At 47.9% G+C, this 52,327-nt stretch overlaps 2 protein-coding genes across 3 annotated transcripts; one reads left to right on the top strand and one right to left on the bottom strand.

Moving 5' to 3' along the window:
* LOC110435606 (uncharacterized mitochondrial protein AtMg00810-like) lies at positions 19,363 to 20,397 on the bottom strand (the record flags this gene model as incomplete). The annotated part of the gene is made up of 1 exon (XM_021461331.1): positions 19,363 to 20,397. A coding segment is annotated over one exon (1,035 nt), but the record flags the coding sequence as incomplete, so codon positions are not given.
* LOC8076352 (ABC transporter G family member 11) lies at positions 40,689 to 51,250 on the top strand. 2 transcript variants are annotated; one of them, XM_002451261.2, is made up of 9 exons: positions 40,689 to 41,298; positions 45,183 to 45,725; positions 48,048 to 48,127; positions 48,271 to 48,735; positions 48,845 to 48,931; positions 49,050 to 49,178; positions 49,385 to 49,576; positions 49,670 to 49,756; positions 50,526 to 51,250. In XM_002451261.2, exons 1-9 carry the CDS (start codon positions 40,842 to 40,844, stop codon positions 51,153 to 51,155), a joined length of 2,670 nt encoding a protein of 889 aa, XP_002451306.2. In that variant the 5' UTR covers positions 40,689 to 40,841; the 3' UTR covers positions 51,156 to 51,250. The 2 variants fall into 2 exon arrangements, with proteins under 2 accessions (XP_002451306.2, XP_021317211.1); XM_021461536.1 differs by lacking the exon at positions 45,183 to 45,725 and having other exon boundaries at positions 40,696 to 41,298.

Below are 52,327 nucleotides of genomic sequence, written 5' to 3'. Positions count from 1 at the left end.
ATGTTTTGACGATCCCCGCTGGTGCTGCTGTAAGGCCTTGTTTAGATCCGAATTTTTTTTTTGAATTTTGATACTGTACCACTTTCGTTTTTATTTGACAAATATTATCCAATTATAGAGTAACTAGGTTTAAAAGATTCGTCTCGTGATTTACAGACAAACTGTGAATTAGTTTTTATTTTCGTTTACATTTAATGCTCCATGCATGTGCTGTAAGATTTGATGTGAAAGAGAATCTTGAAAAATTTTGGTTTTTAGGGTGAACTAAACAAGGCCATTATGAGAGGAGAACAATGTTTCTTTGCAAAAAATACTGCTGAAGTATACTGCAAAACAGGGCTACGAAACATGTCCGGGCTATCCATATTAAAAAGCTATATACTATTATAGGTGTCATAATCTAGTCGATTGTATTCATATCTCTAGGCCCGCCGACTCTGTAGCTCTACTCCCAAATTAAAAAGACAATCGTGATCGATCGATGGAGCCTCTAATTTAGAGCCTATTCGGTGGAGTTTATGTGTCAAATCTACCAATCATTTAGTAGTGTTTTTTTCTTATAATAAATCAGCAAATAATATTTTTAGTTATGACTTTTCTGCCAAACGAACATACTCTTGATTTCTCAGTTGACCCTCCTAATCCTAACCTATTCAAGGGTCAACACGTACGGGTCTCCAACTAATTAGTAGACAAAATAAATGGCGTGCATGTGTATGCCTTTTTAGACTTGTAGGGGTTACTAGGAAACTAAGCAAGTTGATAACTAAACTAAGTAAGCAAATGGATAACCAAACTACTACAACTAATTAGCGAGGTAAAGTTAGTGAGGAAAGTTAGTCTTTTGCAAAAGTGGTTATTTTTGTTCGAAAATTGATTGGCTACCAAGCTTATATTTTAGGATGGAGCCATGGAATACCACCAAATACATGAGTTAGCTTCTATTAAGCGCCCTTATATTTTTTAAACGAATTGGTAGGAGAGCTACCCGCTATATTGAAAAGAAGAGATCACCCAGACAAATACTATACAACCTTAGCCAAATTGGTTGTGTACAATAGGAAAAAAATATGCTTCTGGCAATGGAAAAAGAAAAAAGAAAGCACAATCACAGAGGGGTTCGATGCATAAGTTTCTCAAGAAAAATTCAAACACTTCAAGAGATCCAAATTAGTTGGCGGTAGTTATATGGAAGGATCCAGTATATATTGTTCCATAAGATGAAGGTCCTTCTGATCACAAGCATTGAAATGGGAGAAATTATCGATGTGAGTAATAATTAGCACATATTTAATTCAAATGCTACGGAAAAAATACTAGTATTGATGAGGAATCGGTGTGTCACATGGATATTTATGATCAAGAAATTGGGATAATATTGATAACAAAGCAAGGGATATATTAGTTAAAAAGGGGCCCATAAGAGAAGATAATATTGTATTCTCCTTGGATGATAATTTAATGCATTTTGCATATTCTCATTATCAAAGAAAAATGAGTAATGGAGAGCTACGTGATAGAAAATGGCTAGTTTATTCCAAACACTTGGATAAATGTATTTGTTGTAAGATTTTTAATTCTACGAAGTGCAATAGTTCATTGGGGGGGGGGGTGATGGGTATAAAGACTGGAAATATATCAATGAGAGGAACATAAAATTAGTGCTGAGCATATTACCAGTATGAACTTATGGAATGAATTGAGAACTAGATTTTGGTTATATATATGTATTTACAACAACTACATGTATGTATAAAGTGTGGCCCCGGATTTCTGTTTCACCCCAGGCCTCAAAAACTCAGGGCCGGCGGGGCCTATTTGGCTGGCAATTATCTGGGGTTGCTATCTGGACATTGTGACTGCTCCGTGCATCTGGACATTGAGGAACAGTGTTACTTTTATGGCAAGTCTTGGCTTCTGGGATGCGTATGTGCAAAGAAATCTCTTCTTAAAAACTAGCCGGCTTTGTTTCAGTTTCCTTCTTTAGTACAGTATATATACTTTTACCTTTTTGTCTATAAGATAAGATGAGCTTGAAAGCGGTGTGTGTGAGGGGGAAATTCCTACACAATCAAGCCCGATCGCATTTCGTGTTACTCTACCATTTCAGATATTTAGCTATCAAAAAAACAACTAAAGCTAGTTGTCATCGTCAACCAATTTGACAGCTCTTCCTCGCCAAAGATGGAAAAAAACCAATTTGACAACTCAATTGCCCATGCATCCCCACCATCTCCACTAGTAGACACATGGGTTCTAATTCCCAACCGGGATTGGGGATTCAAGACTGAAGGTTCCAGGCTTTTAGTCCCAGGACACACAACCGGGATTAAAACCATCTTGAAAACTCAAAAATAATTGAAATCCTGCAGACCTCCCTCTTGCGTGTGTGAGATCTGAACCCAAGACCTCTTGCCTCGCGGGTATATCTTCCTTACCAACTCAACTGCACACTACATGTAACGATGTCTTGGACGCTCTTCCCTTTGAATTCACTCATAGTGGACCTTTAGTCCTGGATAAAAGACTTTTAATCCGTGTTGGTGACTTCAACCGGGACTAAAAGGTCACCTTTTAGTCTCAGTTAGTGTTACCAACCGGGTGTCGACGAAAGCTGGTCGGCAGTCTACCTTGGGGTATACCCACGGTAGTAGTTTATCGGTAGACGGTGCGCAAACTACGAACTCGATGGTGACGCAAGACACGGACAAGCTTTTTATCCAGGTTCGGCCGCCGAGTTGGCGTAATACCTACGTCCTGCGTCTGGTTGTATTGATTTGTGTTGAGAGAATATGATGTATGATCTGTCCTAGGGGGTCCCTTGCCCCTCCTTATATAGTCTGGAGGGCAGGGTTACAGATCTAGAAACTAATCCTAGTCGGTTACAATTGCCATAGATAATTCGATATCAATTCCTATTCCAACCGACTAGAATCCTGCTTGATCTCCACGTCTTGTTTCCTTGTGCGAAACTCCGAGCTGTCGGATCAAGCCTTGAACTCGTCTCGTAGTGGGCCAAGCTTCCTGGCTAAAGTCTAGCCGTAAGGGTATAGGGGTTTATACCCCCACAGCTAGTCCCCGAGCACCATGTATTGTGATGCAACACGCCGTCTTGAGCTTCTTCGATCAGCGAGGCTTGTCGTCTTCAATAAGTTGGAAAATCGCCCAAACAGTTGCAACGGTTCCTTGACCAACTCGAAAGACAGTTGATCAACATTGACGTCGAAGAAACAGGTTGTTCGAAGAATGCATGGTGCTCTAAAAAAAATTTCTTTCCTGGTGAAGTGTGCCCACTTTACCTTTTTGAAAGGTAGAAGCATCAAAAAAGCAAGCAAATTCACCGCTAGGTGAAGTGTGCCCACTTAGTCCCCGAGCCTGGTAGTAGGTGACGTAGGCACGTGGTGCCAGGGTCAAAAGAAAATTCCCCAAAATAGTTTTGAGACTGAGATGCATCGCTAGATGCATCGTACCGATGTAGTCCCCGAGCTTGCTGGAAGGCGAAGTATGAGCCTTGTAGCAAGGTCTAAAAAAATTGAATTTACCAGTCCCCGAGCATGTCATGCTCGTCTGCAATCGAAAAGACCAATCGACCAGTCCCCTAGCACTTAGTGTGCTTCTTGGAATTATATGTTGCTATACTGTACGACCAGTCCCCGAGCGTCGAGTGCTCAGTGGTCGGTGCATACTTTAAAGCTTTGAGCTGATAGACTGAGCGACCAGTCCCCGAGCGTCGAGTGCTCGGTGGTCGGTGCAGTCCTTGAAGTTCCGTGCTGATAGACTGGGCGACCAGTCCCCGAGCGTCGAGTGCTCGGTGGTCGGTGCAGTCCTTGAAGTTCCGAGCTGATAGACTGGGCGACCAGTCCCCGAGCGTCGAGTGCTCGGTGGTCGGTGCAGTCCCCGGATTGTTGACTCACTGGCGTGTGTGTCTTCTTACTTTTGAAAAGATCTTTCCAGTTAAAGTTGACGTGACGGGGTCTCCTGACGATATGTCAGACGGATGCATGAAAAGCTGCACCTGGCAACTGTACAACCGCTCTTTGCATGGTTTGAGAAAAGGAAACCATCAATTGGTACGAAAACTCCGCCGCATTAATTGTCTATAATCATTGTAAACCGAAACGCCGCGTCCGCCGCATGGCCTGCCCACTTCCCGAGAATACAGGAAGTGGGAGAGGTGGGGTCGCGGGTTTATAAGGGCCTAATAGGACCGCCTGTACCGCTTCTCCTGCCATTGCCTTCAAACCTTCCGCTCTCATCTTCTCCAATCTCCTGCATCTTCCTAACTCCAGCCCACATTCGCACCTCTAATGGCGAAGAGCGACTCCAGGAAGAGGGCCGAACTGATGGCCAAGGAGTGGAAGAAGTCTCGCAGCACCACAAAATCTCTTGGTGACCTCGTCGATATGGGGCTTCTGCACGGCGCAGAGCTCGGCGGCTGGAGGGCACCGGAGGGGGAGAGCTACCCCGACCCTCGCGCCGGTGAGATCGTCGTTTTTGAAGATTTCGTTAAGAGAGGCTTTGGTGTTCCTGTTCATCCTTTTCTTCAAGGTCTTCTTTTGTACTATGAGATCGGGATTTGCAATCTGCACCCGAACTCAATTCTCCTTATTTCCACCTTCATCCACCTGTGCGAGGCCTATGTTGGCATAGAGCCGCACTTCGATCTTTTCCGGTATCTTTTCTGCCTGAGGAAGAAGGGAGCAGTTGGAGGCTCCAAGGTTGCAGGTGGAGTATACCTCAACCTTCGTGATGGGATGAAGAATCGCTACCTGCACTGCCCATGGAACACTTCCTTGACCGAATGGTACAGGAAGTGGTTCTACATCAGGGAAGAACCGGGCAGCTCCACGTTCTGCGACGTGGGATACGTTCCCGAGAAGAGGGCGAGCTGGACCGACCGTCCGGAGTTCGACGGTCCAGTGGCGGATCTCATGAAGCTGATCGACTGGTCGCGCCTAGACGGGCTTGGCGTGGTCGGCAACTTCATTTGCCGCCGGGTGATGCCCTGCCAGAAGAGGGTGCACTCGGCGTACGAGTATGCCGGAAGCGCAGACCCGACCAGGATGCGGTCGGAGATCTTGGAGAAAGCGGAGGTACAACAGCTGTTGAACGAGCTGTTTAACTTCGCGGATGGGGGCTTCATCCGTGGCAGTGATCGGGTGCAAGCCTTCAAGTTAGGACGACCAGCACCAAAGGTATGTAGCAGATTCTGTTTGATCATTCGTATATCGTCTGCAGTTGACTCATCTCTGTTGCTTTTTGCAGGTCGGTGATGTCGACCGGTGCGCAGTGTATGTATCACTGGCACCGGGGATGGAAAATCCGGTGGGAGAGGTCCCGCCAGAGGAGGACGCTGCTCGGTGTACTCATTACACCAGCAGTGAGGAAGACCGAGCCCGCCCCGTCCCGACCTCCGAGGAGAGGGTAGCGGGGAAAAGGCCATTGCCGGCAGATCCCTTGCCGACACCGGAGCTGCCGGCAGATCTACCGGCGGAGAGCAGCCAAGCACCGAAGCGTCGTCGGCTCGTGTGGATCGTCGACGACGACGACGACGAGGAGGCTGCGCCGTCGTTGGTCCGACGGCCTCGGAGCCGCCCAGACACTGCGCCGGTCGCCACTGATCGAGTGGCCAGCGGCGCCGCTGCCCCGCAAGTTGCCGAGACGGGGGCACAGGTGCCGACCGGCCGGGCGAGGAGGAGGTTCACCGCGACCCACCGTCGGTCAGACCTGTAAGTGTTCGACTTACGTAATTTGGACTCCTCTTTTTTTTTAACTTTTTGTTCCTGTAGTGCGGCATCGGATGTCGACCCTGGCCAAACTGCCAGCCAGGGAACGGGCGAGCCTGCCCGCGGTTCTGGGGATGCGGCCCCCCAGACCACAGAGCAGCCAACAGCTGCAGTCGCGCCTGGGAGCACCGAGGGGCTCCCAAGCGCGGCGCCGACTACAACAAGCAGCCCGACCAGGGCTGGAGAGGCTCCCCCAACTGACTCCTCAGAGAAGGGAAGATCTCCGACCGCTCCTCCTGCCGGGGGGAGTGAAGTCCCCCCGCCGCCCCGAGCAGGAGCCTCTTCGGCTGCGGGCTCCCCAGGTCTGGTCCAAGGGCCAGTCATGCCTGGGACCACCACCAGGGGTGACGCAGCACAGGAGGAGGAAACCCGGGCGGCCTCCGATGACGAGGTGGAAGAGATCGAGGGTCGTCCCCGTGATGGCCGCCAACACGTGTATGTGTGGAGCCAACGCGGGGATCACTTTATCGGTCATGAGGAGCTCGCCGAGACCGAAGAGGCCGCCAGGGTGGAGCGCGCGGCCAAGCGCCTTGTCGACGAGGTCAAGGTAAGCGGCTCTTTGTACTGCTGCGCATTCTTTTGCCTTGTCTTGCATGGTCGTTATATGCTTGCTTTGTAGGACGTAATGAAAACGGCGAAGTACCGGAAACGGTGCTTTGACCAGATAGAAGGCGTCGTGGCCGAGAACAAGGCCCTTGCCGCAGAGGTAGACCGGTTGCGCGCGGAGGTCAGGGAGAAGGTGGTCGAGATGAGTGCCGAAAAGGAGCGTCGTCTCGACCTCGCTCGTCGTCTGGCCGACCAGTACCGGCTGCAGGAAGGTTAGTCACACGCTCCGAGCAGCTTCGCGTACTTGTATAGTTTGCTTTGCTGACCAGTTTAGGATTCACGCAGACTTGGAGGAGGAGGTGGCGAGCCTCCAACAAGAGAAGGAGCAGCTCAGCCAACAGCTCGCCGGTGCGCTGGAGTCCGGGCGGCGAGCAGAAGAGGAATTGGGTCGAAAAGACCGGGAGCTATCTGGTAATGGGTGCCGCCTTGTTGGTTGCTGCCTGCCCCTTTATTTGTCTGGTATGCCGAAAGTAACGTTTCATTTCGTTTGCAGTGCTCAAGGTGAACACCAAAAAGCACCTGGATGACCTGATCAAGGACCGCGACTCCTGGAAGGTCAACTGTTGCAGGATCTGGAAAGGAGTGTCCCCGGTCCTAGACCTGATCAGTCCCGAGCTCCCGGAGAGCCAGCCCCGCGCGCCGCAGTTGACCCCAGTCGAGAAGGCGCAACGGGCGTGGGACTGGCTCCAGCAGTTTGTGAAGGACGCCGGGGAGTTTGCCGGCGCGCACGTCCTCAGCATGGTGCGCGCCCACTACCCCCTGGTCGACTTGAGCAGGCTGGAGAAGGGGTACCCGAAGGAAGTCGGCCCACAGGAAGCGGACGAACTTCGGGGTAATCTGCTGGACTTGTCGTCGACAGTGATCGGCGACATCAATCTGTGCGGAACGGCCACTCCTCCAGACCAGCCGAGCTCAGATAGGTCGGCCAGGGAGTTGTCGGGCGCGTCCGTTGCGGGAGATGGGCGGTCGACGCCTGCGGTCTCGACCAGCCAGGCGCCGGTGGCCCCGACCCCTTCGTCCGGGCAGCAGGGCCAGGCGGGTGATCAGCCCGAGCAGCCAGGCTAATAAAGTAGTCTGTAGGAATAGACTAGTGTTTGCCCGTCAGGGTATTTATTGTAAACTTTGTATGTAAAGTTTGTAATAAAGTTTGCTTTTTGTCATGACTGTTGTTTTGAGCGCTGTAAGAATATCTGAGTGACGTGTCACCGTATTTGTCTTGGTTGTCGCTAAGAGCATCCGTTGCAGGAGTTTTGCCGAGTGCTGTGTGTGACAAGGTATGGGCCAAAAATAGAGCATTATCAAAAATTATAAGATACTTACAAAAGAAAGTCATTAAAACTTTATGGATAGAAACGTCGCAGTTTGTCGATGTGCCAAGAGTTAGGCACTCGTGTTCCGTCTGGGTATGCCAATCTGTAGGACGTAGGTCGTGTGACCTCGGTCACCACGAAAGGTCCTTCCCAGGGAGTGGATAGCTTGTGCATTCCCTCCTGGCTTGTTTTCCATCGAAGCACCAGATCGCCGACCACGAAAGAACGGTCCTTGACATTCCTGTTGTAGTATCGCCTGACTGCTGCGAGATATTTTGCTGTTCGGAGACACGACACTAAACGCCTTTCCTCCATGCAATTGATTTCGAGTCCTCTGGCGTTGTCGGCGGTCGCCTGGTCGAAGTGCTCGATTCTAGGAGATCCGAAGTGTATGTCGGACGGCAAGACCGCCTCTGCACCGTACACCATGAAGTAGGGAGACACCCCTGTGTTTCGACTGGTCTGAGTTCGGAGGCCCCAGACCACAGCCGGCAATTCTTTCATCCATCGACCGGGTGCTCTGTCGTTTTCGGTGTACAACCTTTTCTTTAGGGCGTCAACGATCATTCCGTTAGCACGTTCAACTTGACCGTTGGCACGTGGATGTGCCACTGACACATATTTTATGACTATGCCTCTGTCATCGCAGAAATCCCAAAAAGTGGTGCCAGTAAACTGAGTGCCCAGGTCGGTGATTATGTTGTTCGGAATGCCGAATCTGTGTATGATTTGATTGAGGAACTCCACAGCCTTCTCGGAGGTTGCCTTGACCAGGGGCATGTATTCAATCCACTTGGAGAACTTGTCGATTAACACGAAGACAAACTTGAAATTGCCCGGGGCTGGTTTAAATGGTCCGATCATGTCAAGCCCCCAGCAAGCAAAGGGCCAAGACGTCGGGATGGTTTGAATTTCATGGGCAGGTACGTGGGTCCTCTTAGCGAAAAACTGACATCCTTCGCAATGCCGAACCAGTTTTTCTGCGTCGCCGACCGCGGTTGGCCAATAAAAACCTGCTCGGAAAGCCTTTCCGACCAGCGTTCTAGATGCGGCGTGGTTGCCGCAGGATCCGGCGTGTATGTCTTCCAAGAGCTTGATACCATCATCTTGGGGTATGCACTTGAGCAGTACTTCGGAGCTTGCGTTTTTCCGCATGAGTTTTCCATCGACCAGGATGTAGTTCTTTGATCGTCGGATGAGACGCTCGTTCTCAGTTTTGTCCTGAAAGCCTGTCCCGTCTGATATATATTTGATGAACGGGGTACGCCAGTCACGCCCACCGGTTGTCGGAGTGGCGTCATCTATGAGCATTGCCTCGGTGGGTTGTTTGTCGACCAGGGGGGAGCCTACGCTCGGCTCATGGATGTCCTGGACGAAAATACCCCGCGGGATTTGGGCCCGAGATGAGCCTAACTTTGACAACGCATCTGCTGCTTGGTTCTTATCCCGGACCACGTGGATGTACTCTATGCCATAGAAGTTAGTTTCCCATTTGCGAATTTCTTTGCAGTAGAGATCCATCTTCTCGTGGGTTGCGTCCCACTCCTTGTTGAGCTGGTTGATGACCAAAGCGGAGTCGCCGTAGACATAGAGGCGCTTGACCCCCAGTTCAACGGCTAGTCGTACGCCATGTAAGCATGCTTCGTATTCGGCGACATTGTTTGACGCCGGAAAAAGGATCCGAAGGACGTAGCGGAGTTTGTCCTTGTTTGGTGATACGAACAATATCCCAGCGCCTGCACCATTGATGTTCAAGGACCCATCAAAGAACATTGACCAGTGGTCTGAGACATCTGGAACGGAAGGCTCGTTGAGATCCGTCCATTCGGCAATGAAATCGACCAGGGCTTGAGACTTGACAGTGGTGCGACTCTGGAACTCTAGGGAAAATGGACATAATTCCATTGCCCATTTCACGATTCTGCCATTGGCGTCTTTATTGCGCAGGATGTCCCCGAGAGGAAAGCTGGTTGTCACCAGGACTCGATGGCCGTCGAAGTAGTGCCTCAGCTTTCTTGACGTTATCAGGATGGCGTATATAAGCTTCTGTATTTGTGGGTACCTGGCCTTGGATTCGTTTAAAACTTCACTTATGAAGTAAACGGGTCTCTGGACCTTGAAGACGTGACCTGGTTCATCTCGCTCGACCACTATTGCCGTGGAAACAACCCTGTCGGTTGCGGCAATGTAAAGGAGTAGGTCTTCATTGGGCTGAGGCGCTGTGAGGACAGGCGGTGAAGTGAGGAAGGTCTTAAGCTGAGTGAACGCAGCGTCGGCTTCTTCTGTCCAAGAGAATTTTTCTGACGCTTTTAGTAGTTTGAAGAAAGGGAGGCCTTTTTCTCCCAGCCTTGAGATGAAACGACTGAGGGCGGCCATGCATCCGATTAGCTTCTGAATATCCTTGACGTTCTTCGGTGGTCGCATGTCGAGTACGGCTTTGACTTTTGAAGGGTTTGGTCGTATGCCGTCGCAACTGACGACGTTGCCGAGCAGTAGACCGGAAGGAACGCCGAAAATGCATTTCTTGGGGTTGAGCTTCCACTTGTACCTATTGAGTGCCTTGAAGGTTCGGTCTAAGTTGTCGATTAGGGTGCTCGCGTCCCTTGTTTTTACGACCACGTCGTCCACATAGGCCTCGACGAGGTCATCGCGAATCTCGTCGTGGAGGCATTGCTGGATGGCCCTTTGATAAGTGGCCCCGGCGTTTTTAAGTCTAAAAGACATGGTAGTGTAACAGTATGCGCCGAAGGGTGTGATGAAGGATGTTTTGATCTGATCTTCTTCCTTTAACGAGATCTGGTGATAACCAGAGTAGCAATCTAGAAAGGAGAGGAGTTCGCATCCGGCCGTTGAGTCGACCACCTCGTCGATGCGAGGAAGACCAAAAGGATCTTTAGGACAGTGTTTGTTGAGATCGGTGTAATCAACGCACATTCTCCATTCATTATTCTTTTTGCGTACAAGAACCGGATTGGCGAGCCAATCGGGATGATACACTTCTTTTATGAATCCGGCTGCTAGAAGCCGTGTTATTTCTGTCCTAATAGCCTCCTTTTTGTCACGAGCGAACCGTCGCAGTTTTTGCTTGATTGGTCTTGCGGTCTTCGAGACGTTTAAGGAGTGCTCGATCAGGTTTCGTGGGACACCGGGCATGTCTGCGGGTTTCCATGCGAAAACGCTCACGTTGTCCCTTAGAAACCTGACGAGCGCGTCTTCCTATTTTGGATCCAGGTTAGCCCCGATGAGGGCTGTCTTCTCGGGGTTGCCTTCGACCAGCTGCACTTCTTTGTACTCCTTGGATTTCGAATTCTTTCTGGCTGTCTCCTGCTGAGGTAATCGGAGCTGGTCGGGGGGCAGCTGTGCGGCTTGGTTTGCTGTTTCCGCCATGCGGATTGAGAGGTCAATTGCCTCGGTGATCTTGAAGCTTTCTTCTTCGCAGGTGTACGCCGTGTAGACGTTGCCTCTGACGGTTAGGACACCCTTCTCCGTGGGCATCTTAAGCACTAGGTATGAGTAGTGCGGGACTGCCATGAACTTTGTCAGCGATGGGCGGCCCAGTATGGCGTGGTAGGTCCCGTCGAAGTCCGCGACTACGAAGTTGATGAACTCCGTCCGGAAGTGATCGGGTGTGCCGAATTGGACAGGCAATGTTATCTGTCCGAGGGGCACCGAACTTTGACCTGGCAAAACACCCCAGAATTGGGCGTCGTAAGGTTTTAGTTGCGCCGGTGATATCTTGAGGGCGGACAGGCTGTTGCGGAAGAGAATGTCGATGGAGCTTCCCCCGTCCACGAGCACGCGCTCGAATCTGATGCTATTGATGCAGGGATCAAGAATCAGTGGGAAACGACCCGGCTCTGGGATAGCGGCCCATTGGTCCTTCCTGCTGAACGAGATCTCCCTGTGGGACCACGCGGGAAATTTCGGATCTGCGATCAGCCCGTCCGTGCTGTCTATGTTGAGGCAGGCTCTCTTTAACAGCTTTCTTTCTCGCTTGGACTCAGTGGAGACCTTGCCCTCGAAAATGGAGTGGACCACGTCGGTGGGGCTGACGTATTGGTGTCGGGGGTCCCTGTCTTGGTCCTCATCCTCATCTTCGTGGTCATGCCCGTCGCGCTTGTTATTTTTCTTGGCGGTGTCCTCTTGGGCGGCCCGCCGCGTATAGATACTTTTGAGGACGCGGCACTCTTCCATGGTATGGTTAGACTTTGGGTGTAGCTGGCACGGTCCCTTCAACGTTTTGTTGTAGTCGTCTTGGTAGTCTCGTCGTCCATTGGGACGTTTGACCGTATTTACTTCGTGGTCGTATTCGCGAGGGCGCTTTCCTCTGAAGTCGTCGCGGCTGTCGCGCCGCCGATCCCAACCCTCTCGGTGATCGCGGTTGTCGGAGCGGCGGTGATTTCTGTTGTCGTAGCGACCACGACCGTCATCTCGCCGGGAGGGCTGGTCGGGGCCTCTCGCATCGTCTCGGATTAGTTTTTCTGCGTCATCAGCATCGGCGTAATTTTTAGCCGTGGCGAGGAGCTCTGCTACCGTTGATGGGCGCTTACGCAACAGCTTGTTCCTCAGCGCTTCATGGAAACGCAAGCCCTTGATAAAGGCTGATATGGCCTCGTCATGAGAAATCTTCGGGATTTTGAGGCGCATATCCGAGAATCGTCGGATGTAATCGCGCAGAGGTTCATTCTTCCTGTCTCTTATCCTTTCAAGGTCATACTTGTTTCCGGGCTGCTCGCATGTGGCGATGAAGTTGTCGATGAAAGCCTGTCGTAGCTCTTCCCAAGAGTCGAAGGAGTCCTCGGGCAAGCCGAGAAGCCACTGATGACCAGCCTGGTCGAGGACTACGGGGAAGTAGTTAGCCATGACGTGCTCATCTCCTGCCGCTGATCGGACGGCGATTTCGTAGAGAGTGATCCAGTTCTCTGGATTTTCCTTGCCGTCGTATTTTTTAAGTTTTTCGAGCTTGAAATTGCGGGGCCACACGACCTGGCGGAGGTGTGAGGAGAACTACCTTAGGCCCGGAGGACCGTGGGTCGCATCGTACTCGATGCGGCGCAGGTTTTCGTGGACTGCTCTCTCTGCGGCGCGCCTGTTGATGCGGTCCCGGGCATCTTTGGGAGGGATGTTGTGGCGGAGATCCCTGTGTTGATCTTCTTCTTCTTGGCCGCGTACACGGTTCTGCTGGCGGCGGCCATCGGCGTCCCGACCACCATCGTCGCGCCGTGAGTCCCCTCGACGGTTGTCGGGGGAGCGGCTGCGGCGACGCCTGCTGGGTGAGGCCCGGCTACGATTAGTCTGGTCGGAGGCGGCTTCCGTATAAGAGACGTCCTGGACTCTCTTGAGCAGAGTGGCTGTCTGTCCCATTGCGGCGATCAGGTGTGCTCGGATACTGGTCCGGACTCCCTGGCATTCGGGGGTGTCAGGAAGCCGATCCAGGTTGGCCATGGCGACAGCCACGTTGGCGCTTGGCGTTTTGTAGACCGGCTGGTCCCCGACCATGTCAAAGGCATCGTTGAGGTTACTTGGTGGCATCTTGAAAGGATCAAGATGCCCAAGAGGCGGGGTGAATTGGGCTTCTCTAAAAATTTAAGCAACCTATAAGCTCCAATTCAACCCCTTGTGCCTAGTGAGACTTAGAGAGCTACCGAATAAAAAGTTTTGCAACCTAGTTCCAATCCTATTCTAGCATGGCAGTTCTAAGAATGTAAAAGCACAAAGTAGATGCTAGAAAGTAAAGGAGTAGTGGAAGAAAATGCTCGGCGATGTTTTGCCGAGGTATCGGAGAGTCGCCACTCTCCACTAGTCCTCGTTGGAGCACCCGCGCAAGGGTCTTGCTCCCCCTTTGTCCGCGCAAGGACCAAGTGCTCTCTACGGGCTGATTCTTCGACACTCCGTCGCGGTGAATCGCCCAAAACCGCTCACAAGCTTGACACGAGCCACCCACACGAACTTCGGGTGATCTTCGTGTCTCCAATCACCACCGAACCGTCTAGGTGATGGCGATCACCAAGAGTAACAAGCAAAGAACTCTCACTTGACCCAAACAAGGCACTAGAGAGTGGTGGATGCACACTTGACTCTTGGAACTCACTAGAGAAGGATTCTCACAAGAAATCACTCCAATCTCAATCCTCTCTAGGCTCTTGCAACTCTCTTGCTCCACAACAAGTTTCTCTGATGTTCAAATGGGCAAGAGAGCTCTCATGGACGAGGTGGAGAAGTATAAATACTATCCACGAAGTCCAAAGGTCGGCCAACCGTTTTCCACTGAAAACGGGGTCACCGGACGCACATTATGTTGCACCGGACGCACTGCACCGAGCGTCCGGTGCTGCATAACGGCTAACTGTACTTCGCTCTGACAGGTCACCGGACGCTAACTCTCAGCGTCCGGTGCAGCGTCCGGTGCTAAGGGAAAAATTACATGCTCCCTGCGTATGGGACCGGACGCTACCCTGTGCGTCCGGTGCTAGCGTCCGGTGCTCTGGGGAACTTTGCAAGCTCCCTGGGTAAGGGACCGGACGCTGCCCGGTGCATCCGGTGCCAGCGTCCGGTGCCTAACCCTAAGCACCAACCTGTTCCAACGGCTAAGGACCTCACCGGACGCACTCACAGAGCGTCCGGTGCAGCGTCCGGTGCCCCTTTGGGCACCCAAACTTCATCGAAACGTGAACGTTCCAACACGAAGTTTGTTCCTCTCGATCTAAGGACTATCTCTGAGCTGCCTAGTGCTAGGTTTACCAAGTGTGCACCACACCTAAACCTAAAGCCTTGCCTAAGTCAAGCTACTAGATCAAAGCCCCTCTTAATAGTACGGTCAAAGGAAAACAAAGTCCTAAACTACTCTAAGTGCCCTTCTTCACCATACGGCACTTAGACCTGGTCTAGTCTCGACGATGTCCATCCATCCTTTAAAAACCGAAACGATTTCCACTATTAAGTTGGCATGTACGTCCCTGTCCATCGAGTACTTATTTACCATGACCTTACCTATGACTTTGCCTCTGCAAAACACACGTTAGTCATAGTAACCAACAATGTCATTGATCACCGAAATCTCTTAAGGGCCTAGATGCTCTTTCAATCTCCCCCTTTTTGGTGATTGATGACAACCTCGAGTATGAAAAGAGTTGAGGTTTTCAAATTGACTTGGTTTTAATAAGCATGATACAATAAGAACAAAGAAAACAAGTCATGCTTATATCAACCAAATCAAATACCCTGCATCCAAATATGTGAGTGATATACAACAGGATAAAAACATAAGTCTCATAGATACATCGGAGTAGAAACGCGGAAGCAAAGATAATATGAGCCAAAACACATGACAATAGAATATCACATTAAGCGCAAATCATGTCGCATAAGCCATAGTATCTCACACAAGTGCAATGCATAAAGGTAAACATGATGCATGATGAAGTAGCACACATAGAAAGTATCTCAAAATAATAAGCTCCTCCCTCTCTAGCTAGCTCCCTCTCTAGCTAGCTCCCCCTAACTCCCTAACTCTCTCATACACGCACTCTCTCCCCCTTTGGCATCAAGCGCCAAAAGCCTAAGAAGACGGTGGAGGAGGCGGAGCTGTAGAGTCCCTCGGCGCGGCCACGAAACGAGCTGCATCATCTGAACTGTCGGCCGTCGAGGCGGAAGAGGTGGAGTGACCCTCTGAAACTGCAGGTGCTGGAGAAGCGGTCCGGGTCTGCTCTGGCGCTGTCACAGGCTGTGCTGGCTGCTCGAGTCCGGCTGACGAAGCTGGCACGGACTCGGTCGCTGTAGCTGTCGTAGCTGGTACGGTAGAAGACGGTGCAAGCTGCTCGGACGACGCTACGGACGACGACAGAAGCTCTGTAGTGGTGACTGGCGCCGTAAAGACTGCAGGGGCCTGCAGAGGAGGAGGCGTAGGGTCACCAGTCAGAGCACTGTAGGTGAAGCTGAGGTGCGGATCTGTCTGTGAGTCCCACACAAGCTGTGACGCTGAAGCAGACTGAGGGGTGAAGCCTGAGCGGAGAGGGGTAAACTGCGGTACCTGCTCAAAACCTGAAGAGATAGCACCCTGAGAGACCTGGTGCTGTGGCGTCGTGAACGGCTGACTCTGAGCGGGTAGCTGGAGCGGCTGCTGAGACGGGCTCTGAGTCTGAGGCACAGGAGTAGGGGGTCTGACTGACGACGTGCCGGGAAGCTGTATCTGCGGTAGCTGAATCCCGGAGGCGGCCATGAGAGCGGCCATCATCGCTGTCTGCTGGGCCTGGAAAGCAAGCTGCTACTCCTGAAAGGTGAGAAGCTGACGCTGGAGCTCATCCTGTCTGGCCTGCATGGCTGCATTAATGGCAGCCTGATCCCTGTCGCGCCTCGCCTGCTCCTCAGCTGCACGGCGCTGATCTGCCCTCATACCCTCCAAGATAGCAAGCAGGGCAGGGTCTGAAGCACTCGAAGAACCACCTGCCTCGTGATCATGAGCTCTGGGAGGAAGGTCGGTTACTGGCGGCTGATAGTCATCATCGGAACTGTCTGAGGCGAAGTCAAACTCGCCCTCTGCCTCTGCATCTGCAAACGCGCCAATAGCTGTATCCTGCTGCTCCTCTGTCTCCGCAACTGTCGCCGTACTGCGGGTGCCCCTAGGAGAAGGTGGGGGCACCGGTCTACGTGGAGCACGAGGAGGAGGAGCACCTCTGAGGTCGTGGTGCGCTCTTAGCATCTGTCGGGGGTCGTAGTGGGGGAAGACGGTGTCGGACTCTGTCAACTCCCTCTGCAAGTGAGCAGGCAGGGGCAGTGGCCTACCACGGAGTATAAGTAGGGTGATCCAATGTGCGTAGGGCAACTGACGCCGGCCCCTGAAGCTCTCTGAAATAGTGTCCTCTATCTCTGAGACAATAAGATCCCACAAGTCAAACTCTGTCTGCGAGATCAGATGAGCGACAAGCCACTGCTGCATACGAGTGAAACCGTCTCTGTAGCCTGTCCTGGGAAGAAGAGTCTTCCTCAACACAAAGTCGAGGATCCTGGCTGGGCGTGTCAAGTCTGCCACTGTCCTGCTGGAGCCCTCCCCAAAAGGTGCACGGAAGCATGGAGCCACGAAGTCAACTGGTGGTATCTCACCACCGTGAGGACGACGAGGAGGCTCCACGTTCCCGTAGCACAGCTGGTGAATCCTGGTGGGAGAGGCTTGCAGTCCAAGCACCTCTCTAGCCCTCTGAGCTGTCACTCTGTAGTCTGTCCCGGCCAGTGCGTAGTGGATATAGGTGTGATCTGGAGAAATCCACACTGACGCATAGAACTCTCTGACCCACTGCTCGCAATAAGTACCTGGAAGCGCTAGCAGCTCTGGGAGACCATGGAGGTAAGTAAAATACTGACGGATATCTGCCCCTACCACGTTCCCGAGAATCTCCAGGTCAATGACCCTGTGCTCTCTAAACTGTGACTGAGAGCGAACCAATGCCTCGTGAATATCCTCCTGGACTATGGTGTAGAAGCGGGCACCGGCTCTGGGATCCCTGGCAGCTGGAAACCAAGTCGGAAAGGGAACGAACCGCAGCTGCTGGATCTCTCTGGCTGACACAAGGGTGAGATCCCTGTGAACCCTGACTGGCCTCTGGCGGGAAGTTGGAGTGCCTCTAGCCGGAGCGGCTCGAGCTGTGGAGGCGGACTGTCTCTGCGTACCAGTCCGGGAAGTGGCCTGAGTACGAGCACGCGTCGACCTCCTCAGTGGCAGCTCCTGCTCCTGTCCCTCTGCTGGACCCTCTGCCTGGGTCTCCGTCTCTGTGTCCGTACCCTCCTGAGCCGGATCCCTAACCACAAGTCTAACCCTCTGTCCTCCAATCGTCACGGTTCCTGGAGGGGAACCATGGAAAGCCTCTGCCTCAAGCACTGCACGCCTCTGACGTGGCGTGAGATCATCCCCGATCCTCAGAGAACCAGAACGACCACCCCTCTCGACTGCCTCAGCTGCTGCTGCAACTGCCTCTGCGACCTCTGCATCTCTGTCACTGGCCTTGCGCTTCTTGGTGGCCAGCTTCTTTCCCTTGCCTTTCTCTGCCGCTGAGAAACGACGAGGAGGATCACCTCCACCATCGCCTCCTGGGGAACCTCCTGAGCCGGCTGTCGGTCCACTGACGTTCTTGGTACGAGCCATAGCAAATCAAGCGTCCGACAAGCAACTGACTGGCAATGGAGAACAATGAACTGCAGAGAATTGACAAGATAAGGTCTAAATAAGCAATCGTATTGACTAGAGATGAGATAAGCCTATGGATCGCAAGAATAGATAAGATACGAGCGAAAACTGCTTACGATCCACAGACAAGACGCGTTCCGAAAGAGATGGCACGATCGGAAACTTCCGGAGACCTCCAAACCACTCCTCAAGGTGCTATAGAGATAGAACAAATTAAATCGCTGTTAAAAACAACAATCTAATCTATTCAAACGATAAATCAAACAACTTGAGGGTGAGGTCCAAGAGACTTACCCCAAGCCCTAACTTCTCGATGAGAGAAGAGCACTGGCGAGGAGAGGGAAAGGAGAGGACCTTGATGCAGATCTGGCGCGAGAGAGAATGAAGGGCGCCGCGGATCAGGCGAGGTCGCCGACGGCGGCGGCGCTAGGGCTCGGGGAGGGCACGGCTCGGCGAGATCGAAGAAGAGAGGAAGAAAACCGGCCGCCCTAAGCCCCTGGGCGCGGGCTTTATGCGCCCGCCGCGGGGTCACCGGACGCTCTTAATGTGGCACCGGACGCGTCCGGTGACCACCGGACTCATGCGCAGAGAGGTCTGAAATTTGGTTTTGCACCGGACGATGGGCACCGGACGCTGGCTTTAGCGTCCGGTGCTTCGGGTGACGCCAGGTGATCACCGGACGCACCGCACCGGACGCTACAGGGATACTGTTCCTACGTCCGGTGAGTGCAGTCTGGCGCACTCACCGCACCGGACGCTCAGAGGCAGCGTCCGGTGCATCGTCCGGTGCTCCTCTGAGCACTCTTTCAACTAAGCACCACGTCCGATTTTGACCCAACCAAGTTCCATCTTCAAAAACACACAACTAAACACCAAATGGAACTGGTATGAGTGACATCTCTCAAACCCTCAAGTTTTCACAAATAATTAGCCATAGGCTTAGTAGATTTTTTTTAAGAAAATAGTTCGAGAAAATCACCAAGGAGCATCGTATGGCCATAAAGCTAGGGGTTTGATTCATAATGAGCTTGGAATGCTCCCCCTATCTATGGACGAACACAGCGGATGCTCAATAAATAACCGAAAAGAAAAGATCAACTAACAAGAATGCATATGAAATGAGTTGTAGTGCAATTCTTGAAAGTAAACTAATGCTTGTCAAGTTTGATCCAAGGTTAAGCTTTTTCACACACTCAAGGGGGTTATCTTAACCATGTTAGACAAGCCCTACATGCAAGTTGAATTTTTAGTTTTAGCATGCATGATATGCAAAGCAAAAATTATTTACAAGATTCAACACACAATTTTTTTATCTTTTAGTGAAGTTAGACATGTCAAGCACATTAAGTTCATTTCTCAACATACAAAACCTAGCTTCATCTAGGGGTTTTGTGAAGATATCCGCTAATTGATTTTCCGTTCCCACATTCTCTAGGGTTATGTCACCTTTAGCAACGTGATCCCTAAGAAAGTGGTGGCGGATGTCAATATGTTTTGTGCGGGTGTGTTGAACCGGGTTGTTTGCAAGTTTTACGGCACTTTCGTTGTCACACAACAAGGGTACTTTGTCTAGCACTACTCCATAGTCTAGCAAAGTTTGTTTCATATAGAGTATTTGTGCACAACAAGCACCGGCGGCTATGTATTCCGCCTCGGCCGTTGACAAGGCAACACTATTTTGTTTCTTTGACATCCAAGAGACAAGTGATCTACCTAGGAAATGGCACCCTCCGGATGTGCTTTTTCTATCAATCCGGCACCCGGCATAATCCGAATCGGAATAGCCTACAAGTTGGAATCTTGCACCTTTGGGATACCACAAGCCTAGGCAAGGTGTGTATTTTAGATACCTAAGAATTCTCTTGACCGCAATCAAGTGAGATTCCATAGGCATTGCTTGATACCTAGCACACATACACACACTAAACATTATATCGGGCCTAGATGCGGTGAGGTAGAGTAGACTTCCTATCATGGAACGATAGAGAGTCTTATCAATAGGGTTACCTCCATCATCCAAGTCGAGATGCCCATTTGATGCCATGGGAGTCTTGATTGGCTTGCAATCCATCATCTTGAATCTCTTGAGAAGATCTTGAGTATACTTCTCTTGAGAGATAAAGACCCCTTCCTTCATTTGCTTGACTTGAAATCCTAGGAAGAAGGATAGCTCGCCAATCATGGACATCTCAAACTCCTTGGACATCAAATCACCAAATTCCTTGCAAAAATCTTCATTAGTAGAGCCAAAAATAATATCATCAACATAAACTTGGCAAATGAAGATTTCCCCATTCATTTTCTTGGTGAAGAGTGTTGTGTCAACTTTCCCAATCTTGAAGCCCTTCTCAATGAGGAAGTCCCTAAGTCTCTCATACCAAGCTCTAGGAGCTTGCTTGAGACCATAGAGAGCCTTGGACAACCGGTAGACATGCTTGGGGGACCTAGGGTCTTCAAAACCGGGGGGTTGCTCAACATAGACAAGCTCATTAATATAACCATTTAAAAAAGCACTTTTCACATCCATTTGAAATAATTTGATATCATGACTAGATGCATATGCAAGTAGGATACGGATTGCTTCAAGTCTTGCCACCAGTGCAAAGGTTTCACCGAAGTCAAGACCTTCCACTTGTGAAAAGCCTTTTGCCACAAGTCTTGCCTTGTTGCGCACCACTTTGCCTTGATCATCCTTCTTGTTGCGGAAGACCCACTTTGTTCCAATCACTCTTGCATCTTTGGGTCACTCTTCAAGTGTCCATACTTGGTTGCGAGTGAAGTTATTCAACTCCTCTTGCATGGCCATGATCCAATCCGCATCACGAAGAGCTTCCTCTATAGTCTTTGGTTCATCTTCAAGAGACACAAAAGCGTGATGTTCAATAAATAAAGCATGTCTAGAACGAGTAGTTACACCACGTGATGGACTCCCGATGATGAGATCTTGAGAGTGATCTTGGAGGAGATGTGATGTTCTTCTTGGTGCCACTTGAGGAGTTGGTTGGGGAGCATCAACATCTTGTGCTTGTGCCACCGATTGCTCATGAGTGACTTGGGTGTCTTCATGAGCATCTCTCACATCCTTGTCTTCATCTTGTGGACCTTGTGAGGTGGATGGTCGCTCAATGATTTGTACATCATCATCATCTTCTTTTGGCTTGATGTCTCCCACCGGCATGTTCTTCATGGCATCCCTCAATGGTTCACCACCTACATCATCAAGATTATCACTTGCTCCTTGGGAGCCATTAGTTTCATCAAATTCAACATCAAATGTTTCTTCAACCATCTTTGTGGCATGGTTGAAAACTCTATATGCTTTGGACTTTGATGAATAGCCAACCAAGTAGCCGATATCACATCTTCTTTGGAATTTTCCCAAGTGTTGGCGCTTCTTGTATATGTAGCACTTGCATCCAAACACTCTAAAAAATGAGACATCGGGCTTCTTCCCATTTAGCAACTCATAAGGTGTCTTCTCTAGGAACTTGTGAGGAAAGAGCCGGTTTGATGCATAGCATGCGGTGTTGATTGCCTCGGCCCACATCTTCTCCGAAGTGTTGTACTCATCTAGCATTGTTCTTGCCAAGGTGATCAATGTCCGGTTCTTTCTTTCTACAACCCCATTTTGTTGTGGTGTGTATGTTGAGGAGAACTCATGCTTGATTCCCACTTCATCACAATACTCTTCAATGTTGGTGTTGTCAAACTCTTTGCCATTGTCACTTCTAATTTTCTTGATCTTCACATCAAATTGATTTTGGGCATTCTTTGCAAATTTCTTGAATATTGATGCAACTTCGGCCTTGTCTTGCAAGAAGAATGTCCAAGTGTACCGTGAGTAATCATCAACTATGACCAAGCAATATTTGTTGCCTCCAAGACTAGCATATGTGGTTGGTCTGAACAAATCCATGTGAAGTAGCTCAAGCACTCTTGAAGTAGAGAGATAGGCTTTGGTTGGATGAGTGTTTGCAACTTGTTTGCCCGCTTGACATGCACTACAAAGCTTGTCCTTTTCAAATGTCACATCCTTCAAGCCTCTAATCAATTCTTTCTTCATCAACTTCTTGAGTGTGCCCATTCCAACATGTGCTAACCTTCTATGCCACAACCACCCAAGAGAAGTCTTGGTGAATAAGCAAGTCTTGACATCAATTTCATTTGATGAGAAATCAACTACATATAAGTTGTTGTGCCGGAAGCCTTTGAAAATCACTTCATCATCATCTTCCTTGGTCACAATTACTTCCTTCTTCTTGAATATGCATTCAAATCCAAGATCACAAAGTTGTCCAACCGAGAGCAAGTTGAAACTCAAAGATTGCACATAGAGCACATTGGTGATGGAGTTGTCATTTGATATAGCAACTTTTCCTAGACCCTTGACTTTCCCTTTTGAATTGTCACCAAATGTGATCTTCTCTTGGTTGTCAACATCTTCATCAAGAGAGGTGAACATCCGGGGATCTCCGGTCATATGTTGAGTGCAACCACTATCAATTACCCAATGTGATCCACCGGTCTTGTAGTTCACCTACACACAAGAGATCAAGCTTGAGATTTAGGGACCCACATTTGCTTAGGGCCCTTGACCTTCTCAACTAGTTGCTTTGGCACCCAAATCTTCTTTGGCCTTTGCTTGTTTGGTGGCCCCATGAAGCTAACCTTGACCTTGCCACTCTTGTCTTTCCTTACAATGTAGTGAGCATTGAAGGCAAATGGTCTTGCATGCTTGGGCAAGGGTGGTGGTAGTGGTGCCTCGCACTCATGAGCAAAGTGTCCTTCTTGACCACACTCAAAACATCTCTTTGGCTTTGGCTTGCTTGCTTGATCATGAGTGGCTAGAGATTTGATGAGCTTTGTTTGATGAGCCTTATAGCCAATCCCACTTTTGTCCATCTTCATGACGGTGTTCATGAAAAGCTCACTTTGAAGGTCCTTCCCTTTAGTGAACTTTGCTAACCCCATGGTTAGATGTTCCTTCTCTTTCTTGAGCTTGTTGTTCTCTTGGGTTAGCTTCTTGATGATTGGGTCATTGTTGCTAGCTAACTCATCCAAGATGAATGTCTCATCTTCTTCTTGCTTATCATACATCAAACCAAGCTTAAGATATTGATTTTCTTCCTTGAGTAACTTGTTCTCATATGCAAGCTTCTTGTCTTGATCAAGTGACTCAATCACAATTGTCTTGTGCTTGGCTTGATCTTGCAACTCTTTCTTGAGCATGACAATTTCATCCTTGAGCTTGATAGTATCCTCATAGTTCTCGGCCACTACCACTTTCTTGCCCTTGCAATCAACACATTTGCTTGTGCTCTCCACAAGTAAGTCATCACAAGATGTGGCTACATCAAGCTTAGCAACATTGTTAGTAGCAACATGTGTTTCATCAATTGCAAGTTCATAAGCAATCTCTAGGTTGTCATAGTTTGCTTTTAGAGTTGTTAGTTCTTCTTTCATTGCTCTATATCTAGTGATAAGCTCATCATGAACACTCTCAAGTTTATCATGTTTTTCTTTGAGCTCTTTTAGAGAGAGTTTGAGCTCCTTGAGCTTAGTGGTCATGATCTCATTTTGTTCTCTAAGCTCATCACTAGGGTTAAGCTTTGCTAGAAGTGTCTCATTTTCAAGTTCAAGCTTTTCATTTTCACATCTAGTCTTTCTTATGACTTTTGTGTATTTGTTAAGCAATTTTACAAGTTCATCATAAGAAGGTGATTCATATTCACTATCACTCTCACTACTCTCATCCTCACTTTGTACCTTCCGGTCACCCTTAGCCATAAGGCATAGATGTGTAGAGGATGTAGATGGTGGTGAAGATGATGGTGATGGAGCATCAATGGCAATGGCGGCAACCTTCTCATCATCACTTTCATTGCCGGATGAGTCACCACTTGAGCTTTCAATGTCGGTGAGCCAATCACCAACAATATAAGCCTTGCCATTCTTTTTCTTGTAGTGCTCCTTCTTCTTGCCACCTTTCTTCTTGTATTGCTTCTTGTCACTTTTCTCGTCATCACTTGAGTCATCTTGCTCTTTGTTCTTCTTCTTGTACTTGTCCTTCTTGGGCTTTGGACATTGATGAGCAAGATGACCAAGCTCACCACAATTGTAGCAATCCATCTCGGAGATGGGCTTCCTCTTGCTACTTGTGAAGAACTTCTTCTTCTTGGAGTCAAAATTGACTCCATTCTTGTTGAGCTTCTTCAACATTTTTGTGGTCCTTCTCACCATGAGGGCAATAGATGCATCATCATCACTTGAAGTTGATGACTCAACTTCAATCTTCTTGGCTTTGCTCTTGTGAGAAGCTTTGAGAGCCAAGTCCTTCTTTTCTTTCTTGGCCGATGAGGAGCCATCTTGAGGATTCATGTGCATGTACATCTCATGAGCATTGATCTTTCCCAATATGGTGGTTGGTGTAGCGGTGGAAAGATCGCCTTGATGAAGCACGGTTACTATGTGCCCATATTTCTCAATGGGAAGCACACATAGTATCTTCCTTGCTACATCCGCCGTACTCATTTGTGTAAGCCCGAGTCCATTTAGCTCCTCTACAATGACATTCAAGCGAGAATACATTTCATTAGCATTTTCTTTAGGAAGCATTTCAAAAGTATTAAGCTTGTTCATCACTAGGTGATACCGTTCCTCGCGTTCACTCTTAGTTCCCTCATGGAGCGCACAAAGTTCCTTCCAAAGTTCATTGGCGGTTTTGTGACTCCGAACACGGTTGAAAACCTCTTTGCAAAGACCTCTAAAGATGTGGTTTTTGGCCTTGGCATTCCACTTCTCGTTTTCTTGCTCTTGTGGAGTAAGAGCGGTGGCTCTTTCCGGAGGGGCAAACCCTTCGGTCGCGGCTTTTAGGCACTTTGTATCGCATGCCTCTAGGTATGACTCCATCCGTATTTTCCAATACGGGAAGTCATCCCCATCAAACATGGGTGGCGGTCCATCCCCGTTAGACATCTTTCTCTAGGTGGTGAAGCCTAAATAATGAGCACTAGGCTCTGATACCAATTGAAAGGATCAAGATGCCCAAGAGGGGGGGTGAATTGGGCTTCTCTAAAAATTTAAGCAACCTATAAGCTCCAATTCAACCCCTTGTGCCTAGTGAGACTTAGAGAGCTACCGAATAAAAAGTTTTGCAACCTAGTTCCAATCCTATTCTAGCATGGCAGTTCTAAGAATGTAAAAGCACAAAGTAGATGCTAGAAAGTAAAGGAGTAGTGGAAGAAAATGCTCGGCGATGTTTTGCCGAGGTATCGGAGAGTCGCCACTCTCCACTAGTCCTCGTTGGAGCACCCGCGCAAGGGTCTTGCTCCCCCTTGGTCCGCGCAAGGACCAAGTGCTCTCTACGGGCTGATTCTTCGACACTCCGTCGCGGTGAATCGCCCAAAACCGCTCACAAGCTTGACACGAGCCACCCACACGAACTTTGGGTGATCTTCGTGTCTCCAATCACCACCGAACCGTCTAGGTGATGGCGATCACCAAGAGTAACAAGCAAAGAACTCTCACTTGACCCAAACAAGGCACTAGAGAGTGGTGGATGCACACTTGACTCTTGGAACTCACTAGAGAAGGATTCTCACAAGAAATCACTCCAATCTCAATCCTCTCTAGGCTCTTGCAACTCTCTTGCTCCACAACAAGTTTCTCTGATGTTCAAATGGGCAAGAGAGCTCTCATGGACGAGGTGGAGAAGTATAAATACTATCCACGAAGTCCAAAGGTCGGCCAACCGTTTTCCACTGAATACGGGGTCACCGGACGCACATTATGTTGCACCGGACGCACTGCACCGAGCGTCCGGTGCTGCATAACGGCTAACTGTACTTCGCTCTGACAGGTCACCGGACGCTAACTCTCAGCGTCCGGTGCAGCGTCCGGTGCTAAGGGAAAACTTACATGCTCCCTGCGTATGGGACCGGACGCTACCCTGTGCGTCCGGTGCTAGCGTCCGGTGCTCTGGGGAACTTTGCAAGCTCCCTGGGTAAGGGACCGGACGCTGCCCGGTGCGTCCGGTGCCAGCGTCCGGTGCCTAACCCTAAGCACCAACCTGTTCCAACGGCTAAGGACCTCACCGGACGCACTCACAGAGCGTCCGGTGCAGCGTCCGGTGCCCCTTTGGGCACCCAAACTTCATCGAAACGTGAACGTTCCAACACGAAGTTTGTTCCTCTCGATCTAAGGACTATTTCTGAGCTGCCTAGTGCTAGGTTTACCAAGTGTGCACCACACCTAAACCTAAAGCCTTGCCTAAGTCAAGCTACTAGATCAAAGCCCCTCTTAATAGTACGGTCAAAGGAAAACAAAGTCCTAAACTACTCTAAGTGCCCTTCTTCACCATACGGCACTTAGACCTGGTCTAGTCTCGACGATGTCCATCCATCCTTTAAAAACCGAAACGATTTCCACTATTAAGTTGGCATGTACGTCCCTGTCCATCGAGTACTTATTTACCATGACCTTACCTATGACTTTGCCTCTGCAAAACACACGTTAGTCATAGTAACCAACAATGTCATTAATCACCGAAATCTCTTAAGGGCCTAGATGCTCTTTCACATCTGTTGTTGCTCGTCCGCACGCCGTCGGGCGCGATCGGCGTTACGCTGTTCGCGGAGTTGCCTCTGGTCATCTGTTTCTCCGTCAACGGCCGGTTCGTCGGCGCTGACATTGAACACGATATCCCCTCGCCGGGGGGGAATATCGGGAATCGGTCGAAACCCGGAGGGTGTGAAGGAAAATCCAGGTCGTAGCCCTCGTCTTCGGTGTTTATAACCTCGGTGGGGACGGAGCCGGTGCTTGAGTTGGTGCTGGAAACCTGGCCGTCCCGTAGCTCTCGGATTGTCACCATGTTGACATGGTGACGATTGTTCCTTGTCGGCGACCAGCCCGCTTTGCTGAAAACGGATTGGACATGCTGTGAGTAAACAGAGGCCGAGTTATTCAGGCCGCAAGGATAGTCTTCCTTTTTGAGCTCGACGGATCGTCCTGAGGGGGTTGAGGTTATCGTCAGGGACGTTCCTAGCCGTTCGTGTGTGGTGACACGAGTTGGCCGGCGGGATTTCGAAAAATCCGCTCGAGCGGCTTGGTCGGGCCGGCGCAGAACTCCATCTATTAGTTGGGAGACTTCGAGTAGCTTGGAGTCAGCGCGATCGAGCGCTTGGAGGAGGTCCGAGCAGTCGATCTTCTTTCCCTTGTAGAGTGGGAACGGTGGTCGGGAGCTTGGTGCCGTCATGCGTGTGGTCGGAGACGGCGTGATCTCAGATTGGATCTGGATCTCTTTCGGGACCGTGGTCGCGAAACCGCCGCTGCACGTCGTCCACGTGATCTGGCCGACGGTGAACGTGAGGCCTTCGGGCACGGTCGCGGAAGCTGGGATCGTGACCATCTTGTTCGCCGGAAAAGTTGCACGCACACCCCCTACCTGGCGCGCCACTGTCGACGAAAGCTGGTCGGAAGTCTACCTTGGGGTATACCCACGGTAGTAGTTTATCGGTAGACGGTGCGCAAACTACGAACTCGATGGTGACGCAAGACACGGACAAGCTTTTTATCCAGGTTCGGCCGCCGAGTTGGCGTAATACCTACGTCCTGCGTCTGGTTGTATTGATTTGTGTTGAGAGAATATGATGTATGATCTGTCCTAGGGGGGTCCCTTGCCCCTCCTTATATAGTCTGGAGGGCAGGGTTACAGATCTAGAAACTAATCCTAGTCGGTTACAATTGCCATAGTGTTGACACCATTTTTGGGCACGTGTCCAGGATGGCAGGACAGGGTGGCGGTACGATACGGGTTGCTGGTAAGGATGGTTGCCGATGAGGGAAGGGTTGAATGTGACTAAGTCCTCAGACAGTAACATGGTACCGATGACCAAGTAAAAGGGTCTGCCGATGACTATGGCAAGGGGATTGCCGATGACGCGAAGGAGGAGTCCGGAAGTTGCAAGTTGTCATGTGGAGGAGTTTCGGTGTGTCACGAAGGATGGTTTTATTATTTCCTTATGTTATTCGTATCGTTTTATATACGGGTTCCGTGTAATTTGGAATTCGAATTCTAATCGTGTCTGGTCGTAGCTCTTTGAGCAGGGTATAAATATAAGCCCTAAGACCTTGTAATCAGATATCAAGAAATCAATCAAACACACGTTTTACTCATATTCTAGCATCCACTTTTTCGACGACTTCGTCATACTTTTTTTCTTTTTATTACGAGTTCTTAGGAATTCGTCGACTTAAGCTCGGCGTGTTCTCGAGTTCCGTGTGAGTACCTCTTAGCCGTGACATCCGGGCGCATCGCTGTTGTCAGGACTAAAGTATTCGAGTTATCACCTTTGCCGATAGCAAGGTCAAATCGGCTGGCACGCCATAACGTTTGAATCGGGTATTAGCCCTTTGTGTTTGCAGATCAGTTTTGCATCGACACATCTTTTGGCACGCCCGGTGGGACAGATTCAAGATCAAGATCAACATGTCGATCTCTGACCTCGATCAAGACAACGTCATCCCCGTGACGGAAGCTAACCTCAAGGATGAGCAGAAGCAAGCTATTGCCCAAGCTATGGAAGAGTTCAAGCAGCAATGCCTGAAGTCTTTCAGCATAAACAGGAGCGGCGAAGTGGTCCAGAAAGATGCACTGCCGGCACCACGGCAGGTCACCTTTGACGCCAATCCTGGCAAGCTTCAAGACATGGTTGATAATGCCATCAATCGAGCGTTGATTAACCAAGCTGGTGTACTATCTAATACGGTTTTCAACGCCGTGGCAAGAACCTTCAAGGAAGGACAAATCCCGCCGGATTATGTGGGCCCCTCCCATCATCAACCCACGGCACCAGAGGTCACGGCTCCATCGGCTGCCTTGACAAGTGCGAGTGCACAGTCTGTCGTTCCTCCGAGTACATTGGGGACTACTGGTGCACTATCTATGCCGATGGCAACCAACCCACAAATTTCAGTTGGGCAGCATAAACTGACAACAGATATGTTGGCATCGGCAATGTCGGGGTTAACTCTTCCTCCTAACTGGTGGGGTTATGGTATGCCTCCAGAGTTGACGCCGGGAACATCACAGATAACAGACATGAGGGGCAAAACTCCTATGACATCGGCACCCTCCAATGCGCCGGTGAACCAGAGTCTTCGGTATACCACAACTACTACTGCAAGGCCTCACACTGGAAATCCTCAAGATTCAACGTTCCAGATGCCTAACGCATCGGCAGAGTCAATGCTGATGCCGCAGAGGCCTATGGCGCAGTCAGGGTATGTCAATTCAACGACGGTACCCAATTACCAATCATCGGCAGCACCTATGCCGATGAACGCTAATAATGGATGGCTTGGACCGCAAGCCTTTCCACAGTCGCCCCAGCAGGTTTATCAGACTACAGGGTTCCAGCAAGGGCAGGTGTATCCCGGGTTCCAAGGTTAGGGAATTCCCAACCAGCCAATAAATTTTGGACAGCAACTCGGAGGACAGCCAATCGGTGGACAACAGTTTGGTAGTCCGCAGATTGGAGGACAGGTGACCAATACGATGTTCCATACAGGTCACGTCCCGAACAGACACGTGGAGGTTCGCCACCAAATGCCAGATCCGCAGCCGCCTCATCGGCAAGATGCCGATGCGTATTGGGCCGATAAGATTGCCGAAGTAATGAGGGAACAATTTGGGATAAAACCCAAAGTCAACACTTATTCTTATCGGACACCGTATCCTCCAGCGTATGATTTGATCCCGCTTCCACATCGGTACAAAGTACCGGATTTTACAAAGTTTTCCGGACAGGACGATACGTCAACCATGGAGCATGTCAACAGGTTCATTATTCAATGTGGAGAGGCTGGTAACAGGGACGAATTGAGAGTTCGCCTATTTTCATCATCATTGTCTGGATCGGCCTTTACTTGGTTCATATCATTGCCTCCCAATTCAGTAATTACTTGGGCCGATCTAGAGAAGCAATTCCACAGATACTTCTTCTCGGGGGTTCATGAGAAGAAGATCACCGACTTGGTCAAGCTGAGGCAACGCAATGATGAGTCGGTTGAGGGATTTGTGCAGAGAATACGAGAAGTCAAAAATAAATGCTATAGCCTGGTTCTGGATGATCGGCAACTAGCCGATTTGGCTTTCCAGGGTCTATTACCACACATCAGGGATAAGTATGCCTCTCAGGAGTTCGAAAGTTTAAGTCACTTGGTGCAGAGGATATCTGATCAAGACATCAAGCCTTTCGAGCCTAAGAGGGCATGGAATAAGAAAGTCTCATTTGTTGATGAGGCAACAAGCTCAGATTCCGATGAAGAACCAGTAATCGGTTTGGCAGAGTGGGTAAAAAACAAGAAGCCGATGTCTTGTCCTTTTGGGCAGAAGGAACCAGAGAAGTTTGCATTTGACACCGCCAAGGCCGATAGGATATTTGACTTTCTACTGCAGGAAGGTCAAATCAAATTGTCACCTAACCACGTGATCCCGTCGGCAGGAGAGTTGAAGAGGATGAGGTATTGCAAGTGGCATAATGCAACTTCACATGATACCAATGAGTGCAAAGTATTCAGACAACAGCTGCAATCGGCCATAGAGTCAGGGAGAATCAAGTTTGATAGTTCCAAAGCCCAGAAGCCGATGAAGATAGACCAACATCCTTTCCCGACGAACACGTTGGATGCTAAGGGGAAGGCTAAGGTCTTGACGTCGGAGACAGCTGAGAAGAGTGCATCGGTAGATCCTCAGCATCAAGTTACTACCGCTGATGCAAGAAGTAAGGGCTTGGTCCAGGAAGGAACTAGCTCAGGAAGAATTCCTCGATCTGGTATTGTCATAACTCATAGAAGGCCTCGAGAGAGTTGGCAACAACGGGAAGATCGGTACCGGCGCCAGCAGGAAGATTATCAACGGGAAGAAGAGAGACGCCGACAGGAGTGGAATCGGCATAGGGATCATTGGAATTGCCCATTCTTCATCCATTGTTGGGAGGAAAATATTAAGCTTCCTACTGTCAGAGACTGCCCCGAATGCAACGGTTATGATCGGTACGACAGGAACGATCGGCGTTATCATGATGATGAGCGACGATTTAATGGGCCGATCAGAGGAAGGGCGTCAGTTCATGATCGGCTGGGGGGCAGGCTTAGCGTTCACGATCGGCTTGGTGACCGTGTCAAGTATTTTCCCAGGAAGCAAGAGGAGCTTGAAAGAATGGCTGATGCGCGGGTTCCCGATGAATTCATATTTTGCAGGGATGCCAATACGCATCGCATGGAGTTAAGGGAGAACCAACGCCCGACGGCAAGGCAAAGGCCACTTCCTCCATGGTGCCCTCAAGGATTAACTAAGACACAGAAAAGGAGATTGCAACGTGAAAGGCAGGAAGAGCTAAATAAAGGGGAGAACTCTGGAAGTCGGCAGCCATCAGACACTAAGAAGGAAGGTCCATCGGCAGGCATCAACATGGTCTTCATGTTGCCGATGGAGTTTCTGGCACCAGCCAGTGATGATGAGTTGGAATTTTCTGATCAGATAGCTCAGTTGGCTCTGGACCCGATGACGGCTATCTTTGAGAAACCTGCCGATGACGAGAGGCAGCATCTCAAAGCTTTGTTCCTCAAAGGAAGGGTCGATGGGCAGCCAATGACCAAGATCCTGGTTGATGGTGGAGCCGCTATTAATATTATGCCGTATGCAGTATATCGGAAGCTTGGAAAAGGGGATCAAGACTTGACCAAGACCGATATGATGCTAAAAGATTTTGAAGGAAACGTGTCTCCAGTCAAGGGGGCGATATGTGCAGAGTTGACTATCGGCAGCAAAACCTTGCCGACAACTTTTTTCGTGATCAGCGGAAAAGGTGCTTACAATTTATTATTGGGGAGAGATTGGATTCATGCCAATTGTTGTGTCCCATCTACAATGCATCAGTGCTTGGTTCAGTGGGTAGGCGACAAGATTGAGATCGTCCCAGGGGATTCTTCTTATGTTATCGCATCGGCAGAAGCGGATACTTATGAGAAGACTAGGTGCATTTCGGGAGAAGTTTGGGAGAAAGATTTTCTCAAGGTTGCCGATTATGAGATTCCACCGATCCAAGCAGTCGGTTCTGACGACGGTTTTTAATGGATAGATTCGCCGATGATGGAAAATTAGGCCAGGGATTCACATCGGCCGATGATTTGGTAGAAGTAGATATAGGTAGTGGTGATAGGCCTAGGCCTACTTTTATCAGCGCTAAACTAGATCCTGAATGTAGACGGCAATTAACTGGTTTGTTAAAGGAATATAAAGATTGCTTTGCTTGGGATTATACAGAGATGCCTGGTTTAGACCGATCAATTGTTGAACATCGGTTACCCATTAAGTCTGGATTTCGGCCACATCAGCAACCAGCCCGCCGATGTAATCCTAACATTCTACCTGATATTAAGGCCGAAATCACTAAACTTATTGAAGCTAAGTTTATTCGGCAGTGTCGGTATGCTGAATGGATTTCCAATGTCGTCCCGGTTTACAAGAAGAACGGGAAGCTTCGGGTGCGCATTGATTTCAGGAATCTCAATAAAGCTACGCCGATGGATGGATATCCAATGCCTGTCGCCGATCTACTGGTTGATGCTGCGGCTGGCCATCGGGTCATCAGCTTCATGGATGGTAATGCGGGTTACAATCAAATATTCATGGCAGAAGAGGATATTCCAAAAACCGCATTCAGGTGTCCTGGTCATGTTGGACTATTTGAATGGATAGTCATGACTTTTGGGTTGAGGAATGCCGGTGCTACTTATCAAAGGGCTATGAATTTTATATTTCATGAGTTCATCGGCAAGATAGTAGAAATTTATATTGATGATGTGGTGGTCAAGTCTGGAGATTTCTCAAAGCATCTTGCCGATTTACGAAGAGTGTTGGAATGTACGAGGAAGCATGGATTGAAGATGAATCCCAACAAATGTGCATTTGGTGTATCGGCAGGGCAGTTTCTTGGTTTCATGGTACATCAGAGGGGTATTGAAATTAGTCGAAGGTCTATTGATGCTATCAATAAAATAGTGGCCCCTACCAATAAAACCGAGCTCCAATCATTGATCGGCAAAGTGAATTTTATCAGAAGATTTATATCGAATTTATCTGGGAGGATTCGTGCTTTCAGTCCTCTTCTTAAATTGAAAGCTGATCAGGAGTTTGTTTGGGGAAAAGAACAGCAGTTGGCTCTAGATGAAATCAAAAGGTATCTAGTAAACCCTCCGGTTTTAGTTCCACCTCAACAAGGGAAACCCTTCAAATTATATTTATCTACCGATGGATCGGTTATCGGTTCAGCTTTAGTTCAAGAATTTGAAGGGAAAGAGAGGGTAATTTATTATTTGAGTAGGAGGTTAATTGATGCTGAAATCAGGTATTCGGCCATTGAGAAGCTGTACTTATGCTTATATTTTTCATGTGTCAAGCTAAGACATTACCTGTTGTCAGCCGAATGTGCTGTTGTTTGCAAAGATGACGTGGTCCGATACATGCTATCTATGCCGATTATGAGTGGTAGGATCGGTAAATGGATTTTGGCGCTGTCGGAGTTCGATTTGCGTTACGAATCGGCTAAGGCGGTCAAAGGGCAGGTTATGGCCGATTTCGTGACTCAGCATTGCGGTCTAGTGGAAACCTGGGAAATTGCACCCTGGACGCTCTTCTTTGATGGATCTACCTGTGACCGGGGAGCAGGAATCGGCATTATATTAGTTTCTCCTAAGGGCAGGAAGTATGAATTTTCCTTGCCGATTGTTGCTACATCAACAAATAATCAGGCTGAGTATCAAGCTCTGATCAAGGGATTGGAGTTGTTAAGAGAAGTTCGTGCTGATGCTGTTGAAGTATTCGGAGATTCCATGTTGGTTATAAATCAATTGGCTGGAAGCTATGAGTGCCGAAGTGAAGTTCTCATAACCTATTTCGAGAGAAGTATACAACTGTTGAAGGAATTCAAGAACTTCCGATTGGAGCATATTCCCCGATTGCATAATGAAGACGCTAATCGGTTAGCCCAGCATGCCTCGGGATATCAGCCAATGATTAATGCGACATCGGCAGTCACTGCCGGTGATTGGAGGGAAGAAATTATTGATTATCTAAAAGATCCGTCCAAAAAGGTTGAAAGACGGGTTCGATTTCAAGCAACCAAGTATGTGATCCTTGAAAATGAATTGTATTATCGAACTATCGACGGAATTCTTCTCCGATGCCCGGGTGATGATGAAGCCAGAAGTTTGATGGGAGAAATCCATGAAGGAGTGTGTGGAGCGCATCAGTCAGCTTTTAAGATGAAGTGGATGATTCGAAGGAATGGATATTTTTGGCCAACCATACTTGAAGATTGTTTTAAATATTTCAAGGGATGTCAAGGTTGTCAAAAGTTCGGTAATATCCAGAGAGCACCCGCATCGGCTATGAATCCTATAATAAAACCTTGGCCGTTCCGGGGGTGGGCCATCGATCTGATCGGCCAGATTCATCCACCATCTAGCAAAGGGCATAAATTCATTTTAGTTGCCACTGACTATTTCACCAAATGGGTCGAAGCTATTCCCTTGAAGAAGGTCACATCGGCCAATATGATTGATTTTGTGAAGGAGCATATTATTTACCGATTTGGGATTCCCCAAACGATTACTACCGATCAGGGCACCATGTTCACGTCGGGGGAGTTCGATGAATTTGCAATCGGTATGGGAATTAAAGTGTTGAATTCTTCTCCTTACTATGCTCAAGCCAATGGGCAGGCCGAAGCGTCTAACAAGGGAATTATCAAGCTTATTAAACGAAAGATTGAAGAAAATCCTAGGCGGTGGCATACATTGTTGAATGAAGCACTGTGGTCTTATCGGATGGCTTGTCATGGATCAACCAAGGTGTCACCTTATCAATTGGTGTATGGACATGATGCAGTTTTGCCTTGGGAGATTAAGGCTGGATCTAGACGATTATCTTTTCAAGATCAATTGGCTGCCGATGATTATGCCACTTTAATGACCGATGAGTTAGATGATTTAGCAGGGCATCGGTTAACGGCTTTAATGAGTATAGAAGAAAATAAGAAGAGAGTTGCCAGATGGTATGATAAAAAGGTGAAGGCTAAGGAGTTTGCCGATAAGGATTTGGTATGGAAGTTGATTTTGCCAGTCGGGACTAAAAGTTCAAAGTTTGGGAAGTGGTCTCCTAATTGGGAAGGTCCTTATCGGATAAAACGCTCAGCTCCTGGTAATGCCTATATTCTAGAAACTCTCGAAGGAGTTGAATTTCCCAGAGCATTAAATGGCAAATATTTAAAGAAATACTACCCCAGCATATGGATCGATGCATAAAAGGTTAAGTGCCGATAACATTCCTATCGGCTGGATTTAAATGTTCAAGGGCAGACTTAATGTTTCAAAAGATGCCGATAACAGTCTTATCGGCTAGACTAAAAGCTAAAAACGGAGAAACAAAGGTGTGTCGTCGATGAAAGCTTCAGGTGTTCAGCAGTGCCTGGATTGCAGATATGGCGCGCAGCCGAATCTGGTTGGCTGTCTCTATCTCTTTGATATCGTCATCGGCAGAACCTTCAATCGGCTTCAATTTCCTCTTCAGTTGCAGCGCTTTACGACCATGGATGTTTCGTTCCTGTTCAAGATGCTTGATGGTCTCCGGCAGTTGACTATCTTCTTGTTGGGCTTGGGACAGGGCGTCTTCTACTTGCTTGAGTTCAGCCAGCAGAGCTTCTCTTTTTGCCGATAAATAGGACATTTTCTGCTTCAGTGCATCACCTGAGGACTTTAAGATGCCGATGTTCTTATGTTTCTCATCGGCTAAGAGTTTTTCCTTTATCATCTCCTCAGAGAGCTGGATTTGAGCAGCTCTGTCGGCAAGGCGTCGGGTAGCTCTCTGGTACTGTAGCTGGCGGCTTTCTAGATGTGCAGCGTGGAAGAGTGCTTCTTCGGCATCGGCAGGAATTTGGCCTCTAAGAGTCTTGAACAGGGCCTTGGCTGGGTCAGAATCGTCGACCAGTCGAGTTGTGTCTTGATGAAGTATGGCCGATAGCTCCTCCAGCCTAGCTTTGGTTTCTGCCGATACAATTCCAACTGCCCGAGAAGAGCTTTCCTCGCCTTCTTCTTCAAAGATATCGATAGCGAAGGAGAATAAGCTGTCGGGAGAATCTTGTTCCTGAAAATGAAAATGAAATAGGTCAATTTTATGGTCAAAACGTCGACAGATGATACCGATGGAAAGGTGGATGACTTACTTGCTTCAGGGCAATTTCCTGCCTTTGACTCAGAGAGGCCGATGGAGCTGCAGGTTGATCGGCAGATGTTGCCGATAGAATGATATCGCCTGGAAGAAGACGGGAAGGATTATAAGAAGAAATGAAAATAAGTTTATCGGTAGGTGTATTGTTGGGATATGTTACCCGGAAGAGGAACAACAGTTGTTTGAATTGAGGGAACCGCCGATGATATAACTGGACCTGACGGGCCAGTTGTTTGTTCGCCTGCGTCAGATAATGCGCCCGCCGTTTGAGGTTCTTCTTGCTGAGGTTCTTCAGTCTGTAGTGCTTCCTGTATTAGTTGGGGAGATGTTCCTTGCTGTGCTTGGACTCCTGGAGGAGAAGGAGAAGATTCCACCGGAATTGGAAACACCGGAGGAGGAGGAGGAGTCGCCACTTTCTGACGCTTTGTTCCAGTCTTAACACCTTGGACGCCTTTCCTCTTTGGCTGGCTAGACTGGGGGAGATCGGCACCTTGACGTTTGGCTTTTGCCGATGCACCAGTTTGCTGCAACAACGATAAAGAGTTTATGAGCACAGATAACCGATATAAATATAATCAGCATAAATAAAAAAGGGTTTTAACAGATTGCCTTGAAAGCTTGCGCCAGAGTGGAAGCAGTTACCGTTGGTGATGTCTGAGTTTTCCTGGTGGTAACTTTCTTGAGACGCGCACCCCGGTGTACAATGGAAGCCAAAGTGGGAGCATTGTGGCCGATTGAGGAGATCGGGCCTGGTGGGAATAAGTCGATCGGCTTGCCACTCCTGCTAACCGATGGGGGGGTGTTGTCAATCTGCAAAAAGAATACAGGGGTAAATTGTCGATGGGAATAGTATTGGAAAATGAGACATCGGTTTAGAACACTTACAGTGTCGTCAGGGACTTCATATTCGGGGTCGATCATGCCGCGGTATGAGAGAGCCGATCTGCAGAATAGATTCTCCTTCCATTCTGCCCACCATAGCTTGTATGCTTGAGTAATAAAGGCAGCTGGAACCCATTCTGACAGATCTACATCTGTATCGGCATTTGGTGGTAACTGGGCTACTCGAGTCCACTCGAGGAGGTTAGCGATGGGTTCTCTGGGCTTTATTACATCGGCATAAGGAAGTGCGATCGGCAATTGGCCGAAAGCCAGCTGGCGAGCTAATGCCGATGGATTATAAAATTCATAGGTTTGGGGAGAGGTTTTCGTGCTGCCGAAGAAGTTCACTGGTATGGCTCTGGGAGTCACGATTGCCATCATCACCTCATTGTCCCTGTCAAGAGCGTCGTCGAACGGATTGAAGGTCAGAGGGAGCATGCTGTCTGGGTCGTCATAAGCCAGCCATGGTCGTTCATCTCTGGCCAGACCCTCATACAGCGTTTCGAAGAATCGGCCGATCTGATCCGGAGTGTTCCCTGAACCGGGTAAAACTATAACAGCTTCGCCAAAGTTCAGGGGGGCACGTGTTGCCGATTCCTCTTCGCCCAACACATGGTTCTCGGCTATATCTCTTGGGAAGTGCTGAGAGAATAAGTTGAGGTCAAGGCGCTTGTGCAGGTGCAGGTTGAGCCACATATTAATAAACCACCAAGGACCTCCCAAGTTGCCGATGGGTTGGCCGAGCAGGAGTTTCTGGACTACCTGATGAAGGAGGTGATAAACAGCGCCGAGCAGATAACGGCCGAGAGGAAATTGACCACCGCTAGCCAGTCTTTCTGCTGCCGATAGGTAGACAGAAGTCGGTCCTGCCGATCGACCACAGAATACAAATTTGTCTAGCCACATGTTCAGAAAAGTGGTTTGTTCCTTTATGGTGACAGGCCCTCTCCCACGGTACTTCTGGATGTACCCTGACCAGCCGCCGATAGCGCGAGTCTCCACTTTGGCGCTGGGGGCGGTATCAAAAAAGTGGGTGCTATCGGCAGAAGATATGTCTAACCCAGTGAGCATGGCTACATCGGCAAGGGTAGGAGAAGCAGGGCCGTGGCCAAAAACAAAAGCGTTGAGAGTATCTGACCAAAAGTAAGATGCGGCTATCAGCAATGACTCGTTCCTGTGCATATCGGCAATGGATAGCCTAATGCATTGAGCTAATTTCCTCTCACCCCATTGAACTTCATAAGAGTTGCTGACCCTCAAGAACCAGTCTTTCCACCCTACAGTAGGGCTAGGCCAAGAGCGGAAGGTGTCTTTCCATAGATCTAGAGCAAAGTTTTCGGCTCTAAAGGGAATCCTGTTGGTTTCTGCGTTGATAAGGTCGGTTGGATCTGGATCCCCTAGGGGGCCGAGACATTGAAGATGTGGTTGATCGGTAGGAATGACAATTTTGTTGGATAACTCCTGGTGTTTTGGGGAATAAAGATACAAAGAAAAGGGAGAAGGAAAAAATTCGGTAAGGTAAATCGCAGATGAACAGGAATGCAGGAAAAAGGTATAGCGGATGAGATGAAAGTCTGACCTCAGGGACGACGAAGCCAACGGCCATCTTGTCGTAAGGGGGACGCTGGAAGACGCCGGAGTTGATGAAGAAGAATGTTTGTCGGAGATCTTGGGGATTGAGAATGGCGCCGCCGCTGGAAAAGTGAAGTTGGATGGCAGAATGATGTAATGGGGGAGGAGTACCCAAGAAGGAACTATTTATAGGGCAAGATGGACAAGGGCAAATCTGACTTATTTCTTTGCCACATCCGAGAAACCCGAGGGTACTCAAGTGGATATGGTAACTGTTCGCACGGTAATCCAGGGATTGTGCAGGTGATTTGACAGGAAGCAGTCATTATCTAAAGATATTTTACTGTGCACGATCTCTTGATCGGTCCATCGGTGATATTCTATAACGGTCGTCCTGCCGATGGGCGGATAGAGGGGAAGTAACCGTTTTTGCGAATATCCTGGGCAGAGCATCGGCAGATCTTTGTAACGGTATTGTTGCCGATGTACGACTAATAGGGATGCCCGTTTGGGAAGTTGTGGATTTCGAGAGATCTGCGGAGGATTAGGATCAGAGTTGCCCAGATTGAGGTTGACGGTTACCAGATTAGGGGCATTAATTGCGGAAAAGACATCATTACTGCAGAGAATTTCGGAGCATTAATAGTTTTATACTCCGAAACTGGGGGGCATGTGTTGACACCATTTTTGGGCACGTGTCCAGGATGGCAGGACAGGGTGGCGGTACGATACGGGTTGCTGGTAAGGATGGTTGCCGATGAGGGAAGGGTTGAATGTGACTAAGTCCTCAGACAGTAACATGGTACCGATGACCAAGTAAAAGGGTCTGCCGATGACTATGGCAAGGGGATTGCCGATGACGCGAAGGAGGAGTCCGGAAGTTGCAAGTTGTCATGTGGAGGAGTTTCGGTGTGTCACGAAGGATGGTTTTATTATTTCCTTATGTTATTCGTATCGTTTTATATACGGGTTCCGTGTAATTTGGAATTCGAATTCTAATCGTGTCTGGTCGTAGCTCTTTGAGCAGGGTATAAATATAAGCCCTAAGACCTTGTAATCAGATATCAAGAAATCAATCAAACACACGTTTTACTCATATTCTAGCATCCACTTTTTCGACGACTTCGTCATACTTTTTTTCTTTTTATTACGAGTTCTTAGGAATTCGTCGACTTAAGCTCGGCGTGTTCTCGAGTTCCGTGTGAGTACCTCTTAGCCGTGACATCCGGGCGCATCGCTGTTGTCAGGACTAAAGTATTCGAGTTATCACCTTTGCCGATAGCAAGGTCAAATCGGCTGGCACGCCTTAACGTTTGAATCGGGTATTAGCCCTTTGTGTTTGCAGATCAGTTTTGCATCAACACATAGATAATTCGATATCAATTCCTATTCCAACCGACTAGAATCCTGCTTGATCTCCACGTCTTGTTTCCTTGTGCGAAACTCCGAGCTGTCGGATCAAGCCTTGAACTCGTCTCGTAGTGGGCCAAGCTTCCTGGCTAAAGTCTAGCCGTAAGGGTATAGGGGTTTATACCTCCACACCGGGACTAAAAGTTAGAGGACATTTAGTCCGGGTTGGTAGCACACCAACCAGGACTAAAGGTCCCTACTACAAATGTCTGCTGCACTATCTGTTTAGGCAGGAGATTCTAGTCTCGGTCGGTGGTTCCAACCGGAACTAATCTCTTATTAGTTCCGGGCTCAATTTCGAGTGGGACTAAATATATATTAGGATCGAAAGTCTGTTCTCTAACCGTGTTGTTTACCTTCATATATGCATGCCTCATGTCTCATGTGCATCACGTAATGCAGATCGCGATGCAATGCAAGCATGGTCGAGAATGAATGAAGCACTTTATTTGATGATCATGTGATGAATAATTCTGACCGGTTTAATGCTGGATCTCTGACCGTACTTACTCGATCGTCCATCTAACAACAACCTCCCTTGACTCCCATTACCCTCTGTCCGTCGTCGTCAGTTCTTTTGGCTTTTTTGCTCGATCGGTGTCCCTTTCATTCCCATACATACACGGCCCGGCCGGCCGGCCAAATGGAAGTGGAACACGGGACAGTCGCCTGCCTCTTCGTCGTCCTCCCACGGTCCGGCCTATTAATTGGAGCTAGCGCGCCAGGCCAAAGCCCTACAGTGGTGGCGGACGTACGTACTGGGCGGGCGGTGAGCTAGCCGGCCGGCGAGGATTGGAGTGCGGCGTTCCATGGCGTCGCCGTTGCCGCGGTGGGCGCCGACGCCGAGCCCAACGCGGCCGCTCTGGCGATGGGGCGGCGGCACGCCTGACGCTCATCATCCTGCCGCGGGCGGCGTTGGCACCGGCTGGTGGTCGCTCGCGAGCGGCGTCTTCGCGTGGGTCGCCCGCGGGGGCCGTCACCGAGGCACAGGCGACGACAGAGCCTGCGGCGGCGGCGTCGTCCCTGCAGGATCCGGTTGCGAGCTGCAGGTGGTGGTGCCATCGTCGGCGGCCGCGGACGCCGGCGCCCCCAGGGCGTTCCTGACGTGGGAGGACGTGCGCGTGACGGTGGCCGGCGGCGGCCCGCGCGGGGCGCCGGACGTGAGGATCCTGGACGGCATCAGCGGCCACGCGCGGCCCGGGGAGGTGCTCGCCATCTTGGGCCCCTCCGGCGGCGGCAAGACCACGCTGCTCGACACCCTCGCAGGTACGGCGCGTCACCGGCCTCATCTCTCTGTCGTCTCATCATGCATCCATGCATGCGATTTTAGCCCGCCCGGCCGTCCTACTTAATTACTAGCTTAGTACGTAGTACTATTTACTGATGGCAGAGACCATGCATGCAAAACACACAAGTTGGTGTCTACTGTTTTGCTGTCTCATCTAAAATAAAACATGTGGTACTACACGTACATCATATCTCTATACTGTTTTGCTGTCTCTAGCTAGCTAGTTCGTGTCTAGCCTGTGATAGGACCACGTTGGAGTCTTTTTTTTTTCTTTAAAACAAATATATATAATCACTCATTGAGTCCTCCTAGGCTACTATAAAGGAAAATGGGATCGGACTCTTTAACAGTGCTAAGACTACTGCTCCCAAGGGCCACAAAACAGCCTTAATTAGCAAGCAGTCTAATATATGGTGGAAGCCCTCCTATCTACTAAGTTGAAAATGCTTTCATGCGTTGTTCTTTTCTTTTTGTGATCACTTTCATGCGTTGTTCGATGTCCTCCTGTACCTGTACTAAGGATAATTTCAACTTCAAAAATTCACCGACTCCCACTTTTTCCCTTAAGTTTCACACATTAACCTATAATATCTTTTGAGCCTAGTTAGTCTATATAATTAAATAATATTTGTCACATACAAATGAAAGTGTGCTACAGTGCCCATTTTTCAAAAAATTTTGGAACTAAACAAGGCATAAGTTTCACACATTAACCTATACATGAAACCACGTTGAAATCCTGTCATTTGTCTTTGGGGAAAAAAAATCCTTTGATGCGGTCGATCTCTCACACCAATCTCCTATAGCTAGAGAGGAGCACAAGGTGGTTTTCGCTAAGCTCTTTATTTTGTCTAGAAAACACTTGGACATCTTATATTTCAAGACAAGGAGTACAATAATTAAGAAGAAGGCGAAGTGTGTACAATTGTATGCTTAGATTTTTCATTTGTAGGACTGTACGTCTTCTAGACATCCACACAAAAGGGGTAAATAATTAAGACATAGATAATGCAACCTACCATTGCTTTTTTTTGAGCAAAACCTACCCTTCTTGCTGCCATGACAGAGAGAGCCCAAGAAGTTTGATAAGGCCAGCTTTCATTTGTGGTGGGCCTAACAATGTCTATGCTGTGGACCTAGCATTGGCCGTCGTGCTACATGCATGAGAGGCCCAGGTCGACTGGTCTTCTTGCAGCTGCTCGACTTGTTCGTTTAATAATTAGAATTAGATCAGTCATACTGCAACTTCGTTCTTCATGACCTTCACTGTTGGCTATGCTAACCCTAAACAGGAACCATTTATTACACACTTCAATTTGTTTATTTACGTGAGAGGAAATAAGTGCATGTCCATGGGCGGTTGGGCGCATCGTCATATCATGGGCGGCCATACTCACATAGGGGCCACTACCGGGCTAGCATGTTCGAATAGACTAGTCTTAGTCCATGTTTTGAACGTCAATTATAGAATGTCTAAATATTAACTAAGTATGGCAGGTATAACTCATAGGAATTTTTTTTAATCAACCCATCACTACTACAGAAAAATTTAACAAAAAATTTAACCGTGACAGGCAAATAGCATTAACCGAGGCAGTTTTTGCAACCGCCTTAGACAGAAGGCAATGGTTAATCGATCTTTTCTAATTTGATTGATAGGCCCGCCTCAATTAATCAAACAAAAACAAAAAAGAGAAAAAAAAATCCATAGATAGGCCCACCGAGCCTATCCACGGGTCGCCGTTGCCACCGCTGCTCGCCGCCGTAGCGACACCACAGGAATTTGACCACACACTCTGCCGGATCTGGCCGCCCGCCATTGGATCTAGAGGTGGAGGTGAGGGGAAGCGAGCACCACCTAGATCCAGCCGCCCACCACCGCAACTGCCACATCTGGAGGTGGAGGGCGAAGGGGAGCGGTGGGGACCCTAGATCTGCGAGCTTCGGCCGCCACCGCCTAGATCTGCACATGGAGGGCACATGCCACCACAAGCCCCCACCCCCCGCGCGCGCTAGTCACCGGGAGCCGCCTCGCCCTACGCCGCCGTAGGCTGGCTCCGCACTCGCCCACAAAATAAATGGCATGCATGATTTTTAGACTAAGGGTTACTAGGAAACTAAGCAAATTTGAAGTTGATAACTAAACTAACAAATTAAGCAAGTTGACAACCAAACTACTCCAACTAATTAGCGAGGGAAAGTTAGCCACAAAAGTTAGTCCTTTGCGAAACTGCTTATTAATTTTATAAAAATGGCCAGCTCTATCATAGTACTCCATTTCAGTTCTTAGAATCCGTGTTAGTCAAATTTTTAAAAATTTAACTAATTTTCTATTCTATAGAATAAGTATCTTATAAAAAATATATTATATGATAAATTTAATGGTACTAATTTGGTACTATAAATCTTAGCGTTTATTTAGAAATTTGGTCAAAGTTTTAAAAGTTTGATTTAACACAACACTCGGAATTGAAGCTTTTAGGAACATAGAGAGAGCATGTAGTAGTGAAGTAGATCTGACTAGGGCACACTAGGGTGAAAGCAGACATGAAATGTCAACATCTTTGGTATGCTGCGGCACCTGGCTGGCGCCTGTTTTGGGTTGCTTATGGAAATAGTCATTGTGACTGCTGCTCGGTGTATGTGGACATTGAGGATGAACAGTGTTATTTTTGTGGAAGTCACCGTCACTTTGCTCGATGCGTATTCAAGTGCAAAGAAATCTCTTCTTCAGAACTGTCACTTTTGTACAGTATACTTTTTACCTTTTGTAGAATCCTTTATATAGTCTATAAGATAAGATGAGCTTGAAAGCGGTATGTGTGTTTGGGAAATTCCTTCACCATCAACATCAAGTGACATAGTGCAATCGCTAGCTAGCTTTCTACCAATTCAGATATTATCTAGCAAATAAACAACACAAAAACTAGTGTTACCATCGTCAACCAATCTGACAACCATTTAATTGTAGTGCAATCGTCTCCCGGATTATATGGAAAAAAAATTGGATGAATACTGTATCCACCGTGTCCTCCTGGTGCATATTGCCACGTGTCCAGTGCATGCAATCCACGGCACGGTGCAAGTGCAGAGAGACCATTTGCGGCTGTGTGCACAGTGCATTATCTAGCTGTTTGCATTCAGCCATGCATGATGCATGATGCATGTATCATGTGCATCATTGCAAGTCGATCCAAATCATCATGAGATGAATTCTGACCTGTTTAATACTCCATCTCTGACAGACTGACCGTAGCTAACAACAACCTCCCTTGACTCCCATTACACAGCAACGTACGTCTCGCTCCTCCTCTCCTGGAGTTAGGCCTTATTTATTTAGGCCTTGTTTAGTTCACCTAGAAACCATTTTTTTTTTAAGATTTACATTAAATCTTGCGGCACATGCATAGAACATTAAATATAGATAAAAATAAAAACTAATTACACAGACGAATCTTTTAAAACTAGTTACTACATGATTAGATAATGTTTGTCAAATAAAAATGAAAGTGCTACGGTATCAAAATCCAAAAACTTTTTGATCTAAACAAGGCCTTAGTTGCTGTCCCAAATAATTTGAGTTGCTGTTCCAAATAATTTGGGATACTATAGCACTTTCTTTTGTATGTGATATTATTCAATTATAAATTAATTAAGTTTAAAAATTCATGTCGCAAATTACAGATAAACTGTGCAGTAGTTTTTATTTTTCGTCCATATTTAATATTTCATATATGCGTCTAAAGATTTGATGTGATAAGAAATCTTAAAAATGTTTTTTTGCTTTTAAGTTGGAAGTAAACAAAAGTGTCTTCTCCTCCTCCAGTACTATACGTCCTGACTATTAATTAGAGCACGCCAGGCCGAAGCCCTTCACCAGTGGTGGAGCGGCCGGCGAGGAGTGCGGTGTTGCGTGTGGGAAGGAGACGTACTACGCGACCTCTGCAGCTAGTAGCTGTCGATCGATCGGTAGCCATGGCGGGCACGCCGTCGCCGTTGCCGCGGTGGGCGCCGACGCCGAGCCCCTCGTGGCCGCTCTGGCGCTGGGGCGGCGGCGGCACGCCTGACGACGCTAACAACCATCATCAGCCCGGCGGCCGAGGCTGGTGGTGGTCGTCGTCGTCGCTCCCGAGCGGCGGCGTCCCCGGACGATCGGGGTGCGAGCTGCAGGTTGTTGAGGTGCCATCGTCGGCGGACGCGGACGCGGACGCCGGCGGTGGTGACCCCAGGGCGTTCCTGACGTGGGAGGACGTGCGCGTGACGGTGGCCGGCGGCGGCGGCCCGCGTGGGGCGCCGGACGTGAGGATCCTCGACGGGATCAGCGGGCATGCGCGGCCCGGGGAGGTGGTCGCCATCATGGGCCCCTCTGGCGGCGGCAAGACCACGCTGCTCGACACCCTCGCTGGTGCGTACGTGTGTCACCGGCCGGCCATCATCTCTGTCTCGTCATGCATATGCATCTAGCTGATCCCAACTAACCGTGCATGGTCTTTTGCTAAGCACTTTATTTTGTCTATACAAAACACCTGGATACCTTATTATGTTTTATGACGGAGGAAGTATAATTAAAAAGAAGGTGGAGTGTGTGTGTGCAATTGTATGCTTAGATTTTTCATTTGTAGGACTGGACATCTTCTAGACATCCACGCAAAATGGGTAAAGAAGACATAGATATGCAGCCTAAATTTTTCATACTAATAAATAACTATCCTAGATTTTTCATGTGTTGTGTTTTCATAATATATTTAATTTTTGAAGCTATAAAAGCTCAAGTTTGATTAGAACTAGACTTAGAGTTATATCTTTTTGTCTTTTTTGATGGATTGGAGATACTCTAGGCATGCAAACAAAGCATGTTTGTTTGTTTTTCTCACACATGTGCTAACTAACAAAATGAACTCAAAATTGAAATTTTCGTCCAATATATATATATGGTTGAGGTCCTTCATGTGGACATGCATGTTTCACTCAAAACAGTAGCACTCCATGTCTAGTACTTCTACTACTAATGAACATAGATAATTAATGTTTTTTCGTAGAAGTAGCAAGAAAAAAAATCCAGAAATTGCAGCAGAAGCATGCAGTTGCAATCAGTGGCCATGCTCCCCCTGCCGTCCAAATTAATGGTTGCGCACCAACGACTTGGCATTGACACCATCAATGCCGACGGATCCTACACCATTCATTCAGTGACCACGCACGTGAGTTGCAGCAGAAATCTTCTGTACCCATTCAGTTCCTGTCCAATCAAAACATTTTGCCATTCCTTGGTGCCTCTTGTGTTTTATTTTTGGAAAAAAAAGAACTTTTCTGTGGATTCTTCTTGTTCTGGTTTATCTATGGCACCTCTTGTGTTTGTTAGCTACTCCATCTGTCTTAGTATATACTAGGCATAACTATTTCTGGTTCAAAGACCAAGAGCGCGTATTTAATTATCTCTTTCAGCGCATTAGTACTGTTACATTGATATATGAGAGAGAACACAACTTATATTATATGGAACATGAATGAAAAGTTTTACACCTTATATATTAGGAGGGAGAGATTAATTAGCTAAAATAACTCTATCAAAAACAATGTTGTGAACCAAATTTATTTCATTTTCTAAAATCATGGTGAAAATCGCAACTGATAGTGATAGCTAGTACTAATTGTTGTCATGAGGGTATCCATAGGCTTTTGTGAGTCTAATAAATAAAAGTACACGTGTGCATGTCTATTTGTGGTTGTTCAGACATCCTTGTGTCCTAATTATGCAATGTTGTTGTTCCTCAAAAAAAAAGCAATGTTGTTTTTTTAGAAAAGGAGGTTTCCCCTGCTTTTGCATTCCAAAAGCGAAACAAAACAGCATCCAGGTTTAGCAATGTTGTTATTTGAATGTGGAGCATATGAAAACCATAGTTTTCTACTTGATAGCAGCGCGATTGACACAATTTGCTGCTATCGATCTGTCATGTTAACGAGCACTACTCCTAATAAGTGTTACATGCATGAGTATGGGAAAAAAAAAATCATGATTGTCGCACCATTATTCGAAGTACAAGCAGGCATATTTTGTTTTGAATGAAAAAGTAAAATTTTGGAGTATTCTGATGTCTGCTTAGCGAAAACTGAAGGTTACATATCGAGCCTCGCATGAATGACAAGAACAGTATAATTCCTTTAATTTACATAGAAAAAAAAGAACAAACTTATTTATATAAACTATGTTTGGGGTTTAATATGTGGTACTGAAAAATTTGTACGTGTTTTGGGATTTTATATATGGTACTGAAAAATTGTGGCAAGATGGATCTTTTTTTTTGTGGTATATATGTACTACACGTTCAGCACAGATGCTGCAATACGTCTCCGGGCAGCTTGATACTGATTGGTCGCGAGGAGCCTGCTTTGCATTAATTGGTGCATCTCGCATTCACAACCGAACCATGTCACGGGAGAGAGAGAGAGAGAGGCTGACGTGCCCTCCTCAACAGAATGCCTGCTTTTAATTTAATTAATTTGCAGAGATCTCCATCTGTCCCTGATGGTGATCCACTCTAGATTTTGCACCAAACAGTTTTGATTGTTGATGGGAACAATCGTAGTCCTTCCAATTTACTGTAAAATAGTAGTGGTGTACCTTTTATTCTAGTTGTTTCATTCAAAGGGAACATTAATTAACCATGAGATCAATGAATTCAAAGGTATCCCTGGACACTATATTATTGTTACAATTTCATTGCAGGAAGGCTAGGACCAGGCATGAATAAAAAAGGGCTGATTTTAATCAATGGCCGCCAGGAGAAGCTTGCCTATGGAACCTCGGTAACAAAAAGATCATCTATTCCTATATACCATAAGTTTTCTTAAAAAAAAAAGAGTTTCTTCTTAATAATTATAAACACTACTGATTAATTGCATTTATTTTTTCACGCGCGCGCGCGTAATAACAAATTTAAAAACTAAAGGCCTACGTGACCCAAGACAACGTGCTGATGTCAACGCTGTCGGTGCGGGAGGCGGTGTACTACTCGGCGCAGCTGCAGCTGCCGGACACGATGCCGTTGCCGGAGAAGCGGGCGCACGCGGAGCGGGTGATCCGGGAGTTGGGTCTCGGCGACGCCATGGACACGCGCGTCGGCGGCCGGATCACCAAGGGCATCAGCGGCGGGCAGCGGAAGCGGCTCAGCATCTGCATCGAGATGCTCACGCGGCCGCGCCTGCTCTTCCTCGACGAGCCCACCAGCGGCCTCGACAGCGCCGCCTCCTACCACGTCATGAGCCACATCGCCCGCGTCGCCGCCCGCGACGACATGACGGTCGTCGCCGCCGTGCACCAGCCCAGCGGCGACGTCTTCGAGCTCTTCCATGGCCTCTGCTTGCTCGCCGCCGGCAGGACGGTCTTCTTTGGGACCATCTCTGATGCCACCGAGGTGACGACGACTTCTTAATTTGGGACCATCTCTGAACAGCGATCGAATTTGTAGTCAGCTGCTGACTTGTGCTAGCTCGATCATCGTTCCTTGCATTGCATTCATGCAGTTCTTTACTCTGAACGGATTTCCATGTCCACACCTGAGAAGCCCGTCAGATCACTTCCTGAGAACAATCAACAAAGACTTTGATGAGGTATCTATATATATATATAGCTCTATACTCACTCCTATATATGACTTATTTAGTACATATAATGTGCAACTTCACTTTTCATTATTTGTCTGATAACCACTCCATCTTATATATACAGGAAACCGTAGAGAGCTCTAAAACTCAAAGGAAAACAGCAGCTGAAGCAATAGAAATTCTGGCGACTGCATACAGATCCTCCGATTATATCGAAAAAACGACAAACCAAATTGTTGAAATGAAAAACATGGTAAGTTGAGCACCCGCCGCTACTGGAAACGAGAATAGCCCTGACGAGTCTTTTTGACTGTTGTTCAAATACTGACAGAATATACAATTAAAAAAACCCCACAGTGACTGCAAAGAGCAATAATGAGAAATGTAAAATTGACCAATCTAAAAGATATTTTGGCTCCATAAAAAATTACAGGATGTCCCTCTATATGTATATTACAGGATGGAGCTTCATTTAGGAGGAGAGAACAAGCAAGCTTCGCCACAAAGCTCCTTGTGCTCACAAGGAGGTCATTCCTGAATATGCACAGGGACATAGGATATTACTGGATGCGTTTGGGCATCTATATGGGCATTGGCGTATGTCTAGGCACTATCTTCTACCAAGTTGGCTATAGCTACAGTTCTATCCAGGTAATTAAACTGATTAACATGATTCATGTAGGGCTATATATAGGATAAATATTTATTGTCTATGTAAAAGTGATGATGTCTTGGATTTTGCAGAGCCGATGTTCAGTAATAATGTATACAGTTGCACTTTTAACTTTCATGTCTATTGGAGGATTTCCATCTTTTGTGGAAGACGTAAAGGTTGATTCTTCACCCTTCCTAAAGTTGCTTTATTTAGTGTCTTGCTCAAGATAAATTTGTTCCAAACTACCACTAATTAACTTTCTGATATTGAAAATAAACAATACAAAATGAGTGGGATATGTTAGAAGAAACTGTCAGAGCCCAACCAGGGGAGGGGGGCTGGCATGCTAGGGCTAGGGGCCGTGTCCGTAGGGAGGCAAGGGGGACTGCAGCTAGGGTTTAGGGCGTGGGGGAGAGGGGAGGCGCAGGGAAGAGGACCGAGGCTTAGAAGGGAGAGGAGGGGATAGAAAGCCCTTGGCATGTTCTACTATTGCTTAAGATTGAAAGGTTATATAGCCCCTGCCTTTGTAGTCCTGGGTTAGCCCTAAGCAATGAACTTGTCCTCTAAGCAAGCTATTCCTAATTGATCTGGATGTCGGCGGCGTGGCGGGAGGCCGCCCCTTCACTGGTGACCCTCCTGGTGGCGCGGTCAGCCTAGCTAGGCCTAGGCCCTCGTTAGACGTATGACAAAAACTCTACCATGTAGAGAAACCATATATAAACTTTGTGTGTGTGTTTGGGGGGGGGGGGGGGGTGGGGTGGGGGGAGGAGGAGGGGGTTGTATTTTCCAATATGAAATGCTATATTTTTACCTTTAATTTCTAAACCAATTAGTGCAAGTGAAAAGTAAGTTCAATTTTTTTATTAGCACATTATTGCTTCCTGTTTTATGACCTCAATTCTGTGCATATTTTTAACTACCACCACCATTTCCATCTTGTTTTAGGTCTTCAGAAAGGAGAGGCTTAGTGGCCACTATGGTGTGTCAGAATTTGTGATCTCAAACACCCTCTCAGCTACTCCTTACCTATCTGTGATTGCTGTATTACCCGGCGCAATGCTTTACTATCTCACCGGACTAACCAAAGGCGTGGATCACTTCATCTATTTCGTCATTGTCGTTTGCCTATGTTGCCTTCTAGTTGAGAGCATGATGATGGTTATCGCCGCGATTGTTCCGGACTTCCTTATGGGGATCATCGTTGGAGCTGGAGTGCAGGGGGTGATGATGCTCAATGGGGGCTTCTTCCGCCTTCCTAATGAGCTCCCAAAGCCTGTATGGAAGTACCCTTCCTACTACATCTCCTTCCATAAGTATGCAGTGCAAGGGCTCTACAAGAACGAGTTCATGGGGCTCTCTTTCCCAAGTGATCAGCTGATTGAATCCAATGTCACCATCAGTGGCATTCAGGTCCTGAAGAAAAACTTGCAGGTGGAGATGGGGTACTCGAAATGGGTGAACCTTGCCATCCTTTGTGGAATGATGGTGATATACAGGATGATGTTCTTCGCTATCGTCAAGATTACCGAGGAAATTCGACAAAAAAGGGGAGGCAAACGAGGATGTGTTAGATAGTAGTTGCCTTCTGTATATATATGTCTTTCATTTTCCCATTCTTGTATCACTTTAATGACCTAATTGTATAAACTGCAAATAATGCTTTGGTTGTCTCGCTATGCCATCTTAAAATGGATGGTATGCCATATATATTTATTGATTTCCATCATGGTATCCCATGATGTTACCCAAAGAAAACTTTACCACCCCTATGACATATATAGCTCGCCAGAGAGACGAGGATGAACACATCGATGGCAAGAGCTTACTGCACGCGTGCGCACTCACACAATCCAGTGGGAGAAACTCAATCACAATAAAAGCAATGGCTAGGCAATTGAGGCCTTGTTTGGATAACCATGCATATCCACCTTAATCCATGTGTGTCAGAGTGGTTTGATTTGAAATTTAAACTAAATTATTGCACACCAGACCATTTGGACAAACATGGATTCAGCCCTGAAGTAAGTTCGCAGCTATTGTCAAGAGTTTACCAACTAGACAACCGGAAACGTAGCGAAAGTTCCAAGGTCAAACACGCTTAAACTAGCGGCCCCATGGTGATTTCTTTTATTTACTCGTATGTCTAGAGTAAACTGCCACGCTGTGGTATTATATGTATGCTAACTTCTATTTACTGAGGACGACCAAACTCTGGGCAAATAGTAGTACAAGAAAATTAATTCAACCATGAGGATATATATATGACTGCGTTTTAATTAATTTTGAAAAAAGTGGGTTTAAAAACATACAGCTGTTGCATGTTGGCTTGGCTAGATTTGGATAGGAAAAGCGAAGCTTAACTTCTTGGATCATGCATGTGATGAACTTTATTAGCTGGGTAAGAAATAAAACATATGGGCACACCGCACACGTCGCTATATATCAATCTCAATGTTTGGTGTAAGTCCTGGTCATAAACATATGTGTATACCTAACCTTATGTAACGCGCAACAAATTGCTCAACAAAAACTTTCGAAATCGGTGGTGCATCCTATTATAAAACAATTATATAACACTGCTACAGGAAAACACTTCACAGGCGGGCAACAAACATTTTGTGAGGCGGGCAAGAGAACTGCCCTCGGAGCAAAGGTCATAGTAAATGTGATGTTTTCCGAGCTGGTTTGTTGTATGCCTTATTTAATAGAATAAAAAACAAAAAAAATTGAAAACACATGGATAGGCC

The sequence above is a fragment of the Sorghum bicolor genome, chromosome 5 (genome assembly GCF_000003195.3).
Source record: "Sorghum bicolor cultivar BTx623 chromosome 5, Sorghum_bicolor_NCBIv3, whole genome shotgun sequence".
In the NCBI taxonomy this organism is placed as follows: Eukaryota; Viridiplantae; Streptophyta; class Magnoliopsida; order Poales; family Poaceae; genus Sorghum; species Sorghum bicolor.
This window is presented reverse-complemented; position numbering and strand designations above follow the sequence as displayed.

Coding starts and splice junctions, on each gene's coding strand:
- LOC8076352 (XM_002451261.2), top strand. CDS start 40,842: ATGGCGTCGCCGTTGCCGCGGTGGGCGCCGACGCCGAGCCCAACGCGG. Junction 41,299..45,182: donor GCTGCTCGACACCCTCGCAG/GTACGGCGCGTC, acceptor AGAGCACGCCAG/GCCGAAGCCCTTCACCAGTG. Junction 49,757..50,525: donor CTTTTGTGGAAGACGTAAAG/GTTGATTCTTCA, acceptor ATCTTGTTTTAG/GTCTTCAGAAAGGAGAGGCT.